At 39.2% G+C, this 58,357-nt stretch overlaps 8 protein-coding genes across 10 annotated transcripts; 3 read left to right on the forward strand and 5 right to left on the reverse strand.

The window, feature by feature from the left end:
• Positions 1-17,191: 17,191 nt before the first annotated feature.
• On the forward strand, positions 17,192-21,222 carry LOC111270497 (uncharacterized). Its single transcript, XM_022850752.2, has one exon. It carries the CDS (start codon positions 18,557-18,559, stop codon positions 19,661-19,663), a length of 1,107 nt encoding a protein of 368 aa, XP_022706487.1. The 5' UTR covers positions 17,192-18,556; the 3' UTR covers positions 19,664-21,222.
• Positions 20,692-25,925, reverse strand: LOC111270498 (transmembrane protein 9B). The gene is made up of 5 exons (XM_022850753.2): positions 25,463-25,925; positions 23,915-24,001; positions 23,499-23,591; positions 23,090-23,190; positions 20,692-22,095 (listed from the first exon to the last, which is right to left on the reverse strand). Exons 1-5 carry the CDS (start codon positions 25,642-25,644, stop codon positions 21,935-21,937), a joined length of 624 nt encoding a protein of 207 aa, XP_022706488.1. The 5' UTR covers positions 25,645-25,925; the 3' UTR covers positions 20,692-21,934.
• A 2,594-nt stretch (positions 25,926-28,519) lies between these two features.
• Positions 28,520-30,420, reverse strand: LOC111270491 (RWD domain-containing protein 4). Its single transcript, XM_022850742.2, has 3 exons — positions 30,142-30,420; positions 29,348-29,546; positions 28,520-28,953 (listed from the first exon to the last, which is right to left on the reverse strand). The coding sequence occupies exons 1-3, from the start codon at positions 30,220-30,222 to the stop codon at positions 28,667-28,669; spliced, it is 567 nt and encodes a 188-aa protein (XP_022706477.1). The 5' UTR covers positions 30,223-30,420; the 3' UTR covers positions 28,520-28,666.
• Positions 30,421-31,342: 922 nt separating this feature from the next.
• Positions 31,343-33,280, forward strand: LOC111270490 (pre-rRNA-processing protein TSR2 homolog). Of its 2 annotated transcripts, none has more exons than XM_022850741.2 (3): positions 31,343-31,618; positions 32,196-32,492; positions 33,066-33,280. In XM_022850741.2, the coding sequence occupies exons 1-3, from the start codon at positions 31,580-31,582 to the stop codon at positions 33,210-33,212; spliced, it is 483 nt and encodes a 160-aa protein (XP_022706476.1). In that variant the 5' UTR covers positions 31,343-31,579; the 3' UTR covers positions 33,213-33,280. The 2 variants fall into 2 exon arrangements, with proteins under 2 accessions (XP_022706476.1, XP_022706475.1); XM_022850740.2 differs by having other exon boundaries at positions 31,346-31,723.
• A 4,939-nt stretch (positions 33,281-38,219) lies between these two features.
• Positions 38,220-40,514, reverse strand: LOC111270486 (elongation factor 1-alpha 1). The gene is made up of 2 exons (XM_022850730.2): positions 40,385-40,514; positions 38,220-39,716 (listed from the first exon to the last, which is right to left on the reverse strand). The coding sequence occupies exons 1-2, from the start codon at positions 40,437-40,439 to the stop codon at positions 38,383-38,385; spliced, it is 1,389 nt and encodes a 462-aa protein (XP_022706465.2). The 5' UTR covers positions 40,440-40,514; the 3' UTR covers positions 38,220-38,382.
• Positions 40,381-46,938, reverse strand: LOC147752125 (uncharacterized). Its single transcript, XM_086972504.1, has 3 exons — positions 41,953-46,938; positions 41,357-41,406; positions 40,381-40,965 (listed from the first exon to the last, which is right to left on the reverse strand). The coding sequence occupies exons 1-3, from the start codon at positions 42,005-42,007 to the stop codon at positions 40,717-40,719; spliced, it is 354 nt and encodes a 117-aa protein (XP_086828630.1). The 5' UTR covers positions 42,008-46,938; the 3' UTR covers positions 40,381-40,716.
• Positions 46,939-47,071: 133 nt separating this feature from the next.
• LOC111270489 (small glutamine-rich tetratricopeptide repeat-containing protein beta) lies at positions 47,072-54,393 on the reverse strand. 2 transcript variants are annotated; one of them, XM_022850737.1, is made up of 7 exons: positions 54,206-54,393; positions 52,855-52,963; positions 52,438-52,550; positions 51,862-52,135; positions 51,439-51,596; positions 50,850-51,190; positions 47,072-48,144 (listed from the first exon to the last, which is right to left on the reverse strand). In XM_022850737.1, exons 2-7 carry the CDS (start codon positions 52,952-52,954, stop codon positions 48,009-48,011), a joined length of 1,122 nt encoding a protein of 373 aa, XP_022706472.1. In that variant the 5' UTR covers positions 52,955-52,963; positions 54,206-54,393; the 3' UTR covers positions 47,072-48,008. The 2 variants fall into 2 exon arrangements, with proteins under 2 accessions (XP_022706472.1, XP_022706473.1); XM_022850738.1 differs by having other exon boundaries at positions 54,187-54,393.
• Positions 54,394-55,105: 712 nt separating this feature from the next.
• LOC111270488 (polyribonucleotide 5'-hydroxyl-kinase Clp1) lies at positions 55,106-58,286 on the forward strand. The gene is made up of 5 exons (XM_022850736.2): positions 55,106-55,347; positions 56,161-56,346; positions 56,793-57,313; positions 57,494-57,818; positions 57,906-58,286. Exons 2-5 carry the CDS (start codon positions 56,181-56,183, stop codon positions 58,160-58,162), a joined length of 1,269 nt encoding a protein of 422 aa, XP_022706471.1. The 5' UTR covers positions 55,106-55,347; positions 56,161-56,180; the 3' UTR covers positions 58,163-58,286.
• Positions 58,287-58,357: the final 71 nt, after the last annotated feature.

Raw genomic sequence — 58,357 nt, forward strand, 5'->3', positions numbered from 1 at the left:
AGGCCAAGCAACGTATCGGCATAATATACGTGAGCCGGCAATGTTGTTGTGGTGTGACGAATGTTGGCAGGGAGTTCACCGGGCATCACCGGGCAGGCTGTTGCTATTACTACTATTTGATTTATATCCTATTGAAATTTATACGTTATACGAGTATGCTAGCGAGGCTGTCATACAGGTTCCAGAAGATGTCATCCAATTTAAGGAGAGCACGTTTGATCAAGATATATTCGAATTTCGAATAATATTAGAATATGTCATATTTAATAACATAATAGGCTACCCCGGTGCATTGCAGCCTTCTTTGTTCAATTACTATGTTTATTAAGATTTGTGCTGGACTGCCAGACATTGTACCAACGTAAACAGACAGAGTGAGAAGTAGTATATTCCTTAAATTTATTGCAGATATTGGCTCGTACTCGTAATATGGTTTTGATAAATCGGCTCTGAGCTTTTCCGTTTATTTGTATTCTGTTCTATATGACGTCGTAAATAGAATTTAAATTTATACCGTTATAAAAAAAAAAGTTCTCGATTTACTTTTTAAATGGGTAGCATTCACATACCGGCACAGTTTTTTTTTTTTTTTTCATTTCCTATATCATCAGTGGTTTATAAGAGCATAGGCGTAGAGTTATTTACCAGGTTTTGATGGTAGTTTTGCTATGTTTCCGCGTAAATGAGATTTATATAAACACATCTTAGACACGATGCTGAAGTCACAAAAAGACCTAACACAAGTGTACTCGGTATAACCATTCTATTAAGCCAGCTAATTATATTTGCCGCACACATCGGTCATTCAAGAAGAAATCCCACTGATTTTCTTGGACCTAACTCTGGTAGAACTCTAGTGGATATGGCAACGCTGAACCTTTGAAAGAACGCTCCTCAAAGCAACTTCATGCGCGAAGTGCATGTTGTATTGGTCTAACCCATAAAAAACCCTTATCTGGTTTACTTTTTTTTATTACTCTCCTCCGGTATGATTAGTAGCACAAGTTAGGTCAACAAAAGCGGAGACTCAAAACGTTATGAGATATAAGGATACGGAGAAGCTTTAGGGTGTCTGGTTTTTCCACGTCAACCTGAAAGATAGCCACGGTGAAAGACAGTGATTTACTGGCCCATCAAATCGTGTGATATTGAATACAATTAATAGCGTCGTAAGAAGTCATCAAAGTCATTCTTTGTAGCAAATCGATACATCCATTAGAGGTCGTTTGAATTCGGTGTTCCATTTATAACTATCCAAGTAGAGCCAGCCCATTTACGTGATTAGGTTATCGGTAGAATGAACATTTGGTCGCTGCAGAAGGTACTACGTTTGTGGCGGTGTGAGCTGCGCTGACAAGTTATCGAAACCCAGCGATTTTGATCAATTCATGTTTTTCAACTGCAAAGACCAATTCGATGTCCCCGGAGTGAACCACCAACTTGATAGGGATTGTCATTTTTAAAAAATCTGTAGAAAAATAGCTTATATTCCTTGTCATTTGACTGGTAAGGCTAGTGATTTTCCTGAAGATCTACAGAGGGTAGCTGTGGTCTATGACCGACATCAGTTTCTTCTGACTGTTTGCTGGTGGACAGCTAGAACAACGTGACAGTTATTTTCTAATCATTTTTTGCTTAAATTTTAAAAATAGTGATATATTCGTGTAACTTTCAGTGGACCACTTTAGAATGAAAACCACATGCTTCAATTATCAAATTTTATACAGTAAATAGCCTCGATAGATGAATTAGATGAGCAATTATTCTTTATCTCTGCAGCTTTTTAGAAGAGATTTTCCCTCAGCAGATAACAAATAGGTTTACTTTAGTTGACATCAATTATTATTTGGCACCCAACTTGAGACTCTGCAGCGCGAACAATAAGTGTTCCTTTCATAGCAACTTTATAGCCCAAAGGCCTAGTCATTCGTCAGACAATCGGCCTACGAGAAAAAAATTGATGCTACTTTATAAAATAGCTATCCTTGGCAACTTTAGCCTTTCGATACGTTTTTCTTGCCACTACAATACAACACAGTGTTTATTAGATGTACCCGGTGTGAGCGAAATGCTTCTATGTAAAAGTAGGTAAAAAAAAATTAGATGCACAAGCCCAGATTACGTTTCATCGATGACCTTTAATAATCTCGTTTATGAAACGCATTTGATATCTTTGAATATCAATTTATTTGATTGGGGGGCCGTTTTGTTATCAAATCAAAATGTTACCTTGTTAGCTAAAATTATTGATGATGATGATCGCGAATATTCGGTTTATTGTAACATAATAATGGTTTTTTGTTGCAATTTTAGCACCAAAAAAACCAAATGGTATATATTCTTGCTGGCATCCTGTTCACATTTGGCCTCTGCTTAATCAATGTATATATTTCTTTTCGCCGTAAAAGTGCCAATGTACTTTTTCGTATATTTCATTACCTTTATTTTATGATTCATTTTTATATTAACAGATATACTGTTTCTCACTTAGCTAGAGAAGAGAGAAAAACATGGCGTCAAACAACTCGGCTAGCAAGCTGTCACAGGTTTCATTTGCCAGTAGTCGGGAAAGGCGGCAGCTGCCGTACGAAATTTCGAAAATATGGTTCGCGCTTAAGCTATCATCACTGATACGACCTTTACCGTGTGTAGCATACCATTGTCGTAGAAATGCACTACTTTATCTTATCTGTCAGACTTTTTCTACTGTATAGTTTTATATGCTCGACGTAATGGGCAGTATATAGATTCTTGGAGAGCATGATGTCCCTATTGAGCACTCTGCTAGATTCTTCCATTCCCATCAAATACAAGTAGTCTTTTTCGTACGCAACGAAGATTAATGAGGCAGGTGTCCAAAATTACCGTCATGTAGTTAGATAACAAATGCAATTTTATTAATTACTGTTAAATCCTAATTTACTTAATTGTAATTAATAATAAAACTTAATAGGAAAAAAAAATGAAAACAGATAATGCGTATACAACACGAGATACGCTATTAAAGTTAAAGCACGAAAGGTATTTAGTTTTATTAAAAGACTAAAAATTATGAGTACCCGTATTCAGGCAAAACGCGGTTAGTTTCTACTGAATAAACATGGTACGGGTTTACAAAATTTATTATAACAGCTCCACATCGTATTTATCCTAAACTTACATAACGATATTGAGCAGCTGGTAGCTACAAAATAAAGTTGTGCGCCACAAGTTCTAACGTTTTGATTTTTCCTAAAAGAAGTAAAATTTTTTAAGTTCGTCTGACAGGCTCACATACGACACCGCTAGCTCCGCCGGCCATAACCGAGCAAACACTCAAATAACAACAGGGAAAGCGAATACGCTTTACCAGACCAGTGTCTAAATTACTCAGTCATTATAGGTTAGGCGGCATCATACGTATCAGTTAGTTTGAAGTCGTAGCAGTGGTTCCAGTCCTAGAATAAGGATGTTTTTCCTGTCAGAGCGGGGTGGAAGTTCTCATCTTAGTATAAACTAAAATAATCTAATTTCTGTGACTCTAATCTTTTCTTTTTTTTTTTGAAAAATTCCGCTATGTTAAGTAGCTGGCCTCGGAAGCTATAGCAGACAAGGCAGCTTTGTACAGGCGTTTGGTAAGATTATGATGGGATATTTTATGTCTGTTTTTAATTCATTCAAGTGCAAATTAAGTATTGATATTTTGTAAAAACAAAAATGCCAAATAATTCTTCTAAAGAAAAAAAAATTGAACGTCTTGCGACAGTCGAAGGAGAAAATTGTTTCGCTTGGCAGGAACAATGGGACAAACACTACTGTTTGGCTTGGGAAGCGTAAAGTTACGCATCCTCTTGAATGAGAAAATTCAACTCAGTATGGTGTGGAAGGCGACTGACTTACACAGAAACCACTTATCGCAGTGCAGCTTAAAACTACTGGCGTCACTGATTCGGATATCCGAATAATTCGATTATATCCGACGCATGCTCTCCAACCATTGAAAAAGAGGCATAATTATCAAACCTTATGTAATAATAGTACACAAGAAATTATTCCAGCAAGTGTCTGATGTTTGCGCTCGTTTCTAGAGGCCTAGGGATTTTAACGAAGGCCGAAGTCAAAACGAAAACGCGTAACCAGGAGGAAACAAGACACGGTTTCATCCTTTCCTATGAGAGCAGTACCGATACGCTGTCATTCGTGTAACAGTGCTGTAAATTCTAGTTTTTACTGCCGTCGTGTCGTTCGTTGCTAGACAAAGAGTTCCTTCAACAGTAAATTGGATTTCATTATTTATACAGTAAGATGCCATCTCTTTATTTCGGAATAAACCCTGTACATTCAGAGACAGTCTTTTCAATTGCTTAGTAAGAGATATAATTTTTGGTAGCTGTGTTCCATACGCAACAACTGAAGCTTAAAGGTAGGAAAATAGAACTGAGAAAAAAAAGATAATTTATTTCATAAATGTGATCATATTACCACTGCTCTATTTTTTGTGAGTTGAAATCACATGGGCCGCTCGGATCAGCCGCAATTGTGTTCAATGAGAATCGTTACGTTAATCTTTAGGCATGTGTGAAGTTTTCTAGCCCAATGGAGCCATCTTCTCATACACGAATTTGTTACATAGGCATCAAAATTATTATACAAGCCTATATAATCCTGAATTACTCACTCCTACAATCACAATGCTATCTCGGATGGAGCTGACGAGAGCACTGATTTAAGACAGTCTAAAATAGTCTCGGAATAACTTCAGGCGATAACTAACGAGCTCTGCAGTTACAAAAGGATCGTATCTTTTGAAATTTCCTGTGAGAGATAAATAGCTTACAGCTAAAATGGTTTTCCTATGCAGATCGTCGATGTACCCAATGAAAGATACTGTACCCAGTTTAAACCAAATTTTCATTCTAACCAATTAAAGAATTCAGATAGACTATCGATTTCACTGTCTCAGAACCTATTCGAGTCCTTAATCATAATAGCTGAAAGTAATACCTAGTATAGTGTTGCATCAATCAGCAAATCGTTACCCCACCTATGGTACTCAAAATAACACTAAACATAACAGATCTTTGAAAAAGACCCTACTTGGGACAAAGGATGAATTAACCGAGCAAACCGATATTCTGGCTTGTCTAGTCGATAAAGCTGAACCATGATGGTATGGAGACGGTTGGTCTCTAAACACTGATTATCAACTAAGGTTTCCTTCATATGGCGTTACTTTCGCAAAAATAAGTTATTTGGTTGAATACGACCGCCTTACGCTTTCTTGGTTTTCCCCTTTAGTGACAGTAGCAATTGTCGCAACAAAGCTTCTATGTTATAAAATGGGGACCGTAAGAGTCAAAGATTGTTTTCCGATCAAATAAAGGCCGAAATTGGCTAAACATATGCTATTATGAAGTTCGTTATATAGAGATTACATTGTACCTAGTAACTTCTTGCGCTACTATTTCAACTTCCAGACAAGCGCACACAGCCGAACTCAGTCAGGTAACAATAAGTGACACCACTAGATTCCACTAATAAATGTTTGAAGTTGTAAGTTCAGCATAGCCGTTAAGCACTGCCTAAGACGGCCGGTCCCTAGCACGAAACGGAACACACTTACATTCTGCTTCGAATGTGTACTTTCCGTATGCTCTTAAGTTCAGCAGGCAAATGCGTTTCCACCGTATCGGTATAGGGATGCTAATAGTAATAACTTTTGTTCTTGAAAGATGGGAAAAATATCAAAAATGAAAAAAGCAATGCAAACGGTTTCTTCTGCAAATTTGGCCTCGGTTATCCCCGGTTTCAGACATAGCAGTCCTTCCGAACTGTAGTAATTCCTTCGAAATTAAAACGTATTTCAAAATTGTACTGGGTTTTTCATACAGTTCTGCGCCGATAGAGTCATCTGAATAAAACAGTATTGGCTAGTAAAAATCGAAAATGTCGAAAACTCTCTTTAAATTAACGGTTTCAATTTTGGTGTACACTTTCCTCTTTTGTTTTGTTATTAGATTCACAATACCGAAAGTCAGCATTGTCATCTAACGGAATCGCCTTCCGCCGAAGAGGATGCCTTGGTGCATTGTGGTTGTGCTGTTGATACTAACTGGCTATATTTATTTTAAAGTACGTTACACAACAAGAGCTGGTGCGCCAACGTGGTACGCACTGCCCCTTGTTGGAATTTTGCCAGTGTTTTTATTACACCAACCTCTTTTTAAATGGGCCTTCCGATTTTTGACAAAAGCAATGCTAAAGGTCTGCCTGACTTGGCTACTAGTTCGAATTAATGCGATTCAAGAGATGCAGTTGAAGATCAACCGTCAATCCAGACCATCTGCGCCATTTTTTAACTTTATTGGCTCTTTCCTTGCTGATAAAGAAACATTACGTATACTTTGATGGCGGACATCAAGAACTCACATCTGCTCATCGTGAGCATCGAGAACTGTCCGTGCCAGCTATGTATACGTTGTCACGTCGCGAAATGGAAGCTAAGGTGTTAGACATAGCGGATGTACTTCTTGCGGTAGCCGAGAAACGCGCAGGACGTGATCGGCATATTCATAAGTAACTTAATTTTGCCAAAATTCAGGAAGTCGTTTACATGACAGTGGGTGCAACTTTTGAGAAAAAAAACATGTTACAACATGTGGTAATTTTCCAAAATTTTGTGGTCAAGTTTGCCCCGCTCGTCATGATGATACTGCAGATAGTTCCAGTAGGAATCCACTGGAACTATCTACAGAATGGGTCGCCATCTACTTAAACTATATAATGCAGAATTTTATCGTCGAGTCTTCGATGAAGTTGTTAAAAAAGCTGCAGGACCAACGAAATGTCCGAGAGGATCGAGCTGACGCAAAAGACGTTATCGAATCAGTTTTACGTATCCTAAATATCAGCGAAAAATTGTCGAAGAAATCGAAACGATCATCGGAACAAAGCCTCCCTCTCTCGACCACTATGAGGAAATGCACTTCACGAAAGCATTTACAACCAAACGATTTAGACTGTTCTCTCCGGTACCCTATATATTTCGAAAGTCGACAGCCCCCATGACACTTGCAGGCTATACCATTCCGGCCGGAATCAACATGACTGGCTTTGTCCATACCGAAAACTTGAATCCTCAACGGTTTGACGATCCAACGGTGTTTCGACTAGAACGGCACCTTGAACCTGCGGTAAATTTGTAAAAAAGCCCTACGTGGACATATTTTCCAGAGAGCAAACAGCCTGCTATGGAAAAATGATTGGCACCATTAGCTATTTCACATTCTTAGTGAGGTACTTGCAGCATTTCGAGGTAAGGCCTGCCAAAGGCCACACTGTTAAGTTCTATGAATTCGACGGCTTGTTGGCGCCCGAAGTTCCTCCACAGAAACTTCGCTTTATTCGACAACCAAATGCACCGCCTATCCGTAACGCGGAGCTGAAGACCGGAATCTACGAACTTCTCACGGACTGCATCAAAGAACTAGACGAAACTTGGAAAACTACACGGAATTAGCCTACTATTAATTGATGATATTTTACGCTGCATAAGTTAGCAATGTTGAAAGAAATATGGCATTCATTTTGTAGAAGTAAGCAAATGCTCCGGCTTATCACTTTCGATCCATAACGAGGTCTTTATGAATTTATGTCATAACATTATTGCTCGAAGTTCTTTGCCTTAGCACATTAATTTAACCAACGTCCGTTAATTTCCACACTTTATATGAACAATTTTATTTCCCATTCATGTGGCCGAATTTCTTCTTGATGATTTCCGTAGCATCTGAATTATTACGCAATCGTTCGTTGGAATCTCTTGGTCGTTCGAATCTTCGTTCAGATTTATCTGACTACAATCTGACTTCTTTCACGCTTGCACAGCAAATGTGATATTTTATTCTCCCTCTCTTTGGCATAATCCCACACACCCTCTATAATATAATTGTATTTAGTTTTCCCAATATTAGAGTTAAGTATACCTGCCCTTCAGTTCACGAAAAGGCCAGACGCCGGGCAATTGAGATAGAATTCCTTTTTAATTCCATATCACTTTCTGTGTTCCTTATTAGTTATCAGTTTACCTTTCCTGTTCATCTGCCCGTTCTATTTCCATTTGACAGTTTTGTCTGTTGTTTTTCTTGACTCAGCTGCTACATTACACAAAAATAAAATGTTTTGATTTTCAATATCAGGCGTATAAATATAAGGAGTCAACTGCAACAAACAAAAGTCATGGAGATCAGTTGAAAATTGACCAACTTATAAAATGCTATCAGGACCTTTGATTTAAAAAAAAAAAAAAAAACTTTGCTTGCAATACCGTTGTTTCTTAATGAATAATCGGCCAAATTAAGGTACTAGGATAACAGATCTCCGTGGAAACCTAAGGACATAATTCAGAGCGTTAGATAGTTAGTTTCGATTTATAAGTCCCCGTGAGACTGCGTAATACTATACACATAAAATAGCATAACTAGGCTGTATAATGTTGTGAAATATAAATATCTCACCTTAAATTGTGTTATACTTATATCTGAAATCAGTCTCTGTGTACAAAATCATTATTTTTTATTAGTGAGACTGATATGATGCAACTTTCCTCCCGTCTGGGTACCAAAATACTAAAAAATGCTTTGTATGTCTAGATCTTTTTCGTCCTTCTTTTGCTTACTTTCTAGCCATTTTTCCTCTGATTATAATAAACAATAATGAAATAACCTCTTCGATATGGCATTATTAACCTATCTTAATAGAAAGGGTCTAGATTTTTCTCTAACAAACGGTAAGGTAAGCGTGCCAGTAGCTTCTTTGCAGGTAATTCGTACTCCTTTGTGCCACATCATTGCTACCATAGATGTTTGGTCATCTGGATAAACATGTGCTTATGCCTGTGGACGCGTCTGCAGGGTGCATCAAGCAACCATCTGACACGTTCCTTGCATCGTAACAACACCATATTTTAATTCGGTTTCTATAAAAAAAAAAAAAACGCTTCATAGCACTTTCTATAATAACCATACAATGCTAAGGAAACCAATCGTTTACAGAAAAGAAGAGTGTTAATAACCAGATGTGTTTTACGAATTCGCAGAGAGGATTACATTGACCTTTTCACCATGTCCTCTCGGGCGTGTCGAACTAGTAGGGCGTGTCGAAACAGACAGAGATGAACATGGTGCGCATTATCATCTAGAAGTTTTCGAGAGCCAATTGATCAGGTCCATGCTATATCGTTCAGCTACGAAGAAGTAAGCTCACCTGTAAACATACATTTTGCAAACATTTAATGGATGCACATGTCTATGTATACTGTTCTCAGTATAGTTTGGCATCGAAACATCAAGCCAAAAGATGTTTTCCTACTGGATAGGACCACGTAGAATCGCGCTTAAATCCGTCTGCTACCGCAATTATAGGCCGCTGTTGCACCATGATTGGTAACGCTTTAATGGACAAGCAAATATATCTGTTTTTATTGTTCTTCTAAATAATAAAATGCCTAGAGCAATCGTAGCAACGATAGATATCTTAATCAAACACTGACCTTTTCAACTTTGCGTCTCCCACTGTTTACGTCCGATCTGCCACGTTACTATGATGATCCTTGCCAACGTTGCCACTAACGAGCAAAAAGCAGCAATCAACTGATTGTGAAACACGGATGATATATTGGAGTGTGCTACCTCGAGCCGACCGGGTGCAATGCGTCTAATCCCATAACCCTAAACTACCCGTCTTTGGTGGATTTTTTAATTGTGGTGGACGATACAGTTATTAAACACGGACGCGTAGACAGAACGTTGTTGACATGTCGATAGGACTGAAGCGGCATACTATACGAACACCATCAGACATATATCGTTAAAGTAACAGACTGCTAAATTTCGATTAACGGCATTACATAACGTGGATAGTGTTATGACCCAGCATCTCGGCCAGAGCATGCTTTACGCATTGGACAAAAGAGCGGCTTGCATCTGCCGGAAAGGAGTGGTAACGCACGAATTTCTGTTGTCACTTTCAGTTTGTCATTCTAATGCTTGCTCCCGTTTACTTACGCAGAGCTAATCTATCCTGCATGTTTCCAAGGGCAATCAACGGATCGATATATATATCGTTGCGTCCATATACAGATGTATCTTTTAGTTAATCATTTTCTAATCTTTCCGTAGGTTCACGTAATAGTATAAAAGTTGTCTTCAATGACTGTATCGATGTGATAGGTGGATGTTGGTCCTTGCGCACCCGCGGCTTGATTACTCGACAGGAACTGAGTCAATGTGTGGGCCATGTGATACAATGTAGCTGATACAAGTCTGAACATTGAATCTCGCTCGTCAGGCTGTGACGTAGACTACGCTATAAGAAGTCCGACTGTACCAAAGAGCAGTTTTCTTCGGGGTAAAATTTGCTATCGAAGCCGCCGATCTTATGAAGACACAAGTCTAGTACTGAGGGAGTGCATACCTCATGTTTCCCACTTATACACATGGACACAAATAGTCATAAATGATTGGTTTGTTGGATCGCATAGTTGATTGCTGTGTCGTATGGGTTTGTTCTGGAAGTGAAGATAGTAATTACAACGGATGGCAAACTGCTTGGCCAGAGCCGAAGCATCTATGCCCATTAAAATGTAAACTTGCGTAGCGTTCGCCGTAAGAATCAAGAGCACGGAAATTCACTCGTCAAAATAGGTGACGAAAGGCCAATATGTTGTGAAGTAGAGACAGTTGCTCGTAATAAACGTTGATGAAAATTTATAATAATCATCTTTCCGTATTTCGAATAAGATACCGGGGCTCTTCGCAAGACGTTCCCATTTAGACACAAGGGTATTGACGAGTTCAATAAAGACTAAAAGAAAAGGCACCTGCCAATCGTTCTACGTGGATACAGCTAGACATGTCGGAAATGAAAGCTGCGTCTACTACGATAACTCGTTATTTTTTCGTTTCTCGAAAAACCGAACGCGTGCGGTGTGTATAAAAACACCAGAGATCTCAGACATGCTCGTAACGTCTCACCTTATTCATCCATTGACTCCTATAACCGCATTCGGAGTAGAAGCCTATCGACAAATGGTACACGACGAAATTATCATCAGTCTATCAATAAAATGTTTAGAATTGTGTAAGCACCTATACATTTGATAAGGTTCACGTACTTTGAGCTTTTGGAAACGTCGTAGACAAACTGTCTAATGGACGCAATTACACATATTTTACATGATTTCGGAAATCGCGGGTTCTTTCATAATCCGCATAATAATAATAAGCAAAAGAAGAAGAAGAAAAAATAGTGTGATACCTCACAGCATAGCGTTTACGATATTCACGTAGTGCTATCCTGTTTCTGTTACGCTATTATTTATCACAAAAAAACTTATCACCATATGGCTGATGACTTCAATAAGTGATTTATGACTGGAGATCGTTCGTGACGACGTATCTATTGCTTGTTCGGTGATATAATGCAAGGAGTATAGCAGTGCAGCATGAACTTCGTGTCGCAGAACCTGCCACATGCTTTGGTAAGCAGAACGTTGGCGAGACCCGCAAACAAACAGTGAGCTTGTTCTGAACTATCTCCAAGGTGTGCTTTGCGTTCCATGTAATTCTACTTTACTAAAAAGCGTAGCTTTTGTTTTTGCTTTTTTCATTATCCTTAAAAGGTCGGCTTATAAAGCGTTTTCAGTACTTACAACTTAAATACATTTTTGATATGGTATAGGGGAACTTAGTAGGGGTATACTGCGTATAAAATACCCAGACACAAATCAATTTCATTACTTAAACCACTGCTATTGGGACTAACAGAATCCGCGTTTTTATACATACGTCTGAACGTTCTTCACGCATAAACGTTACTTATAGATGCAATCGAGCGACTGCACTGGGAAAGCCCGATTTCTGAAAAGTATTGGATTCAGTATAAAAAAAAAAGCGGTTCGTCGTTGGATATGGTGTTGCGAGTTTTTGTCACAGTGAGACACTTTGCCTTCTCAACGCCAGCGACGCGTCTGAAGGAAAAGCGTCCAAACTCTCTTCACAAATTAACTATCTTTCTTAGATTGCGTGGTTACACTAGACAACACTTTAACGAGCAACAACAGTGAACTGTGATGACAATCAAACATGTCGACGTCTAGGTACACTATGGACTTACGTTAACTATTGCAAATATTTATTTCTAAATATTTGCAACGGTTAACGTAACAGTTTCTTCTCTGGGGCAGGCAAAGTGTTCGAGAAGAGATTGCCAATCGAACCCACCGCTCACTAAACGTCCGCAAATTTATTGATTAGTAACTTAATTATTATACTCAAATTATAAACAAAGTCACCTATATGTCTATAATATGGAGTTTTATATATATGCTATGCGTAGCTCAGGCAGAAGAATCGCAAAGTGAAACTATGAACTACGGAAATATACGACCAGAACATTATGGGTCGATGCGATACTATTTACTGCCGCAAGCTCAAGCTTATTTGTTTTACTAATAGTAGCCTATTGATATGAAATTTCACTGAAGATATCCCGTTCATATAACATTGCCGTAGTTTGTTTCAAGCTTTTTTTTTGGCGAATTAACGCATATGAACCTATCGAGAGCAACTTTCACAAGCGTAGATTTTTCTATATAATTTTTTATTAATTAAGGAGATTTGAATATTATTGAAGACATTTTCAATTAGGTTAAAGCAATCCGAACACTGTATATTTGTCATATACTACATGGGCAATTAAGTGCGATAAGCGACAAATGGATATTACGAAAATGTGTATGTTCGATGTATATATTATAACACAGTGATAACAAGAGTGGCTGTCACTTTTTTTTGCTTTTGTGATGGCCCTTGGAGGTTTTCTATCCGTAGCAACCATATCAACATTTAAAATTTTAAATAACTTCCTACTGATCTACCTCTCAGAATTCTAGATAAATATGTATGGAAAATCAAAAAGGATAACGTAATGGATGCTTAAAATTGCTGGTTGTTGCTTCACATCGGGGCTGAGCCCTACACTAATAGAACCGCTCTAGATAAACAGCCCTCTGCTTAGCCCAGTTGTACATTTCTTCGACCAGTTTTGCCGGTAGCATAACCGGCGAAAGAAGTTTTGAAACGACATTATCAAGTAATGTTCGAAAATCGCATGAGAAATGTATTTTTTAATTTCTTGTTCCTTATAGCTTGCAGTGTAAAGTGTAAATTATAAGCATTATCAAAGCAATTACTAATCGATGAATCTACATGCAGCATGAAGACGCTAATATAGCATTTTACCGATTCTTTGTCTGGGGGAAAAACTAAAAAATATTAATCTTTTTAGACCATTATTCTGCAGTTCAGCTTGATGAAATGTGGAGATAGCTATGAAAAAGACTAAACCAATACATTTAATTACAAACAAAAACAGTTCTTTCTTAATTCTTCTTTTTCTTATGAACTCCATATTATTTTCTTATGATCCAGAATGACAAATGCGCAGATTGGATTAGCAATCAAAAAGCAAGAACACATAATAAAACAAATAAAAAGATACCGCTTTCGCATGGCCAAACTATTGATTTTTTTCTAGAAAGAAAACTTCTAGAAGTGGGAAACGATCTTTTCGATATCGTTTAAACCCGTTTGTCGAGCACTAAAAGTATCAGATGTCCGGGGTAGCGCCATGGCGAGATCCGAGCAATGGCAAGGTAATTCAAGGAAGCACTTTTCCGGCCGACAACGATCTAACCCACACATCGCCCTCGCACAGCATGAGATGAACGCTATTGAACAATAACTATTATGAGTGTATCCGCGCAAATATATAAAGAGTCACATACTGACGAACGGTATCAATGGATCTTCCTAGGCCCAAGCGAGTAAAAATGGTGAGGATTAGAACCCGTACACAAAGAGTGCAGTGAGTGAACAGCATCTGAAATGCCTCTCTGCGAGGCGATAACTGCATTGTTAGCGGGCTTCACGGGTGCTGCCTACACAAACTTTCACATAGTGTTAAGATGTTGTTGCTACGAGATATTGATGAGCCTTCACGACTAATGTTCGTTAGCGTTGTCAATAACTCAGCAAACATCTTCAAGTCTCTGACTTTATTATATCCGGACAAACTCTCACAAGTGCTGGTACGAAGTTGATTTCGTAAACATAAATGTGATAACCTAAGTGAAAAAAACGAACAATCGATAAGCTACTGCAGTCGGAATAAAACATCGAATAAAAATAAATGTGACTTTTCTAAATAAAAGCTACTTTTTTTTTATTGTTCTCCTTCCTTAGTGTAAACTCGAGCCACCGAAATATCATTTGCTAATACGAATATTTAAGAAAATTAAAGCTTCAAGCCCGCGACTGCGGTTGAATAGAACTGTTCTGGCTAATGTGATAATTTATTGGTTATTATAAACATGACACTACATCTGAACAGGTCAACACAAGTTTTTTAATGAAGTTATCTAATAATATTTGTGACCTTTAAAAGAGCTTCTAGTGTTTTCGGTGCTTTCGTCTACATGATAGTAATTGCTTCAGCAAGACACTTCAATCAAGAAATATCTTTTGACCACCATACAGAGCCGTTTCTAGGACCATTCGACTTTCCTCGCTTTAGAGGATCTTACGGGAGCTACAGTCCCGGAAAACCCCTCTCCTATCGGATACACAGAACATTTAAGAGGCCAAAGACCTGGGGAACTAACTGGACCGGGTTTCCACCACGGTTACGATGATGGCAACCATGGCCGAAGTTACAGTAGTGATTTCCATGGCTCTCCACCGTCATACGAGTTCTGTTACCATTTAGAGGTTGGTGACGGCGTTCACCGCTATAGTCAAATTTCCAATGGACGTAGTGCACGAGACCAATACACAATTCAGCCTGCGGATGGCCGAAGTCGCCACATGGAGTATGTTGCATGAAGGGTGGCCAGCGAACCAAGGTAGATATAAATGAACTGGGTCAAAAGATTCGGCTGGTGCTGAATGCCGATCAACGGCCATCGCTGGAATAGCAATTCAGTTTGGGCCTGGTTCTTCAAGTAGGTTATTACGACAGCTCCGGATATGGCCTTCATCACGGCGGTCCCGGCAACCACTTTAGTACTCACCATTATAGAGGTGGGTATGGATCTCACCACGGAGGCTACAATAAGTGGTGATCCGAGTACTCTCAAAAACAGTACATAGCTGTAAAATGTATATAGTTTGTGCACTTCTAGCAAGTAACTGATAGACCTACGGACTCCACCAAATACTGTTATTCTGAATGGCACGCACAACAGTAAAGAAAGCAGCTCATTTTTAAGCGAGGACTTATGACCATGTAAATGTGTGGGTATAAGTTAGTCGAGGTAATTATAAATAATGTGCGCTTTATTATTGCAAAGGCAATAAACTTGCAATGGCTTATGAACACCTATACAACAATGCATTTTGGAAAAGATCCAAAAACTTTTACGTCTACGAGACAATTGATTTCTTGGCTTGCACAAAGAGAGTTCGGTCGAACAATACATAGGAGGAATAAACACGTATAGGGGCATTCTCAGCAACGTGAATAGTTGTCTTAGCGGTGACTCTGCGACCAATTATAGATGTACGTAGGCTCAAATAACAAATACTTGGGAAGACTGGACATGCAATAGCACTTTTTTCCTACTCCTAACAAGCTTCACTGGTTCAGCTATCAAATAAAAAAAATTTCGTACATTTAATGTTTTCGAATTACATCTTTATTACTACGTTAAAATTTAATATGTATTAAATGCCCTAAGTATTAAATGCTTGTGGTTTAGGGGGAATAAACACTGTATATTTGAGTCACAAAAGTGCAGTTAAAAAAACTTCCGCTTTTTCTTTACAGTGTTACATGCACCCTCTCGTTGGGATTGTGGCACTAATAAGCGCTAGAATTAGAACTATAAGGTAAGAAGATGTGAGACAAGGTAGATATACATCTGGACGAGATCGCTATAATATTGTGTAAATAAAAAAAATAAAGTACCGACTGGAAAACATGTACCACGTTATAATCTAAATATGTATATACATAAAAAAGTATGTTGTGACCGTCGCAATGGATAAGTGCTAAGAACGACGGACTCACGATCACGAGGTCTCAAGTTCATTGTAAGTTCATCGAAATATATGATTCCCTGTATCCAGTTATCGGAAATAGGGTTTAGCCAACGCGTCCCCGTGTGACCTATTTGCCTGCTAATCTTAGGGGTTCTTAGGCTTTCTTAATTTTCCTAGTTCTTAATCTTATTCTTATAATAGGCTTAGTCTTGGGGTTAATGTCCAGGCATGGCCAGATTTCGTTACGTGCTGAAAAGCAACCGTCTGATAGAATGTTCAACGTCGATACCGCACCTAAAACTCTAATCATAGAGGGTTTAAGCCGCGTGCATATCGTTCTTTTCTTCAATTTTAAGATATTACGAATTGGTTCGCACTAGACTGTGGGCGGTAGCGCCGACAGCAGACGTATTTTGGGCATAGGGATTTCAGCCTTTGCTGAGAATAAAAACAGTAGGGTCAATGTGTGAGAAATCCGGTTACAGATCCGGGAGGATTTACTGTGGGTATAGCATGTAGCTTTTACAAAACACACAAATCTGCAAGCAATCATAGAATAATTAATATAAGAATATTCATACAAAATATGCATTTATATACTTATTAGGTCTAGATGATTAACATCAACCACATATATAAACATGATGCTATCTGATAACGGGGCGACATTTTGCGAAATTTCATTTGTATTCGAGATGCAAGTGTGTTTTTTCAAACCTAAAACCGTTGGCACGAATATAGTCACTCGGGCCTTTAGCAGGCTATTCGTAGAAAACTATGAAAGATTAGAGAATTCGATCGGTTCATTGATTTGAGTTCGATTTTGGAAATAACCCAGCATACAAATTTTTTGCTCCGTAGAGGGTTTAATACCAAAGCCACCGTCAGCTGTTGCTACAAAAATTTTGGGAAGAAAATTTTAAACTCATAAATGAGTTCCGTTGAAGACTTACTGCAAAGACGAATAACACAGAGTCAAGAGGTCTCGGGAAATCCTACCTATTTCAAAGTTTGCAAATGTTAGCTTCTAAGTTTGATGTATGTAAAAATACTACACTTATTTCCCGTGGTCAAATCAATAGGGTAAAAAATGAATGATTTCAACGTGGATCAAAAACAGATACATAGTTGAACGCTTGCTTTATTTTTCTTTTACAATAGTGAACCATTATTGCACTGAACTACAGCTTCCGATGAAAAATAAATTCCCTAAGATAATGTGTCAGTGAGTGGCTGAAACTGAACCCGCAGCACATCACCCTAAAATGAATGTACAATTGTAAAAGCTTATAGAATATGTTTGGTGGTCTAATGCAGGTTTTTTCCACTACAGCTGCACCAGTCCAGCAAGAATTGCAGTTAGCAGATCTCTGTCATTGATACCCGCCAAAAATCGTTCTCGCAAACCATTATTTTATTTGAAAATCTTGACAAATCCTAACTAGACAAGTCAATGAAGTTTCAATAACATTATGCTATTCCTTTTCGAAACTTCCTCGACTCTTGTACCCAGCAACAAAATAAATAAATTATCCTCGAAATGGTTAAAAGTCATAAATAATAATGGTGTATACTTCGATCGGAAACAAAAAAAACTCAGCCCGTGTAAAAGTTCAAATTTCCCATGTTACGTTTCATACTGAACGACCTAATAAATAGATATGTCAAAATTCTGATTTAGCGATATAGAAATTTCATGGAATTAGTATGAAATATCACGAAAAACGAAAGGAGCAAATGCCATAGCAGGTTACATTCAGAAGAATCGCATTTTGACAGTTTTCCTAAAGGCTTATCTAACTTTCAAGATGTCCTTGTTCGTACAATTATGTTCTATTCTGTTTTACGCAACAAGAACTTACTCCGCTGTAGACTTAGCTGGGCTCGTCGAACACTTAGCCAGCTTTTTCTCAGTTTTTCCTTAACTCTTGGATACTCATCGTTGAACCGCGTTCATTTCAAACGCAAGCAGTACACATTATACCCACATTTTCGAAATTAGCCGACATTAACCAATACTGGCACTACCTGCAGACTGCGCGGTATTTCGAACGTGTTTGAATGTGCTTCGCCTGATCGAACCAGAAATTGATGCTGCGCCGCTTCTACTTTTTAGTACACATTATAGTCTGCGCCTACGCTGCGCATGTGATTCTTTAAAAACACTTTGCAGTGTTTGCAAGAGAAAGTGATCCGTAAACTTGCTGACCTTTCTATCAGTTTTGGTGTCTAATGTTGCGCTACAATATACCAGCTGTTTATTAGCAACTCCATGCGTGGACCCGGTCGAACAAAAATCCGCGCCCGCCGTATTCAATACGCTTTGAACAAGTTGACTGTCCTAACAGGGCTTCTGAGTAACAGTAAGAGTTAATTTCCGTGGATCCAGCGAGACAACACACGTTTGCGATGGCAGTATAATGACCTCCACAATAAAATTTTCGCAGCTATATTTTTAATAGACGTTACTTTTTATTATGTGGCGTAATATGTATAGTACAAATATTAGGCGCTACTTTAAACCACGGCACTGGAGTCGTGGCCTGGTAGATTTCACTGTTGCTACTGCAAAGTCTGAACAAGCGCTTTCTATACAAAAACGGAAACATGTTCCCGTACTACTACGAGAGGCGATTTCTGCGTTGAATGTCCGGCCCGATAAAACGTTTGTAGATATGACATTCGGAGCAGGAGGACACACGCGCGAAATTCTAAAACGCGGTGCCAAAGTCGTGGCCATTGATCGAGACCCATCGGTAGAAAGTATCGCTACGGAATTTAAAGAAGAGTTCGGGAGTAGATTCGACTTTCGAGTAGCGAAGTTTACTGAAATAAGAAATGTCTTGGCTGATGCAGGTGTTCCTGCTGGATCTGTTTCGGGAATCCTGGTGGACTGCGGGTGCTCGTCGATGCAAATGGACAGCGCCCGGGGGTTCTCCTCATCGAAGCCAAACTCCCCGTTCGACATGCGAATGAATCCTGCCGACCTCCAAGGCCCGACAGCGGCGCAGCTGGTAAACCATTTGAGTGCGGAATCACTGGCAAAAATTTTCAAAACATATGGAGAGGAGAAGTATGCACGCAAAATAGCCGACGCCATAATTAGCTATCGATACGAGATGAAGCAGATACGAACCATAGGCGAGTTCTGTCAAGTGGTAGAGGCTGCGTTCGCGCCCAGCCACTTTCGCACGGATATGATTGGTAGGCAAGTAAATCTAGCCACTAAAGCAATCATGGGACTACGTATCTTCGTCAACGATGAGCTCAATCAACTGAATCGCGGATTGCACCTTATGTACGATATTTTACATAACGAAGGTCAAGCTGTTGTGATTTCGTTTCATTCCCTTGAGGATCGAATCGTTAAGAGACACTTTTCAGGAGTTGATATGGATGAACCTGTTTCACACACTATCGCTCAAAAGTATCGGAATGCTGGGGCATGGCATAAGCCCACAGAGATGAGACCTAAATGGATTTCTATTTTCAAGGATGTGGTGACGCCTTCTGAGGATGAGATTGAACAAAATCCTAGGTCGCGTTCAGCTAAACTTCGGGGCGCTGTTAAAGTTCAAATCTAATAGGAAAGCTGTTTAAGATAGCTTTTTTTTTGTTGTAGAACATCTTTGTTCGTGCAATGAGGATATTTGTTTCCAGATACTAGTTACGGCTGTGCTTCTTTAATCTATATATGCAATTGTAATTATAAATATTTAGTTGCTAAGTAAACAGATCTGTGATCTTACCAGTTGGCAATAGTGCGCCGAAGCCACATCTGTAATTTACTTGGGAGAACAAATTGAACTAAAGGCTGCGATTACCGCTCTCATCTCGAATAGCCATAAAAAGTAAACTCACGTAGACCATGTTCGCAAAGCATGCACTCTTCCAATAGAGCTTTTCTTTTTTTATGCACATATCCTTTATGTACATACATAAGTAATGACAATTAAACCTCATCGTAATATTAAAAATTATTATCACTAATCGAACCGCATAAATTTACCTACGCAACCCTTCGACTAACATGCACATCTTGCCATTCAAGAAGATATAGGTTTTATAATTGTGTAGTTGTGAATAATAAAGAGTACCTACTGAATGAAACAACTTCGTTCAGTATTTGAAGGTTTCGTCTGTAGGTACTGAAGCGCATCTGATTCAATTGTTGAGCTTCTCTTTCATTCTGTTTCGGTTCTACCCACATATTTGGTTGGAAAAATAACTCACGATATCCTCCAGTGTACTGAAACCACTCACTGAATAATAGCTCATCCAACTAACACATTATAAAATGCGTATTTTCCATATTTTTTGGCTATTTGTAAAATGTAAATGATATACACGCCTTTTGACGACAAAAAGGTTAAGAAAAGCAAATTAAACAAAAAGTCTTTGAAGTAAAAGCATAAGCGAATTATTTCCTAAGGTTTTCCAACGTGTCTATGAATGTCCACAAGCTTAAAAATATTGGCAGAGAATCATTTTTGGCGATGTTCAAACAATTAGTGAGCGACTTAAGACTGTCTAATTAGATTATCGTTGAAAGCTAGCCTATTTCGAATACTTCCCATAGAGCCTTTAAGCCCTTATAGTGAAAATAACTCCCTTATTTAGGTCTACTTTTATTAGACATCTAATACGAATTTAATGGTTTATTATTACGATTACAGATCTGTTAACGGATTTTTATCCGTCTACTCTATACAACTGTCATATACCTCTGCCTTAGCACTGTATTGCTTTAACACAATTTACTGTATACAGTAATTTTCGTTACTGATTTGTAAACTGTGCTAAAATAAAATTTATTACATTGCTGAGACTGGGTAATATTTGTCGGTTACAACCTATTTACACTGAATACTTATTAGCATTCGTTTCAGCTTTCGCCAGTCACAGCTCACGATGAAATAGATTTCTATCATTGTAAAAAAACATATTAGCCGTTTGCTTTTACGTATTTACGAAACCTAACGGAATTTAGCCATACGATACGGGAAGCCACCGATGAATTAACCGCTCTGAATTCCTCATTTTCGTTTAAACTTGATTCACTGTTTAGAGCTGAAATTCACTTGGTTGTGTTAATGATTTTGTTAAATGTTTGAAATTAATAAAATAATGATCTGGAAAGAAATAGTAATCAACTCATTTTCATCAATGCTATTATCTATATTTCCCATTATAACTGATGTGTTTTGTTCTATTGGTTCACTTCGCAAAAAATAAATTATGGATTTCAAATATGTCGCGTTTAAGTAAGAAACTATATAATGCTTAACCGCGCACCGGAACTCCTATGAGGGTGCAAGTACATTTTTGAAATATTATACTCTTAGTTTGCTTGAATATTCCGCTAATTTTCAATGAACATCTTCTGCCATTTAGACGTTAAATATAATTATAGTAAATTTCATGGCACCCAACTTGAAAATTAGGTCAACAACCGAACACTGGCGTACCTAATCTTAAGTTAGGCTTTTAAAAAATACTATTTCACCAAGTGATCTTAAAACGTTGCCACTCGCCACATCAATCCATATGCCGCTAGTTTTAAATTATTCTTTTTTGATTGATAAACAGTTTTTCAATAACATATTATCCTCTACGTATGGGAGAAGCTCTCCAAAGCTAACAAGACTCCGTTTGGTCATACGTTTCTTTGTTGACGTCCCTTGCGAAGAAGTCGTCTAGTGAAACTGACATTTCACAATTTTGAAGACGGAGTCAATGTACACTACGTTTTCGACAAATGATATTCAAAAGAGATTCATATAAATAATCGCCCAGTTTTGCACATTTCAACCGTTGCTTTCATAATTCACTAGTGTCACTAAACACAAAGCGGCCTAGTTTAGCATCGTGCGCTTATCGTAGATATTTCTTCTTTGCTCTTGGACTTGTCGCTTCCATCGATCTTGTTGTGCACCAACCTTGTCCAGAACTCCAGAGCCAGATCGTACCCTCGTCGCACCTCGTAACTGCAATTCACCTTCTGACGAGATATTACCTGGAAACAGGCAGAAATGCAGTATGAATATACATGCAAAATTGTGGCCAAGCCTTGTTCAGATTAGTACATCAGAAAATTGCATACATTTCTGCCGTCCATATATGATCCTTGACTGTTCATTCTTAAACTGTGCATACCTGGTATATAGTGTTCGTCCTTAGGAAAAAGGCCTTGTTTCAATTTTTTCAATATCAGTTGAATTTCTCAGTGAAAGGACAGTCTATTTTTTACTCCAGCTCGTTAACGGACATATCTTTCGACTTATTTGGTCTAAAAGGTCCCAATTAGAACTTGACTTCCAGCCAAGTAAGCACTACTTCCTAGTAGCTGTATAGAATATTGTTCAGTGTAACACATATTTCCTTCTGGAATTCGCTCGCACTCGATGAAATCCAGCTAAAATTTTAAAGCTCATGTCATAGTGTCTTTTCGTGTACCATTTGACAGCAGTCGGATAAAAAAGGCCTTCGTAAATAAGAAACTCGTAGAGCGGTTGAATATTTACCCTTCAAAATAACACTGGAAGTAACATTTTGGCAGTGATTCATAGAATAAGCCAACGGAGCCATCAGTATGTGGAAACTTACACGACTCCTTTGTATCAAAACAAAATAAAACTTCTAGGAACAATTTTTTCATAACACGACAATTTTGATTAACCGTTCACTCGCAAATTTGTTTGACTGCTTGATTCATTGACAACAATTAATGCTATTGATTAAATAGCTATTGATAAAATTGATAACTGAATCCATCGTTCACTACTGTCTCGCCAGTAATTGTATCTTAACTATAAACGCTTATATATATGTATATATATAAATGCTTAATCGACTGAATAATTTGGTAAAACAAAACGCACAAGTCAGTGAATCCTTTTAGTGAAGCACATTGTATGTAACACCTAATGTAATTAAACATGTCGTATCAGGAAGCTCATTTATAGTTTCTAAAGGTAGTTGAAAACGATCGGCATATATTGCACACATACCGTCATGTGCTCCAAAATCGCCAAGATTTACATCTTCGTTCAGGTGCTCCTCGTACTTAACAATACCGCCTCGGCGCTTGTTTAGTAGTGGCTCTAAGCATCTGCAATATACCGCAAAAAACGTCAATTATTATTATTATTATAATTAATATTATTATTCAATGTTACTTCGTCGCTTATTAAAATCGACAAGCGTACAACAAGCATGACATGCCCAGAATTCATAATATAAGTAGATATACGATAATCACTAGACTCGAATGAAAATAAGTAAATATCATTAAGATTCATCCCACAATTAAGACACTGATATATTTTTTGTTCTGCGTTATATTTAATTCGTTTGAGCCTAGCTCTTATATGCTGCTGCTTTTTTAGCACCTATGCTTATGTTATTTCCGAAACCCACCTCAGAAATGCCATGTAGAGCGTCAATAATGCAACTACACAGATGAGGAGGATTACGCAGACACGAATTGTCATCGTATTTCGTATCTCGTACCTGAAATTTCATTACTTTAGCAGTTACTAAAGAGTGTCATCATGTCTTGTTGGACATTCCCGAATGGAGTAATTCGGGTTACCTTAGATTGTTTTTATGCATATTTCCACAATGTCGCCTGCAGAACAATCTAGAAGAAAATGATAAAAATGGAAATGCATCCTCCTACTGTTGCTTTGAGAAAATTATGTGTCGTCTTCGATTACAGTTTACCATTATATACTTCATATAGGCCATAAAGTTCCACTCCTTTTGTATATGTAAAAAATTTAAATAAAATCATTTCATACGCTGAACCTTATGCACTTGTCATTTTGACTCACTTGCACTCGCATCGTGGGCAGAATTCAGCTGCTTTATCTCGTAGGTCGGTGTCCACATGGGGCATCACCACACCTTCGCAGTTACATCTGAAGCCATACAAATAATATTCATACAATGCGCATTTTTTCCACAAGGGCACTCTGCTCAAATATATTTCAACGAATATACTACCAAATAACTGCATAGAAAATAAGTTCATGGTTTTTCTGTAAATGAAAGGATAACAGTTCTTGTTTAATCTAATCTTTGTAATAGTAGTAAATTTAGTTGCTCGCATGTTTGACCACGCTGATATCGCTTATATAATATTACCTATTTCGAGCTTGTTCTATATTTGTGTGCCCTCAGCATGTCTAAAAGATTTTGCCAGTTATATATTTTTGACTGCATAGCTTATCCTTAGTCATTGTCACTAAGTCGGCTCTGACCATACATGTATTTGTACACTAATTATAATTATTAATCAGGTCATGTTAGAAGATCACGGGTGCTTTCTACGCAGAATTAATCCCTCATAATATCACTGTAAGGCCCTAAGACACAATTTTTACTATTTAAAACAGCCTACTTTATGAGCTATAGGTTTTCCTGCTCTAGTGAGTATAAGACTTGTCCTAGACAACGCCATAAAAGTTGCTGATAAGGTCAATTCGCGTATCCAAACAGGGACGTGCGGTTCTCTATAGTCTAGTAGTAGGAATAGAAATTGATTCGTTGCACTGTGAATTTTACTGAGATGACAAACTGATGAAGTGCAATAGATGAACTCGGCCCCGTATGATCTCAGCCGATCCAACGCAATATTACTACTAGACCTTAAAGACGCAGATAAAACAGTTTAAATATAGCTATTTTTTTTTTAAACCTTACACGCTTCAATGCCTCGTTAACTAAAAAATCATCTTGAAGTGAATATGAGCCAGACAGAGTAGAAGCAGAAATTGATACTTTTACAGAATAATGCACGTTTAATATATAACACGACACAGCACGACATATATTTGGTACCTCAAACAGAGTGCAAATTAAAAAAAACTAACACAAGTTCGAAGATTACTTCGCAAATTTTTTTTTTAATAAATTGTTGTTGTCTATGAAAGGAAATGTTTTATATCAAACTGTCCAGTGCTTATTAAAAATAACCAAAGCAAAACCAAATACAGATATGAAGGTTGCTTATGCGAAACTGCTATAGAAATTAGCTGAATTTTTTGGATCGTGCAAAATCCTATGGGAAAAACAGCATCAATAGCTTTTTAGTTATCGTTGTATTTTATCGTGAAGAAACAATGATAACCTAGTAATAATTATAAAAATTAAAATAACACATTCAAACTAATTACAGACTGTACAAAGATAACAACTTGGTTTCTCCAAAAATCTAATGGTACCGCCTCGTGGACACAGCCAGTCTATTAGTATTTACCAGAAATGTAATTTTGAAGTTAATATTTAAAATATCTATTATAACTTGTTTCCATCGCCAATACATGATCATATAATAAAAACAGTTAGAAAATACCCCAGAAAAGCTTCGTCTGGTGTACCTTTGGGGAACTACATTTTTGATGTATAGCTTCCGATTGCTGCCAGATTGACTTCCAACGACTGAGGCGTTAGGGCAAATGCATTTACAACGAACGTCTTCATATTGAGCCCAACACGAGACTGGAAACGTTACCACCACAAATACGATCAAAAATAAATGATAGCTCAATATTTGCACCATCCTTTCAGTTGTATTTCTGAAGCTTCTGCCACTTGTCGACACCAAGAATCCAAAGAGATAATCTAACTACGCAATGTGACTACATCTGTCGTACTGATAACTGGCCAAACTATTCATAGGATTCGGTGAACCCGGACGCACAGGGTGGTGCAGAAACAAGACTGTGCAGTTACAGCTTTCACTTGTAGCGTTACTATACTTTTCGGTCTACATCACAGACCCAGTCAGTAACTAACATACACCAGACAGATGAAACACCGTAGAAGTCGGTTTGTGTTCTTGCTTTCTTACCAAAAACAATCGATACACAAGATAAACGTGTGCACTGTTTGGGATCTTGCGCGAGCGGAACCCAGCACCTGGAAGAGCGGCGAGCATTAACTGAACAAGTAACAAAAATGCTTGTGTCAGCAAGAAGAAAATATGTGAATTATTTTAAAAGAGACAGCAACACCGAATCGTCCTGCTGCACTATATTCGGAACCTATAACATATGGGAAATATTTTGCAAGAAAGATTTTGGCGAATTTCGAAGATAAAGTACTGATATCGGTCTGTTATCTCGGTCGGTGTTATCTTTTTTGCTGCTGTAAGCTTATAATAATGCGCACATTTTATTCCTTCTGCGGACGTGGTTTATAGAGGTTAAGTATGTATATGCATATAAAAAAAAAAAAGAAAATATGCTTGTGTCCTATCACAGTTTCTAAATATGTTGCGTCTTTATTTTAGGAACGAGTAATAAATTCTCTGCGGTCAGATAACTTATATCCTACGAATTTAAATTCAAGATGAAGTTCCGTTAAATAATTAATAATAGCCAAACTGGTCTTGTGTTGCCCATTTAACCAATATTAGTTCAAGATATTGACACAAACTTGCTCTGACATAATGATAGCAAACCAAGAAACATCTAAGCATATTCTAACTATGCGGGTACTTCTAAATTCGTTATGCGATAAGACTTTTATGTCGATTCGTCAAAAATTGGATTTTAGACAGGGAAAAGTGACTTTAATAGTAGGGGCCTGGCCCTACGAAAAAATCAATGAAGCATACCGTGGAATATTATTGGGTTAGAATTATCTTTAACCTTCACATGCATACAACAAATCTAAAAAAGTGGATCATTTTTTGCATTGCATGGACATACCGAAGGCCATTTTTTTGCAGTAAACTCAAGTGGAGCGAGCAGTGAATGTCTCGCGTACCTTTAGGCAAAGCATATAAAAGTCAATCACGCTTTAGGTTGTATGAAGTTCCCCTAATAAACATTACTTTGTCCTCAAATATACTATCACAACACATTTTACTCATTGTACACTTCATTTACTAATGGAAAATTACCCAACCTAATGAACGAGACCAGAATTCACCGCTCTTTATGTTCTGGAACATATGCACACATACACACATTTCTGTTAAGCTGAATTTTATTCTGAAGCAACTCGCTTCGAAGTTTTCTATAAAATTCATGTAAATCGACGGCATTAGGTTTCATATATACTTGAAGTATGGTGTGCAATATATTCCCAGAATATAGATACATTAAAGAGTTTTTTAATTGGAGCAAAGAAAGCAGAAATCTATCGTGATCGATATAAAGAAAAAGAAACTGAAACCAGAAACGATCCGTGATCAATTACAATGAATACACTTTTTGAGAAAAAGAATTTCATATTTCTTTCAATTCTGAAAAAAAAACAAGAAAAATTGAAGAAGTATTGTTACTACTTTCTGCTGCTACTGTTGTAATACTCGTTGGCCAACTCTCTAACTGAAGCTCAAGCGAAACTATAGTTTGGGACGCGCTCTGTCGTCGGCACGGTAACTCAGTATAATAATCATGAAAGGAGTTGATTATTTTGCTGACTTATCGTACAACAAACGTTCAATACGATTAAAAAAAAATTCTAGACGATCCGACTTTTTTATTTTGTTAAAAAAATTTAGTAGCACGAATTGTGCTGATTTCCCAACTTGTATACATCTCAGTTTAATGGAATCTAAATTATAAATAAACATTTCATTGATAGAAAAAAAAATAAAAGATATAGCCCCGTTACAAACATAACTAGAGCCTTGCAACGACAGTGTACTAATGCAACAATAAAAAACAAAATTCCTATCATAATATCGCGTTACACTCCTTCCGTTTCTTTATGCAATTACCGCATCTAGTTAATGTGAACCTTACTTCGCTCGCCCTCACCATAAACAAAATGTCTAACGTTTATGACGCAAGTGTTAAAAACACCCAGTAAAACTTTTGCGAAGAGAGGCATTTCGAAAGATGTGTATACTTTCAGACTGTAATTGGCTCTGGTATATAGACCGAGTAATAGCATGAAATAAGCAGTCAGTTTGACTCCGTCCAGGGTTTTGAATCTCTTTTTAAGGTGTTCATTTGATGATTATGTTAAATAATTTAAACGTAATGAAAACAGCGCACAATTAAGCAAAATTTAGAAAAAAAACAAGAATAAAGAAATACATTTTCGTTATTTCGTAGGTTTGTGTGCAATATTCCGAGTACAATGGGTGTGTCGAATTGTGACGGTGTGCTTCCACGTGCACTTGAAACAAGGGTCGGAACGATTTTTTCAAATATAGCGTCTGAATGGTTAACTTTGTCGTCCTTTTTTGACTGGTTAAATTTATGCAAACCTTTCGCAAATTGTGTGAAAAGTTTTATCATTGAATGATACTTGAGCTTGCTTTAAAGTATAACTGCGAAATATTATGCGCATGTAGTGAACTTTAGTTGGTAAAGAAGAATCGATAAATAACCATAAATTACTACGAGGTTTGTGTTTAGCGCAAATGAGAGGAAATATTTAAGGGAACCCTGCGGTTAAAACAGAGAAAATACGCCTTTTTTTGTTTAAAATATTACAACGTAATTTATTCCATGTTGTGCATCATAGGGCGCAACCCACCCCAACCAGTACTACAGGCTACTAGTACCAAACAGTACAGAGTATCTGTACTAAATTCTGTTCCTAACAAGGTAGTACACCTTTTACCCCGCAGACCCACTTTGAAGTAGATGTTTGATGACGTCAACCCAATCGTGGCCACGAGGCAGCTCTCCACAAACGACTCGGCTACTGAGTTTCCGTTTTTGAGACTTCGTTAATTTTTCTTTTTTTGGTTCTTTAGGTGCCCCCCCCCCGGAAGTTGCAACTAAACTGTCTTTTTCACCTGTAAAAAGATCCTCAGTTACTGTAGATTTGTCCGGTTGCTCTGCCGTTAACTGATCGCTATTTTCCTTCAGCCATTCGAACAGGGTATAGGTCATTGGCATTCCTGGAACAGCAATTAAGTTCAACAACTTTCAGAAGTGGGTCAGCTATGTTTAGTTTTTGTTTAGGAACAACATAACCGCTCCCGGTTTTATCACTGCTGTATTATTTTAAAAGCAACTCGGAGACCACAGTGCTTAACAAATTAAAAGTTAAACTCGGTCACGAAACATTCTGAGCCTTGTTAATGATATTTTGAATTCGAGGAATAACAGGTGTAGGCATAGAATGGTCTTTCTCTATGACAGAATAAATTATACGCAAAAGTAAAGCTCCAGAGGGAAAAGTGGGCCCTATTTTAAAATGTTGTTTGTCTTTAGCAGATACTTCGATGTATCTATATATCGAAGCAGGTCAGGGAAGAGATTGTTGATAAAAAAAAAATATGTTCACGTCACCTATATTGGCTTCGGCCTGCTCGAGAAGTTTCTCGCGTATCCAATCTCGAATTTCCTGTAGGAGATGCTTGTTTCCAAAAAGGTCAAGGTTAACTTCAGGTACCGCATTTGGATAGTCATCTGTCCACGTAATTTCTGCAACAAACGCTCGAGGTGAACCTTCTTCTCCGTAACGGTAGTGATATACAGTGGGGGATACCTGTGCGGATAACAAACCAACGGAATTCTGAATTACACAAATACCTTAGCAATGAATTAATAAGCAAGGCATGTACTTATGGGTAACTTGATCCGAGAAAGTTCGTTACTGCATCGGACACTACGCTGTGTTCGTCAGCGGCTGTTCTTCAAGGACAAGGCCTGAGAAGAACAGGTTATATTCAATGCAATCCTTTTTTTTTTATTATAAGTACGCTTGTTGTGTAATAGATATCGTTAGCGTGGTTTGGACCCGTTACGCACGCCATTGGACACATGAGATTGTGCCGCTAATTGAAGACCGCCACAGATACCTATACAAAAACAATTCCGTAGCGCAAACCTGCATACTTTTTTTTAAAATGTTTATTGTTATTATAAATCGACAAGGAGCTATCACGTCTTTCTTTGAGACATACTGAATTTATTAACTTCTTATTAGTTGTTTACGAGTTTCTGAGTAACTATTACCAGTTCTACCAGAAGTACAAGCTATTGATAGCTATCATTACATAGTCAATCTATTTATTTGCTGTCACATGTTTTCCTTTACACTCAAATATAACAGTGAATACACCAAGCAAATTTGTGCGTACCTGCTTAAATAGCGAATCCCCTTCGTAGATGGACAACAATACTTCAGCTTCCTCTTCCTGTTCGGCCTTACACGAAGACATGGTGAAACCCCTAGATCAACTCTTCGTTCCAGAAATTAAACTTATCACTGAAAAGGATACGACTGCAATTATTACCAATGCAATAGCATAACAAGAATATCAAAAAAGGAAAATCAAATTATTCGAACGAGAATGCGCGGTGCCGATCGCGTAGAACGAAAGCTCGATTTGGGTTCTGTTGAGAAGCGTTCATTCGATAGTCATCTGTCTATCATGCCGTCCGAGTAAATACAGAGTGCTTCTTCAAAATCACCGCTAAAATTTAAAGCGTCGCACACGTTAAGGTTCATCAAATTCTATATTCTTAATCATAAAGGCAACCATTCAGGCCGGGGATCTCATACATAGAAAGCGATTTCTGAGACCTAATTCGGAAATCACAATGGTAACAATATTTTAAAACCTCAACACGTGACCGAGCCGACGATTCATTTTGTCTCCTGTACATAGATAAATTAAATCACCACTGTGTGATGATGCGATTAGACTAAAACGATGGATTTATAATGCATTATCGTAAAATTAATTTGATACCAAGTACCAATAAGAATTACATTGAAGGCTTTTGTATTTTGTGGTGATGATGGTTAATAACTATACTGTTTAGAAAAGTGGCTCTTGCGTCGTTAGTACATTTCGTTATCGCATAACAGCATTAGAAAAAAGAAGTCAGAAGTTGTGTAGTAATTTATTTTTTCGAAATAGTAAATTGGCTATCGGATGCACACCTAACTATATTCATGGAAGCATTCCCAGTAACCTCTATAAAACGAAATTGCACCTTTAAATAAGTAAGATTAGCTCCTAGTGGCAAATACGGTTTCGTGTTAAATCTAGTTCTTTCAAGCTAATTTTAGTACTCAAGCGAGAACCTATCTTAGATCCTTATTAAGCATTCCAACTTAATGTCTCTGAATGCGTAGCAAGTGTTGGTCAATTATTTCTTATTGGAAAATCCATAGTTCTTTATGGGGTTATAATTTCTCTTCTTCTTGCTTAATAAATCTTGCTTATTCCTCATAACCATTAAAGATCTTCCGTCGATTTATAACACTACGAATGAAGTTATTGGATTTTACACCCCGCCAACCTCGGACAGTGACAGTCAGAAATCATTAGCGTCGTCATGGCGCACCACATATGCTACATGAAAACACGGCGCGTTGAAGAAAAACCGCGTGGGCTTTTCAGCCGGTCCCCAGTCTGTTCCATTCATTTTCCAAAGAGTGTTTTTTTCTGGCTATGCTATTTATGTTCGGTATAAATTAAGTAGACTGTCTTAATTTCAATACTTAGCTCTGCTTGAAAATCAGTGAGAGCTGGGTACAAACGTGTGACAAACAACTTCCTCGGGCTAATGGCAGCCGAAGCTATGGGCACGAAGCAGGCGACTAAGGTAATAGTGACACGCATCCTTTCGGACTGGGTTAGTCTTCGAATTGCGATAGAACAGGGTCTGGGAGGTAAAGACGGACCCCTTAAGGAACGCTGGATGGCGCAGGTTGGTTCACGAAAGCTATGGTAATGCAATCGACGTACGACTATGGGTCTCACTTGAATTTTTCTGTCAACCACAGCTGAGAATTGTGCAGATTTTCATATTTGCTGCTCTAATTACCGACATGAAGCATTATAAAATTATTAAATTGACCCACGATAAAAAGCAACACTCATAAACGGGAAGAATCAATATAAATGGCTATGTGATTATATATTGTTAAAAAATCTTAAATTTTAGAGATCGAGATACTGCGCTTTCGCATGTAACTCATACATGGGTGAGTGTGCTGATATGCAGATAGAAAATATATGAATTTTTGACAAATGCTACTTTGTGCATACGTCTGCATAGTCTATTCTGGATGCTTCATGCGTTCGATTAAATCACGAATTAGCTCAACAATATTATTATATTAAGTATAGTTTCCTGACTAATTGCGTATTGTTTTAATTTTCTTCGATTCTACAATTAGGTGGTATCGGACTTTCTGAACAAGGAAACTGATCTGGACCCTACAGACGTCGAAGACTATTTAGCAGAAATCTTATTCAACGAATTTGACATGGTCGTAGAAGATGGAACCTTGCCTCAGATCGCATTTCTATTGTTGCAACTGCAAAAGATGTGTCAGCAAGGACGAATTCGAGAAGCGTTAGATCAGTTGCCCAAAGAGCGGCCTGCCATGCCCAGCATTCGCGCTGAACCAGAACCGGTGACTCCCGACAGGGAGATGATTGTGGAAGAAGACATGGACGCCGTTTCTAAGCAGGTCAGAACGAATGTTTCAGTGATATTTTCAATATTAATTCCTAGGCCTACAAATATTTTTGAGCGAAATTAGAAAACAAGTGAATACACCTTCATAAGCAATTACACAGATGCGTATATCTAATACTTTTTATTTCTAGATAAGAACAAACTCAAACTATTTTTGCTACCTTATCAGTACATAACATCTGTAAATAAACAGTAAAAGGACGATTTGCAAGACAAGGTTTCTACTATCAGGTCCAATAGATTTAGCGTATAATGAAAACTGTTTAATTTGATAAGTGTACATTGATACATTTGAAAATAAGTTAATGCTATTGATTGACACAGCAATGAATATATAGTTTATTATATATTGGTAATTTTATCTATATATATTCATTGCATTTCATCATATATATATATATATATAAAGCTGAAAGTGAGCAAATCATTAGATTTGAGCTTGTTATCAAGCATAAAGTAAACATACAGCCAAGGCGATATGCAAGGTTTAATTTGGCCCAGTGCTGTTTCTGAATGGCAGAAACTTACGAATATGTTATGGTGTCCGGCTCTTTTTCTCTTTAAGGTGGCGTCATTGGCCACAGAGGAACTTCGACGGAAAACGAACGAGCCTGATGAAGATGGTTGGATTACCGTAAGAAAGACTGGAGGAAAACATCACCAAACTAATAATAATAATGATAACACGAATAGATATTTCACAGTAGGCTAATTATGAAAGAGAGCTGCGTTGTTTATTGTGCAAAATAAATTAATTAGTACTCAGTTTTGTTACTGTTACGCCGAACGCAGTAGTTGCCGAAAAAGATAAGAAAACTACAAACTACGGTTAGTTTTGTCTATATCCAAGATAAAAATTAAGGAGGCTATTTAGGGATAAGGAAAGTTGTCTCATGTGTTGCTGTCTTGAGCGGTGCTTAATATTTTTACTCAATCTTTTTTTGTGAGATTAAGCAGAACCAATAATAATAATGAACTACCGCACAATAGGTAAGCAACTGTATGTGCAGCGCTTGCGCTATCAAAAAGTATTTATTAAAAATACATGCATACAAACTGCTACCACATCCGTTTGGAACAGTGATTGGGCTCATTGGTTAAAACGGTGACTCAATCTTCAATAATATCAGGGGTGATGCTGTCCTGGCTGAAATTGGTTCGACAAAATGCATAATAGCGTTTATTTGTTAAATATGTCATATTATTTTATTATCCTTAATGTTTTGCCGGTAATAACTGAATGTATTTTTATCATTTATATTTGCTGGAACTAATAAAATGTACAGCACACTGAATACATGATGTAGTGTAGAACTTGAAAATGCTGGAAGTGCCTCGTATGTGCGCCACCTGCTTGCGGCGTTCGTCAATTTCAACGCAATCTTGGACTCGCTGCTCAGTGAGAAGATGCTTACGTAGGCCGAGGTAGGTGTCCCAGTAAATATGATCAACCTGTTCGCTGCGATTCCACGAGTGCACAGAATAGCGATCGACCATGGAGTGGCCAAACTCTCGCCCTTCTCACAGACAACTAACATGACTCAGTGGGACAATTTGAGTCTACTCTTATTCTCGGTGATGCTAAAGGGCTCTCATAATCAAAGAAGAGAGACGAGAAAATTCGTGGAAATCATCCTGCATGTAGACGATGTAATGATATACGGGACGAACAGGTTTCAAGCGCAGCTAGCCTGGCTCTATCAGTTATAAGTCTGGAAATGACCGGAAACCTCACCAAAGTAGAGGCAATGAAATTTAGAAGATGTGGCAGGACAGCAGGTACTGACGGATTGTATTCCGCAAAGTCGTCTTCTGCCTTCGTTGACCGATTTTCATCCTTGAGGTTACTATTCGGTTGTAATGGCGGAAAATTCACTGCTCACGTCATCGAAGGATGCCGGAAGGTACTGCTGAGGCCCAAGCGTCATTTGGGAAGTTTTCACAGTGGAGAATTTCAAATATTAGATCGTGTCAAATTCTCCGTCTTCAAAAGAGCTCTGGGACCACACATAACAACTCGGGAATTTATTTTTATTTTTTACCCGACTCGCTACTGTTGTCCGACAATCTACGCCGTTTATATGAGCTGCCAGTAACAGAAACGTTACGAATAAGCTCTAGAAATTGAAGGCGAAGATTAGCGGAAATCGATGAAAAATTCTCTGCTTCGGGTACGTTGAAGAACAGCAGGTAGAAAAGGATGAACTGGCTAAGCAAACATGTCGTCACATTTTTTGCGGCGCATAGGTTCCATTATATTCTTTAGGGAACCGGGTTCGGCAGTACATGTGTACAGACTAGATGCGGGGAATTGTGATATGTACCGCATCGCTCTCTAGTCATGGTACCACTTTTAAAACATCTAATTAATATCCCCAAACTACTTTTAAAAACTCTACAAAACTCATATTATCTGTATGACACAAGGTACTTTAATATTTCCATATACGTCATAATCATAGAATATTGTGTTGTTTACCTGTTTAAAAGCATTTGAGTAAATGAAAATTTCAATCAATTTTTTTGAAAAAGAAACATGTAACGCTAAGCAAGTAACCTCTGCGGTTACCTAACAATTATTTCTTATCACTAGAGGAAAAATACGGAAAGTTACATTCAATGTATTGTGGGCATAGCTTATCCCAACTGTCTTTTGCGCGTAAGGCGAGATTCATCGAAAATGTCGTGAATGTCAAAGCAATCTGCAAAGATTTGTTTTGCTAAATTTCTTCTGGTCCTTTTTTTGGCAGGTAATTAAGCTTTGGCCACGACTCTTGTAGAAATGGAACAGACAAATGTCTTCCTTGAGCCGACAGATAGTAGTTTGGCGTTTTCAACTGTGAAGCGAATTGATATAACCCGCACATTTCCAAAATTTAATTCTATCTTTCAGGGCATATCTCTCTATGTATCACTAAACAAAACCTTATAAATATTATGCAACTGGTCCCATATTTAAGTTGCTGAAATATTTGTCTACAGATAACCATGGAAACATTTTTCAGTTTGTGCTAGAATTTATAGCAAAGCTTATATATAGTTCTTATTTGTAATTTCAACTCACTGCTTATGATAATGTACTTACGTGAAATGCTGAAATAATATATAGATTGAGACTTCTTTAGAAATAACGTTGCTAGAACGCGTTTTTTAGTTATTTAAGACCGCAGGTGCGCATTTTAAGGTAGAAAATAGGGATTAGAAGCTATTATATCATTGATGTCGCTACTTTAATGTTGACACTTGCTATTACGAATTTGATTGTGACGATGAGTACTACCGACAGTTAGCCGTGAATTTGAAAATTATCCCTAGACAAAGGATATACAAAAAAATACCTGAAGCTAGTCTTCTACAGAATCAAGAATATTTTTTAGCCGTATTCGGCACTTACCACAGTGATTTACACAGTTGCACCCAAACGTTTTGAGTCTATCACACTGAGCTTTTATTATTACGCCAACAGGATACCATTACCTTCACTTATGCAAGTTTTATATATCCTGGCGACCACTACTGTTATCAATTACAGTTTGAACACGGGACGGAAGCTACCATTACCATCTGTATCGAAGCCTCTAGTTGAGACTACGGGACGTTGCTTCTAGTTTCGCCAATCATGCATAAACACTACAGAATCTGCATGAATAAAGAAAGCCACATACATCTGTACCGGCATTCAACTGATACGGCATTTGCCAATTTAAAGTGAATACCCAACATCAAGGCGTAACGCTATCATGTGCTGTGTATACCAATATATACTGACGTAGGCTTACCTATACACTACATTGTCGGCCGTACTTCCCTGGTTTCGCCCAAATCACATGAGAGTTTTCTTTAACTCAAATTAAGCGTGTATCTCCAAATAGCGTGTCCTCCTCATACGATATGAGCCCCCCGTAAAGTTTTAACGCGTAGTGAAAATCCAAAGCAGGCTCACGCTTTAGCCACTTAGATACACATTGAGTCAAAATGTTTTCTTTTTCATGCCCTTTATTTACCTGTTATATACTCGCACTTAACTCGTACTTATTTTTGTTGTTACATTATTGTGATACATTTATTATCGTAATGCTTGCATATTTCCCTGCCCTAATATATTGCCTTAATTTCGCCCGCAACCCGTGCAATACGGGCCTTCCGTGCACTGGTTTTTTCAAATCGACCCTGCAAAAGCATTCGGACCAAATGTTTTGGCCTGTTCTGGTGGTTGTTCATTCCACATTCTGTAAATCCGACTCAGCAACCAGTTAAGCAGTCATCACTGAGTCACTTAGTTTTATGGTAATGGCCAACTGCTTTTAGCTATTCTTTCCTTTACTGTATTTTGCGCGAACGTCTTTCACGTTCTTTGCACTAACACTGGCTGCGGTTTTCGGCGTCTCCGCCATTGCCATCATCAGTTATCTCGGGTGTTCCGTCTGCTCTCATCGTTGACGCAATCTTCTCACCGAACGCCGAGCTCCGCTTGCCGATGGGCTCCGTCGCCGCAGAAACATCACGTTTAGTGCAATGTTGTCGCTCGGTACGGCTGCATGAGCAACCATTAGCGGCCGACACACAACCAAACGTTTTCAGTAGTGGTGCTAGCAGCAGTTATAATCGCAGCTCCCTCGATACTTTACATCTCAGCGTCCTCACTGTTCGTCTATATATGTAGTTACATAGAAGGTCAAAACTATTGTCGCTGTTGCTGTCTTCAGCCGGAACATCGGGGAGTATCTATCCACACACATTCATACAGATTTACAGACAGGCTCATATTGGTACTCACAAACACATACAATGGACACATAGCAGCAGCTGTCGCCGTTGACATTACTGTCGACCGCTTCAGGACGAGTTACCAGCGACAGGTCATAGCAACTCACGCCATTTTTCGCTGCGTGTTATGTCACAGCCTTTCAATGGGCTGCTGCTAGTACTGGAGGAACTGTATGGTGGTCCATATTGCCTGTCCAATGACTAACCATGATGGAGAAAATGATTCAGCAGCGGTCGACTGCCGACTTCCAATCGGTTAGCTATCGACATTGCTTGTCCGCTATGTAGCTACTGATTCAGCCTACGGTAATCAAACTATTGATGAAGCGACAGCAGCGCAGGCGACAGACGGAGCTGAACGCCTGCGTTTCCACACAACAATGATTTATGTTTATGCAACGGGAGAAAACGCACTGGCCTGATATGAAGAATCGGACAGGTAGATATTCTACGAGAATGATACGAGTCATGGCCGTGTTATGTGGCCTAGGAGACCTCTCTAGATATAAACGCTCACAAACGAGAAATAAGATGCAGGGCGGCTATTAACTCATGCAGAATCCCATCATTGCATGATAGTTGAGCTATTTCGGATAATGGACATTAGTTTAAAACGCTACGAACGCCTGCAGAATATACTTAAAATTTACCGTACATTCGCTCAGGCGATGTTATTGTAATGCCAACAGAATTCCACGTCTTTCATCGGAATTAAAAATTTTTAACAGATTACCACTCAGATAAGCGACTCTCAAGCGTAAGGGTTACGAACTGAGCACCATGCGTCACATTGTTTTTTGTTGGTCATCGCCAAGACAAACCTTACACTTCCGTCGACCACGAAAAGCGCTACTTCTGCCATACCACTTTTTAATGAGACAGTATTTATGACGACTATTTCTACTTTTCTAAGTTTTCGAACTCCTACTATCATTAACAGAAAAAGCATTAATGTTCTTACAAAAATTTATTGTTTTTACAACAAATTAAATACTCCAGCCTTCCATTGATCGGCCGAAAAGATAGCACCCAAAGGATGGGGATGCCATCCCTAGATGGCGTATGGGGTACCCTGGCCTCAATGGGATTTTCTAGTTGGTTGAGGCAGGATTCATTTACTTTTTCTTGGCGGCCTTCTCAGCGGCCTTTGTCACCTTCCCACCAGAAACTTCCTTCACCTTGACAGACTTAATAACACCTACAGCAACGGTTTGCCTCATGTCACGTACAGCAAAGCGACCGAGGGGAGGAAACTCTGTGAAGGCCTCGACGCACATTGGCTTCTGGGGCTCGAGGTCGACGATGGCGGCATCACCCGACTTGATAAACTTGGGCATGTCCTCGAGTTTCTTGCCAGAACGACGATCGCATTTCTCCTTGATCTCCTTGAATCGGCAGGCAATGTGGGCGGTGTGGCAATCCAGCACGGGCGAATAACCGTTCTGGATTTGGCCTGGGTGATTAAGCACGATGACCTGAGCTTCAAACTGTCCGGTTTCCTTAGGGGGATGGTCCTTTGAATCACCGCAAACGAAGCCACGCTTCAGTTCCTTAACAGAGACGTTCTTTACGTTGAAACCAACGTTGTCTCCGGGTCCGGCTTCGGAGAGAGCCTCGTGGTGCATTTCGACCGATTTAACCTCAGTCGTCAGGTTAGATGGCGCGAAAGTAACCACCATGCCGGGCTTGATGATACCGGTCTCAACACGACCGACAGGCACTGTGCCGATACCACCAATTTTATAGACGTCCTGCAGGGGAAGACGGAGAGGTTTGTCAGTGGGTCTAGTTGGTGGCTCCATGACATCGAGAGCCTGAAGCAGGGTCTTACCCTCGAACTTCGATCCCTTACGCTCAATCTGCCATCCCTTGTACCACGGCATGTTTGAAGAGGGCTCAAGCATGTTATCTCCAGCCCAGCCGGAGATGGGCACGAACGGCACGGTGGCGGGGTTGTAACCGATTTTTTTGATGTAAGACGACACTTCTTTTTTGATTTCCTCGAAACGGGCCTCCGAATAAGGGGGCTCAGAGGTATCCATCTTGTTGACACCAACAATCATCTGCTTTACACCAAGAGTGTACGCAAGCAGAGCGTGCTCCCGAGTCTGGCCGTTTTTCGAGATACCAGCCTCGAACTCGCCGGTACCGGCAGGGCAGACAAGAATGGCGCAGTCAGCCTGCGACGTACCAGTGATCATGTTCTTGATGAAATCACGATGTCCGGGAGCGTCAATCACGGTAACATAGTACTTTGGAGTCTCGAACTTCCACAAAGTGATATCAATAGTGATACCACGCTCACGCTCGGCTTTAAGCTTATCCAGCACCCATGCATACTTGAAAGAGCCTTTGCCCATCTCCTGGGCCTCCTTCTCGAACTTCTCGATGGTGCGCTTGTCGATACCACCGCATTTGTAGATCAGGTGACCGGTGGTCGTGGATTTACCTATAATCAAGACAAAACGCAAAAGCGACAAGTGGCATAACTAAGGTGTGCGTGACACCGGAGGTTGAACTCTAATCAACCGGAAAAATAAGGTGTTCTCAGATTTGAATAAGCGAAGATATTGGAACAACCGGTAACTAAAAGCAGTTTTTGATCAGTGGAATGTTGCGGTTTACTAGAAAAAAACTACTAAAGGCCTTCGCATATGGCCTTGTAGGGTTAAGCTGGCGCGACGCCATGCCGATGCCACTATCACAGCCACCGTCGGGTACTCCAGCGGCGACATATATCAACGTGGGGGACTAGGCCTAGCATGATCATAAGTCAATTTCCCACAAAAATCGAAAAACACAAACACCGCTAACACCTCAATAGGACAAACACCACGTCGCAAATACGCTTGACACCACTTTCAATCAACTAACGAACGAATAATAGGCTTGAAAGCTGTCACGGCGTGGGTGCCGGCTCGGCGTGGTCGATCCGATGTCGAAATCCATGGCCGGCCAAACGCCCAAAATACAGGAGCCAATGTCACACGCACAAAACACGGAAAAAAACTCGCCGTAACGTCAATTTCGTCACGTTTCGTGCAGATGGCGTAGCACACACAACTGTTTGACGGTTGCCAAAGCCAGCCTTGGCCGCAGGCAAGTTAGAAAACTTACCGGAATCGACGTGACCGATAACCACAATGTTGATGTGAGTCTTTTCCTTGCCCATGTTGGCCGTTAACACGTGAGACTGACGTTCACCAAGAGAACGAGAGGCGGAGTGAAGGCTTCCAACATGGCGCGCGTCCGTTTTATACCGGTCTCCGCCCTCTCCCACTTGAGCAGACGACACAGCCAATGTAATTCTCTAATTTGATAGAATAGAATTAATGAATTCGTTTGCAAGCCAAAACGTTTCGCTTGCTGGAGACTCTGGCGAGGTTGCCAGTCCATCGAACTATGTCGGCTAGGGAGAAATTGCTAAGGAAAAGTTCAAAATCACCCCGTTACCCCAGCGCCATCTGTTGGCTGGAGCAGCAAACCCCAGCAACGTGGCCGAGCTGCTTGCTGGATAATGAGCTGACGGCTAGCAGGGCCTGCCAGTCGTTTGCGTAGGCAAAAAATCTGTTGCTAGTTTTGAGTCTACCTTCTTGGTTGCCAATTGTACTCCTCGGAATCCTACCCGCGACGCCGCTGGTAATTATCCATGGCCAGTAGGCACCACGTTGAGCACAACAACTCCCGACCATCATTAACTGCCAACACAATCGAACCCAACCAGCTTGAGCTAGTCTAAACGTGTATGACGAGTACAGCGAACTAGGACAGCCAACTAACCGCATTAATATCTAAATCATATCCACAAACGGTTCGATTTGAACACAACTGTACATATTAACAATTAGTTGCATAACTAGATTAATTTCAAACATATTTTGATTGACTGCTGTTCTATACCACTGAGGCAAACACGGAGCGCCACCATCTTTATAATAGTAGGAACCTGTGGAGTTTGTTGTTCTCACAGCTGAGCCACGTTGGCAGGGCTTTGAGACGGAATCTACTATAAGTTTGTACATCATTTCTCATTATATTGTGAATTCGCCTACCAGGATCTCAGGTTGATTGGAAACAACAATTACTCACCCGACTAATATAGCCACTGACATCCACAATGAACTGAGTCACACTTCGTCCTTGCAAACAAACAAATTCAGATAGCCTCTTAGCTTGCCGTGGGTTTGGTTACCATTCTTAGTTACCCATAACGATGGGGCAGTGTCAATTATATCCAATGCTGACGGCCCACACTATTAGTGTTTTCAACGAACTTCTTTCGTTTAGCTTCCCCTATGTCTGGAGCGATCGTCTGAACCTGTATTGTGTTTAATCTATAAAACTAACAGCGAGCTACATACGGTTAAGGGATTTGGTAGGTAGCGCTCGATTTTTGGCTACTTCGTTATCCTGTAAGTAATTAGATGCCCTCCAAAAGACTGCGTTTCTGGACAGGAAGTAACTATTTGTAAAATATGGATTTCTACTGTGAATGTGATATTTTACTTATCTTCGTAACTGACAGCGTCTACTTGCAAACTTTAACGCTTTACAATTATCGAGCTGTGAGCGAAATGGGCCTACCCGCACTGTGCCATACCGCCACAGAACTATGCGTGTAGTTAAACCGGCGTTATTCAAACATCTTAATAGAAGCGGAGGAATATGTTTCCGTTTTTATTTACCATGAGTATTTTGCCTGAGGCAATCCACTTGCTTGTCGCGCAGGCAGGTGACCATCGAATACAAAACGCCAACCCCCTACCAGTGTGTCCGATGTCCACTGTTATTTCGAACAATTTCGAACACATGCGTTAGATTCGCATCGCAGTTGTGTTGCCGACGGTGCTAGTTCATTTTTGTTATTGTTGTTATCGTTGATACTGCTGCTTGTTAGTGACGTCTGCCTGTCAAACTCGTTGGTCGGTAACTTGCTTGCGTGTGAACGCTTTCTACCGGCAGCGGAAACGTTGGGCTGACCACACAGCAGTGGCACGACGCCAGATGTCAACGCCATCATCATGGAGCGCCGACAGCATCTCCCTATAAATAGGCTGATGTCGACGAGAAGCCCTCGTTCTGAGTCCATCTAGCCGTCGCCCAAAGCCTCCGTAGCTAGTTCGATGAAAACAACAACAAAGCCGTGCCGACGCGTCTCCTCCCCTTCGGCGAAAATTCTAATACTGCTACTGACACAGTGAAATCAGTAGCAACAGTTTGTTGGATGGATAACTAACGGCTGTCGTATAAAGTTTTTGTTTTTCCTTTAGCATTGTTTTGTTATTACAAAGAGCAACGGCGGCGCGGCAGTAGCAGAGTGAACACGACGGCAACGCTGCGTTGGCGGGTGCTACCGGTCAATGGCTGTTAGTCCCTTTCTGTTCGAGGGTGTTTTGCACGTAACATGGTGTGAAAGACCACTGTTGTGAATAAGGCTGGTGTTAGTAGCAACAGCATTTGCTGCTACTGAAAGGGCTGTTGAGGCAGTCTTCAGAGACCGTATTACCGATTTATGTATTGGTCATGGTAGTTGTTGCATATAAAAAAAATATAGGTTTTTCTGTAAGCAATGCGTAGGAATGTTTTTGGTGCATAACTTTTAAGCATGTATTAAAGAAAGACCTGAGTACCTAATATGAAATAAACATATAAATCCCAGCAGCACTGCTTGCATTTGCATGTGTGTATATGACAAAATAGAACTTCGCTGTAGTTTTTCGCTTCAGAATATCCATACGCTATGCTTGGCGATAACACAGTAGTTGCAGAGCCGAGCGATGGACAGTATGGCTCGTCGGCGTTACTGCGTAGGAAGCCAATTCAGCTGAGAGATGCTGCGCTGTGAACCGCAAAGTGGCAGTGGCAGGTTTAAGCATTCGAACGATGCAGGTTCATTTCGTCGAGTATAATACGAAAGTTGTTAATGAATTCGCGCAAAGTCGCGAATGTAACGGTAAAAACTTAACACCCACAAAACACAATTTAGACTGCAAGTAAATAGTAGCAACAGCAATAGCCTTAGCTGCTCTATCAACAGATTGTCACCCCATCGTCCTCACCAGCACCTGCAGCAAGAACAGCAAGTTTCGACAGATAGCACGCGCAATAAAACCCAGCACGCAGCAGCAATAAAAAGCGAACCTGGAGGAGTAAAAGTCAAACTGGAGATTTGTTTGAAGCACCAATAGTATTATTAACCAATAGAAAGATCAACATTTAAAACTAGTGTTGTCGTCGCATCTAGCCTTACAACTGCCACATTCTCGTATCTGTCTATCGAGCTGAGTCTTGCCGCTCGTTTATGAAAGCGCCGCAAAGATTTCGCGCGAACTTCCGTCATACTCTCGCACACCTCGTTATTCAAACATTACCAGTAATTTAATATTAGTTATTAATAAAAGAAATGGTGGTACTCGTAAAAAAGCTTTAAGTTAAAAATAATGGCTAGCCACGAGTAGCACCATAAACAAAGTCGTCAACGCTGAAGATAAAAGGGAAGGTGAGAGAAAAGACAGCGCGACGCTACCTAGAAGCGTTCCAGCTTCCGAGCGACGAAGGCGATAGCGGAAACGCTAACGGCAGCATCAACAGCAAACAAACGACAGTAACAACAAAAAAGCAGTGGTACGAGCCACAGCGACAACCGTCGAATGTGGCATAACGATGAATCAAACAACTGGTTGAGCCAATACGATGCAAGCGCCAATACAGCGAATGATCACCTATCTGCTACTAGCTCAGGTACTCGGTAAGTTATAGCACCTACCGCAACGTACTCGTTACGCTGACGATGTCGTTGGTTCAAGTTACGCGTGCAGAAGCTGGAGCGCGTCCCTGATAGATCAGGTCGAGCTTTCGAGATGAGCAACCAAAAAAAAATGGAAAACACCAGTTGGGCGTGTGTAGAACAAAGAAGCCGGAAGCAGGTTTGATCAATAATACAAATTTAACAGTCAGCAAATGACATTAGTACTTTTGCACATTTTGCCAACGATATATTGCAATGATAACGATGCAATAATAATAGTAAATACCCTGAGTCATACATTACTTTTAGTTTACACAGCTTGTAGATGGTATGTTTCGTGAAGTGTCAGAGAGAAAAACTGAAAAAAGAGAGAGAGAGAGAGAGAGAGAAACAGTTATATGTTGAAGCATATAAATGTGCTTTCAATCTTAACATAGTTCGCTTAGAATTTCTATAATTTCTAAAATATTTATTAATGACATCCTTTTCTTAGCAAAGATCATCCCTTTTGCTGATTTCTTGTCGGCGACCCATTGCTTCCACCAACATCTTTTTGTTATCAAAGTAACGCGTCGAATAAAGCTAATATATTTTATTATAAACTTCCCGACATCAAACCGATTCGCTTCTATTCAAACTTTGTAACAGTAACCAAATACATCCGGTCTGCTCGAACCGTTTCGGTTTACTTGTCGTCTTAAATTGTTGCTACAACCGGGATCGCTGTTATCTTAGTATTGTCACCAATGGCAACCGTACTCTACGGCAGCTTTCCACCTGTTGAATACCAGTGAGTTACACCCCAACAGCAGTATCGGATCCAACATCTCGAGCACACTATGACGGACTATGCAATTATGTTATTCCCTTTAAAGCTAATAGTTTATACACACCACTGATGGATGAGGTGTGCGTACAATGAGAGGATATTGTGTCACTATATGTTCGCCATTTTGTGGAGTAATAATAAATTTATGGTAAAGATTTAGTTAAAAAGCTTTGATTTTACATTCGGATAATAGCAGGTATAGAATAGACATAATTACCGATTAATATGTGTATGTTAACGTCTTACTTAAAATTTTATCCTTTATGTCTGTACTATACAGGCTTAAAACACGCACATGGGCAAAGTTCTGCTAAAATCGTCGTACAATGAATAATATCGCCAACTCTAACACTAACTATCCTATATTGCACATATATCCTATACAAGAGATTGTAACCCTTATTTGGCAATTCGTTGGAAGTACTTTAATGCATTGTATTTTTCCATAATCTTGCAAGAGCATCGTTATTACACTGAAGTATTGCCTGAGCAAGCGATGACGAATAAACACAACTACAAGATGTATTTATCATGAAATAACCTTTTTCATTACAACAAAGATAAGTAATTTATAGAGTATGTCAGGCTTATACATTGCAAATGTTTACACGACAAAGGATATGCGTTACTACAAAATACTGTATCAAACCAAGGAAAATCGATAGGGTGTTTATAAGTTACAAGGAAGTACCAGGGGGCCTGCACGGTGTCCGCTAAACCAAAATAAGAAGGTAGACCTCAATCTGTACACTGATATACAAATCCGGGTTTTATGTTTACGTAAGGTTCTACATTCGTTCCGACAAAAAAATCTAAAGCAGTTGCTTTCAAAGAAAGCATCGATGCTCCCCTACATTGTCTTTGTGTTTTACATTTACCTCTAATAGCAAAACTTATACATTTAAAGATACCGCATCCAATGGTTTATTCAATTCGTTTGTTGCGCAGCGGAGGCTTCATCCATATTAAGAGCAGCTTGCGACACCTTATTCCATGGACTTTTAGGATTAAACCTATTAACACCAGACAGTCCTGAGATAGTTTTCTGAGGCGGACTGAAGCAGGAAAATGGCCAGTCCAATGCTTTGGCGGGGTCATTATTTGTGTATAACCATTGGCCAGTCTTATCTCCTATGGGACAGATGATGCGATTCCTAAATAAGCAACCTTTACAGATCAAGTACCTTTTTAATAGCCTCCACGATATTTTAGTTTTACCATATATGTACATTTACTGTAAAGAATTTAAACCATAACATAAACAACCTTATATTCAAAAACAGTGCGCCATATTTTGGTTATGGTCTATCGCCATAATATGATTTCAACGAGAACAAAAAATCGACTCACTAGCGTGTAATCTTTTAAATCACCTTGAATTAAAAACGATTCCTGGCGAATAAAAAGTTACTGTCAAAAAGCGCTAATGCGACAAAAAAGAAAAAAAACTATGGCGCTTATTTTGAGTCCCGTACGGAACTAACGAAGCCTTTACAAAGCTAAGCATGAAGCACTGAATTAATCAAAGTTTGTGGGGTGGATGGCTTTGGAGATTGTGTTCAAACACTGATAACAGTGTTCATAGAATTCGAACGTTAACGATACTCTCATATTAAATTTGTATGGTAATCATAATGACTTCTAAGAATTACTTTAACATTCATATTACACCAATATATATTAACAACACCAAGGACATGTAGAGTGCAACGCAACCATTAAATAAGATCGTAAAGGGTTCGGTTAGTTCTATCCATGAGTGCATACAAAAAGAATTTCATCCATCTCATGGGGTTGTTGTGCCTGCAGCACTATGAATCAAAGCTAGCACTATCAATAAAAATGGCTATCTTTTTTAAAATGAACCTTCACATAAACTAGTAACTTTTTCTGGGAATTGCTATCGAACGAACATCCCAAAGGTGCAATTAGGCTCAGGAAAGTCTATGATAGAATTGCCTCAAATCATCGACATTGCCCTAGTTTTTATGATGTGTTCGAAGCAAATTATATACCCTAATTCGTTTTCAAACAATGAATAGTGCTTACTTAAAAGTGACGGTACTACGTTGGTTTCTCTATGAGTCTACCCGATACTGTTACTGATGCTTGTTAACTTGGGTTTTCTACAAAAGCCCATTTATTTACAATATTGACATGAATCCGAAATATAATAAATATTGATTTGAAGGAATTTTTGCTGGACTGTCTATTCAAGACAAGTAGATTCATTTCTTAGTCACGCTGTAAATAATTCAGTGAATTTATTCATAACGATAATATGGTATGCCCTGGAGTAGTGTATAATAAAGTGTGTAATGTACGGCGAAACTACAGTTTTTTTTCCAAATACCTATACAATCAAGAGACAGACTTTTTTTTTTTAACTAAACAAGACAGCAAGATGATTTTGTAAATCTTTAATAAGCGAAAGTCATCGTCATTTATAATTGACTATGTCTTCTTTCCGTGTTCCATTACATCTTCTGCTCTTCGTTTACGCGAGAGTGCGTTGATCCTCTTGTGAGTACCAGGAGCAAGAAGCCCGAACAGAGTCCTGCTTCATGCGCCTCCACCACAACGTCGCACTTACCCTTTTTTAATTGCTATCGTTAAAATAATTTGTTATCCCCATCTGTTCTGCGCCGCATTACATCGCTACTGCATAGAACTTAATTTACCAATACCCCTTTAGAAATCCGCACGATTCACCCCCCGTTCCAATAGATTCGTGTCATCCTCCGAACCCTTCAATGACATTAACTCTACATGTTCTTTCTGCTCTTCTTCACGCTTGTTCCACCGTACCTCGCTACCCAACACTTTTTGTTCCATCGGATCACCGACATACGCCCGTTCCCGTGTCCTCGTTCTATTCTTTTTGCCGTAAGCTACAGCCCCTTATATGTAGAAAATGACGGATCAGTTGCGTAGGTACAGCAATAACGTTGTGTCTGGAACGGACCGAAGTCTTTAGTCGACAGAGATCAGGCTGGGACTGCGCAGCCGAATCTAAGAATAGTGTTTTTTCAGCAGTAAGTAAAGATTTGATCTCTAAATTGATGTCCTTCTTGGCTTCCGTTCGGTTTCCTTTGTACCCGTTCGCGGTGTCGCGTACTTGCATCTGCATAGGACGCATGGCCTTTGACTTGGATTCTTATGGGTTACTGTGGGGGGGGTTGGTTGTTGGGGGGATTATCCCGGCCTGGGATGTTTATCCCTCGCGCCTCCATCTCTCGACGCAGTTGATCGATTAATGGCGCGTTGTTCATTTGCATTTGAGCCGCAAATTGCTGACCCCTGCAAGATGACGCGTGAACAAAGAAACTGCAATTAGGATACAACTGAAGAAGAAGGAATCTTGATCACTCATGTGAAGCCGTCATTAACAGAAAATGCCTACTTGAAAATCGCATTGTTAAGTACTTATTATTATTATTACTTATTATTAGATATTATTAATATCTACACATTTGTCTTTATATATACGGGGCGTGTGCGTTATCTGCTACTTAACTAGTCTATTACAAAAAACTATTGGATATGCTGTTTGCCCCCGAACGATCGATAAAGTGCAGCTCTTTAACGCGCGGCTGATTTTTAGCTTCTAATCATTGCATATTAAATTATTCCGAATCTAAACTGTAAAATATTAGAATAGGGGTCATCCAGGAAAGGGCTTAAAACACAACGGGGTCCTTTTAAGTCCCTCATTAAAACCAGTGAAGCGGAGTGTTTCAATGTGAGGTACTACATGTCAGGTTTCTTTCTATCGGTTGTTGGCTAGATTTATCTGGGTTTTTCTTCCACAGATCTATGCAGCATTGTAACCATTTTCTAACGCTAAAATTTGAACCAGCGACCTCGTCGTTATGGTTATAGAACCCACCCATAGTAGGCCAAATTGCCATAGACATGTATGACCGACTTAGCTCTAAAACCAGCAGAGATGAAAAGAAAAAATCTGTATAGTTCCAACTCCTCCGGTGTTACCTTTACTTCAGCAATTTTGCATTACACGCCTACAAACCTGTCAACCTGTAGCTTTTGACGAATATCAGTAATTCATTGTCTAAACCTTTTCAAGCCGGTGGTACCTTTCTGAGCCTGCCCGTTGTTAAAAAACGCACAGTCACTTTCTATCAGTTTGTTGATAACTAATAGCATCGTACTTCGATAGCTCAATCATCTCATTGCAGAACGGGATGCCGTTTCTGATCTATACATGGCACATTTCCTCAGCAAAGTCATTAAACGACTCGCGTGATGAACTCAATCAGAAGTACAGCGTATTACTGACTCCGCGTAGTGTGATATTGGAACGTTGAAACCTAGGCAACCCGTTATTTGAGTCGGTATGGCAAGCCATACGGTTCATATGACTCGCCAAGGACAGAAAAAATCCAACTGATTCTGAGAGTCAAACCGACAAAATGATAGTTGTCATGTTTTTAACTTTTTAAATGTAAATTGTCCTGTGCACTAGATAATCTTTAGTGCACATTAAACCTTTGTTATTATGAGTTATTGCACTTTTGACTATGTGTGTGTATATATTCCAACCGCAATATCCCGCATTGTTTAGCTTACGCTAAATATTCATTCCGAACAAGCCTGGGAAAACATTCTTCGTAGGAAGTGACAACATTTTAGAAGCACACAATATTTTTTTTGACGCAATCTTTTCTTTCTAACTACTTTGGCTTTTCCACTTTGATACATAACTTGATATCGAACCATTATTCTCTTGTCAGTTATTTTACTTATCATCCACTGAACACACACGCACAGTTCGTCATCATTAATAATAGCTTAATAAAATCATGACCTCCGAGTAAATACTTGCACTTATTCTTGGCAGTATTCTAATTGAATTGACTTAAGATTCTCGAGCACGTAAATCGAACGCATTAAATACTGCAATTACCACTTCGCAGTATCGACGCGACGATCGTTGCGTTTGGGCGAGTTTGCTGCGTCCCCTTAGAATATTCTCCATCTATTTAGAAAGTAAAGTATGCAGCGGAAATTGGCTCTGTACTTCTTGCATTTTGAGTTTTTTCCACGGCCAGTCGTGGACAACTCTAAAAACCACTGCACTCTCACTGCTAGGTCATCGCGAATGCTAATGGTGCAAGTCCGCGTCCCTTCGGTTTTACTGTTTGACTTTTGAGAAAGTAAATTCGTGTTTATTCAATCCCGGTGTCAAGCACACTGACAAAATTGTTTCACTAAGTGTCAATTAAGTAAGTATAAATTGAAGAAATTTTTAAACTTAGCATCGAAACGGATGTTTACCAATATGACGGTATAGATAACGAGGTTAGCATACTTAGGAGGACACACAAATACCTGGTATATTTTTCGAACAACATGCTTTTAAAAATCTACATTCAGGTGGCTTTCGAATGTGCACTTCCTTAGTGCAATAGTAACCTCCGAAATTTGCCCTACCAAAGGCTTTCGGGCTCCTTTTGGGTGCTCGCAGTGCTGCCAAAAAAATGGTAATCAATAAAAACTAAGCGTGCTAAAATGTTAAAAATCCTCTTAGCGATACAAGTAATAGGCATTTATTGTTGTGGTGTCAAGCACACAAACTAGAGTGCTTATAGGTACATGTATAAGCTAGTCAGTTTTCATCGTCTGACCGGATAATATATGGCAAAAGCAGTCCCCGGAATGCCTAAGAGTACTGCGTCGATGTCCTATTCAGCACATTCCATATTCCGTTAGCAATAATCCTTCCTCTGCTTAAAAAATTGTAACTTAGTTATGCGACCTAGACAATCCTGTGATACCATTTGAATCGTCGGCTGGAATTTTTGAAAATATTCCCTGCGAAACCAGTTTAAAAATACTCAGATGGCCATTGTAAGATCTAACTTCATTTCTACTAGAAAGAAAACCTCTAGTAAAAATAAAATAAAACGATAAATCGCGCATGAGCATGCTGAATTTGATCGCAGCTTACAACGCGTTGCATCAACAGTGATATTTTTACTTACACTCGAAGGAGGCTATCAAGGTTAAATTCAGTACCGGCTCCTCCACTAGTGTTAGAATTTTGGCCTTGGCCCGCTGGTCCTCCTGACGTGGGCGGCTGGGGAGTATTTGCTTGGGCACCAGCGTTTAACGTGCCGGACATAATGTTGCTCATCAAATTCTGCATGTTAGGGTCTTGCATGAGTTGGGTGGCCATGGTCATCAGAGTCGGATTGCCTAGCAGCTGAGAGATATCGGGCATACCACTAGCCCCAAGGCCACCGAGGCCGGAAAAAGCACCGCCTGCTGCGCTCGGACCGGGTCCACTGCTTGGTTCATCTGCAGGTGGAGCGGTGCCCTGCGACTGAAATTTCGAGCGTACGTAAAACGGCACGATATTTTCAGATTAGAGCCTTGATATGCTATACTACAGATGCTCAATATGATGATGTTCCGGTGCGTGGGTCGATATGAGGCCATAAATTTTACATATACTCGATCTGATGAACATGCAACACCAAGGTAAGCCAAAATTGTGCTTTTCACAGTTATTTTCATGCCTCAAATAGTATCCTCTTCCTCCTGTATACATTTCTGTTCGTCGCAACTTACATTCATTTGTTCCATGGCCACTCGCAAATTATTTTTGTAGCTCTCGTTGTTGGGATCCAGTAGAAGCGCCTTCTGGTAACAGTTGTAGGCTTTCTCATGATCACCCATGTTAGCGTAGGCAATACCCATTCGGCCGTACGCCTTTGAGTATGTTGGGTCTGGTCAAAGAAACACACAGTTGGTTATTACTAGGTGTTATAAAAAATGATTTTTTTACAAAGTAAATATATTATCTCGTTCATCAATTGTTAGCCGTTTCTGATATTCAGATTGTTTTAAAATGTAGTACAGCCAATGAGTACAGACTTGTTCTCATATAATACCTTAAAAAGTTCTAAACGACAATTAACTGTGCAGACTACTGAACGTTTACTTAACAACCCGTGCTTAGTTGCTGAACACCCAAGCAATTTTGAAATCTACCAATTTGAAGAGCAGCTTCACAGTCTTCGATGGCCTCCAAGCTTTTGTCAAGTTTGCTGAAAGCGGCGGCACGGTTGCAGAAATATACGGCGTTGTTGGGATCCAGATCGATAGCCTTCGTGTACATCTCGAGGGCCTCTTGATACTTTTCGGCTTTTAGCAGTTCGTTACCCTGTAACTTTGCCGCCTCAGCCTCAGGATTTGGTGGCTCTTTTTTCGGAGGGGCTGACGCCGACCGACTTGCAGCGCTGGACTGGGCTGGCTTAAAGTACGCCTATAGAGAGACCCATGGCTAGGTAAATAATTCTGTTTAAACCTTTACATTCCATATACTGCAATAACAGAATCCCAATTAACTAGCAGAGTAAATAGAGTTAGCGCGTTAATTTGATTATAATATCAACAAGAGAAACCACGTATTGTCGTGTCCATTATTTTCTACTGATTATCTCATCTTTTGAACCTTAAGTTAATCCTTTTCCCAGTCGAAAATGACGAAAAAGTTACACCTTCTCTTAATACCAATTAAAAACATTCATATTGACAAATTTCTACATTTGGTGACTCCTTACTCACCTGCTCGTTCCCTACGCAGCTCTTAAACATCTCTCGAAGGCTCATCTTCACGGCTAAAGCCGAGAGATCATCTGGGCCCACCTCGTAGACGCTCTCCAGACATTGGATCGCCACTGAAATAGAAAAAATAATGCTACGCTGAATATTGTTATATCATATACGTATTTATCATACATCACTGCTAAAGAACAATATGTGATCTAAATTACAGTTATATAAGAAACAAGTTTACTATGACGCAACAAACTAAAATCAAATTTTGTGCTTTATTCCTTGCCGCGTTAAATATCCAAGATTTTGTAGAAGTATAGCGCAGCTTAATTCGGTAGTATGATCACTTATTCAAAATTACTAGCAACTCGCATAACCGTAGTTTCCAAATAAGCACCTAATGTAATTGTGGTAGCTCGAACTCACCTTCTAAACTTTCTTTACTTTCATCAGAAATGGAAGGATTCGTTAATTCATTTTTCAGGTATTGCAAAATACACACTGCGACTTGTTTAGACTCGGACATTGCTGCTCACTGCAAAAAATTCAGAACATAATAAATACATGGCATCCACAAGCGGAAGTAATGCTATAGAACAGTAATTACAGTACTACATCATTATTGTCGTGCTTCTCATTTCACGTTTAAACTGAGCACGTATTTTGTTCGATTGTATACTAAAATAACATGTTCTGTTGTGAACCAAATACTAAAAGCACAGTTTTGAGCTATACGACTTAGTGTGGCCAACATTTTGTTGGTTTTTCAAGCACCCATTGTGTAAATGTCGCTTATGAACACCGCACCTTATATCTAGACATTTGCTACGGCAGTTAGACTATAGTCGTCATTTTTTAAGTGCAATGAAATCCACTAAATTTACCACCATTAAAGATCTGCTGTACGCATCATAGGGTTATATATCTTGTTTTGGTTTGTGCATTATGTACAATGCACCAACACAAACCAAATACACACTCTGGTACATGGTTTTTCACGTTAAGCCCCATCTATAACATGTACCAGCATTTAAAACGAATACTTTTTAAAGAGGTTAAGGGCAGATGCGTCACATAGAGCAGATGTCACTATTAAAGGGTTCATTTGGGTACTGCAGACTATATGGCAGTAGCCAATTCACTTGGTACTAGAAATCTCTTATTGGTGTAGATGAATCACATATACTGTTGAGTTTATATATATAACCAGTTTAGTTTCAGCTTTAGCAGCGCCGATGTATCAATATACGAGAGATGACCTCATAGAATGGCCCGCAACAGCTGTACGATTTCTATTCGCTCGCAAATCAGCATATCCTTTCCGACTGCCGATTCATTACATTTTTCAGCACCTTTAGGTTGGCCTGCAAACGGCCAACAAAGAACCCACGAGACTCCGAGCCTGCTCGATCTGTTCCATTAACAAGGAACACAGAAACGCACTTTTTCATAAACGGTTTTCATTCATAAGAGACGTGTCATATTAGGTTGCACATTGAACACCCATTGAACAGCTCGTCCATTCAGAAACTCCATACAATGAACGCAAAATCTCAAAAAAAAACCGTTTCTTTAATTAAGCCAACAACATCACAATGAACTGCCTAACAGAAAAGCTAATATGACATACATATGTTGAGCACCATACAGGAATAGGCGGTAGTACTTGGTCCTCAGCTTGTTTTTCACTTTAGCTTCTTATTCTGTTTATATAGCATTAGATACCATCTTTACTAGGCGTTTGTGCAATATACGTACAGTTTATTTAAGCGACTACCTGTGCACAGAGGTTGGATGAACTTCCGCGGCGGGTCTTGATAGACCGACCGTAGGCTTCAATAACGGAGGCTTGCTGTTTCTGTCAAGTCGTACTTCACTACTCGACCACTCACTCTGCTGCTAATCCACAAAGGCCCAGACACGGCCCCCTACAGAAAACTCAAATCGGTCCAGTCACCGGTGTTCCGTTGTTGATATTTGAGCGGTTCTAGGTTTTGAACAATCCAAAGATATACCACAGACGACAATATTATAGGAAAAATTAACATTATTTTTGTGCAATTAAGCTTTGTGGAGATATGATCTATATATAATACAAATTGCGTTAGCTGGAGTAATGATATAAATAAAATAATGGTGAAAATAAAGCAAAATAATGGTAAAAACGGTAATAGGGTCTTATACCATAGATTTGCGCATTATTTCACAATGCGTTTATTCGAGTATAAGCGCGCTGCATTTACGCATATAAGTAAGGAAACAACTGGAATTCGCTTTGTATGACAAATGATGTATAGCGCTACAGCTGAGTTTGGTCAGGCAGCTGCAATATTTAACTTCGTCTATTGAAAAAACAACAACAATAATAATAATACTTTCGACCAGCACTTACAAATAGCACTTTTATGTTTGACAAAACCAACCTCAACCGACTAATCGAGTATTGATCGTTTATACCAAACTTGTTTTTGGTACAAGATGCTGCCAAAAAGTTATATAAGCAATGACCTAGTTTTGGCAATCTGCACCACAACACCGTCGCAATCTAGCCCCATTCGAAGTCTCGTGCTATCTCGTCGAATAGGAGAATTCTTATATGAACCGCTGAATAATACATCCATTCATCCTTTTCAACCGGCAAAAAGCAAAGCATCGTCTGCTCGATGTTTCGAACAGATGGCGTTAAGCACCAAAATGCAACTGCGTATTCACAGCTGCATAGGTGGCGCGTTATCGCATCTCAATCGGTGTGTGCGAGATCATACAAAGGGTAATTCTGGCGACGCGTTTCAATTCTGCCCGTTACAGTGTTACAGTTGATTTCTAACATTTCTAAAAAAGTGCGAAGAAAAATTGGAGTGATTTAAACACTACGTCAAACACTAGTGAAAATTAACTTCGACTTGACAAATTTATCAAGTGAGTCATTTTATGCGCTGTTCAAAATCAAATAGAAGTAGATAGATTAGTAAATTTATTTTTATATACTGTCCGTCTTTGTCGGTGTTTGTCGGATCTAAAACAACTTAAAGCAGTCGAATAATGCTGATATTTTTTTGGGTTGCTAAAAATTGCCTTTAAGAAAGTGTTTATGGAGGATAAAGCTAACAGTTCAAACTTATTTTCCTCAGAAAAGGGTTCTCCTTGTTCTATAGAGCAAAATGATCCTAGCAGAAACTTAAATCGCGTTATACATGTGTGAAGATCACGCTACACAAGTGTTTGTCAGCGGCTACCAGCATTGTTCGGTATTTCATCAGTGTAAAAAGTTGTTCAGTGTAAAAATTATTTTGCATCAATAAATTCACTCAACGTGTGTTGCGTGAAGTGTGTTTAAACTATATTGTGGGATGTAGGGATTACCTCGATTATAAATGAGCCTTTAACCTCTGCATTGGTAAAATATGTGTAATAGCAAAAGAAACGCAAATATCTGTGACCGTTACTTGGCGTTTTGTAAACTACTTAAGGATTTTTAGCAGTCAGCTGATTTCAACAACTATGTAATATATCAACTTTTTCCGTATTAAAACGGAAATCTCGTCGTCAGTTCGTCAGTGTCAGCTTCGTAGCAATAAACTTGGAGCCTCTAGTGATTACGCAGCCATCGTCATTGAAACTGCGCATTATTATGACACGAATGAGCTGAACGAATGAGTAATTGACACGTATTTCTTGCGTATGTATGACAAATGATATACATTATTGAATCATAATCATTTTTTTTGGTAGGGTGATACGCTTATAGCGAAATGGCTGTCGACGTTGAGCCGAAACAAGATTACAAACTCGATAAGGAAAATGAATTACGTTTCGAGGTGGAACCGCCACATAAAGTTAAGCTTGAACTGGTCGAAGGCAGTGCCGAGATTTTTGGAGCGGAAATAGTTAAAGATAAGCAGTACATTTTTTCTCCAGGTAAGTAACCGCAATTGAATCAGTTATACGGGAAGTTATGGTAATTATATAGTAAGAGGTTACATGGGTTTCCAAACTAAACTTACCAATTTTCGTAGTGTCTATTCTTACAGTGCCTCGATAAAATAACGTATTCTTAAAAAGTTATTGTTTCTATAATTAAGCGCAGGTTTTAATCAATTTGTTGCAGAAGTGTTTAGTAGATAAACGATTTACATAAAATGTCAAAACAAATGTATATTATTCTAATTCACATATGAAGAGTCGTTCAGGCTAGAATGTGAATGCTGTAAAAAGATTTTAGATACGATCGAATTGACTTTTGTGGTAAGTTCAATGTTAATGCTTAAATGAACATTAAGAACGTATTTCTGAAACAGATTCTATTGTGTGTGGTGAAATCTATTTCATTATGTTTCTCGACTGGTGATTTTTTTGGATTCTAGGCTGCAAGGTCGCCGTGTTCACATGGTACGGCTGCACTTTGCGTATCATCGGCATAACGGAAGTGGCTTACGTGTCTAAAGAGACGCCAATGGTGGTGTACGCTAATATTCATGCGGTTCTTGAACAAATGCGACAGAAAGCGGAGATTAAAGGGACCAAAGGTCCAACAGTAATGATGGTTGGGCCAACTGATGTAGGCAAGTCGACTTTGTGTAAACTGTTGCTCAACTATGCCGTTCGTCAGGGCAAGAGACCAATGTTTGTAGAATTGGACGTTGGCCAAGGGCAGATCTCGATTCCAGGCACGGTAGGTGCCATTCTTGTAGAGCGCCCTTCAGATATTGAGGAAGGGTTCAGTCAGCAGGGGCCACTAGTGTTCCATTTTGGCCATATTTCACCCGGACAGAACATTGAACTCTACAACACACTGATTACGCGGCTAGCAGAAGTACTTCAAAAACGCGCCGATGTTAATAAAAAAGTCGCACAAACCGGAACAATCATAAACACGTGTGGATGGGCAAGTATTAGTTTTAATTTTCAGAACATGTACGCTCAGCGAAGTAGCTATATTCATTTCGATTTTACAACGTAAGGATGACTAATTTTAGTGGAATAGCGATAACATTTATTTTAATCTAGCAAAAAGTAAAGTGTTGAAGGCTGGAAACTAACAAGTTTAAAATACTTCGTCTTCCAGGTAAAGCAAGGAGGCTACAAGGCCCTGCTACACGCAGCCGTGGCATTCGAAGTAGATGTCGTCCTTGTTATGGATCAAGAGCGGTTGTACAATGAGCTAGTTCGGGATCTTCCAAAATTCATTAGTGTAGTGCTTACGCCAAAGTCAGGTGGTGTTGTTGAGAGGACAAAACGAAATCGCCTGGAAGCTAGGGAAGCTGCTGTTAAACAGTACTTCTACGGATTGAAGACAACACTCTACCCGCACTCCTTTGACGTAAAATTTTCTGACATTAAAGTATTCAAAATCGGGGCTCCCGCTCTGCCGGATTCGTGTATGCCGCTTGGTAAGTTTGTACAATACTATACAAACTGAATTCAGATTTTTGTGCAAATACATCCTTAGTGGCGATTTTTTTCTCTTGGTTTTGCAGGAATGAAAGTTGATGATAATAGGACAAAACTTGTCGAGGTTCAGAATCCGGCAAGCCTTCTGCACCATATTCTTTCAGTGTCTTTTGCCGTATCGGCTGATGAGGATACAATCCTAAGTAACGTTGCAGGATTTGTATGCGTAACCAACGTCGATCTCGAACGAGGCACTCTTACTGTGCTGAGTCCTCAACCTCGACCGCTACCTAAGTCTGTGCTGCTCGTTAGCGATATTCAGTTTGTTGATTCTGTTCATTAAGAAGTGCATAAGATACCTACATGTGTTTTATGCATACTGATTTAGTTGATTAAAATGTGTTTTGCAGAGGTGTATTATTTACAGCAGTATGGTAAATGAAGATTTCCCATGAGTTCTTTTTAAGCACCTGAAAAACACGGAACAAATCTGGAAGATGACAGGCGCCGTTTGTACATAAGAAAGCATATATATACA

The sequence above is a fragment of the Varroa jacobsoni genome, unplaced genomic scaffold (assembly GCF_002532875.2).
Source record: "Varroa jacobsoni isolate VJ856 unplaced genomic scaffold, vjacob_1.0 scaffold_1478, whole genome shotgun sequence".
In the NCBI taxonomy this organism is placed as follows: Eukaryota; Metazoa; Arthropoda; class Arachnida; order Mesostigmata; family Varroidae; genus Varroa; species Varroa jacobsoni.

Coding starts and splice junctions, on each gene's coding strand:
- LOC111270497 (XM_022850752.2), top strand. CDS start 18,557: ATGTGGCGTAATATGTATAGTACAAATATTAGGCGCTACTTTAAACCA.
- LOC111270498 (XM_022850753.2), bottom strand. CDS start 25,644: ATGGTGCAAATATTGAGCTATCATTTATTTTTGATCGTATTTGTGGTG. Junction 23,592..23,914: donor TGCCCACGATGCGAGTGCAA/GTGAGTCAAAAT, acceptor ATGAAATTTCAG/GTACGAGATACGAAATACGA. Junction 23,191..23,498: donor CTCTACATGGCATTTCTGAG/GTGGGTTTCGGA, acceptor GGTATATTGCAG/ATGCTTAGAGCCACTACTAA.
- LOC111270491 (XM_022850742.2), bottom strand. CDS start 30,222: ATGTCTTCGTGTAAGGCCGAACAGGAAGAGGAAGCTGAAGTATTGTTG. Junction 29,547..30,141: donor GGGATTCGCTATTTAAGCAG/GTACGCACAAAT, acceptor TTATCCGCACAG/GTATCCCCCACTGTATATCA. Junction 28,954..29,347: donor GCAGGCCGAAGCCAATATAG/GTGACGTGAACA, acceptor TTGCTGTTCCAG/GAATGCCAATGACCTATACC.
- LOC111270490 (XM_022850740.2), top strand. CDS start 31,580: ATGGCAGCCGAAGCTATGGGCACGAAGCAGGCGACTAAGGTAATAGTG. Junction 31,724..32,195: donor AGGAACGCTGGATGGCGCAG/GTTGGTTCACGA, acceptor TTCTACAATTAG/GTGGTATCGGACTTTCTGAA. Junction 32,493..33,065: donor TGGACGCCGTTTCTAAGCAG/GTCAGAACGAAT, acceptor TTTCTCTTTAAG/GTGGCGTCATTGGCCACAGA.
- LOC111270486 (XM_022850730.2), bottom strand. CDS start 40,439: ATGGGCAAGGAAAAGACTCACATCAACATTGTGGTTATCGGTCACGTC. Junction 39,717..40,384: donor TATCGGTCACGTCGATTCCG/GTAAGTTTTCTA, acceptor TCTTGATTATAG/GTAAATCCACGACCACCGGT.
- LOC147752125 (XM_086972504.1), bottom strand. CDS start 42,007: ATGGTCACCTGCCTGCGCGACAAGCAAGTGGATTGCCTCAGGCAAAAT. Junction 41,407..41,952: donor CCTCAGGCAAAATACTCATG/GTAAATAAAAAC, acceptor TTTGTTTGCAAG/GACGAAGTGTGACTCAGTTC. Junction 40,966..41,356: donor TCAGTGGCTATATTAGTCGG/GTGAGTAATTGT, acceptor TTGTGTTGGCAG/TTAATGATGGTCGGGAGTTG.
- LOC111270489 (XM_022850737.1), bottom strand. CDS start 52,954: ATGTCCGAGTCTAAACAAGTCGCAGTGTGTATTTTGCAATACCTGAAA. Junction 52,136..52,437: donor GCTGCGTAGGGAACGAGCAG/GTGAGTAAGGAG, acceptor GTCTCTCTATAG/GCGTACTTTAAGCCAGCCCA. Junction 51,191..51,438: donor TGGCCATGGAACAAATGAAT/GTAAGTTGCGAC, acceptor TCGAAATTTCAG/TCGCAGGGCACCGCTCCACC.
- LOC111270488 (XM_022850736.2), top strand. CDS start 56,181: ATGGCTGTCGACGTTGAGCCGAAACAAGATTACAAACTCGATAAGGAA. Junction 56,347..56,792: donor GCAGTACATTTTTTCTCCAG/GTAAGTAACCGC, acceptor TTTGGATTCTAG/GCTGCAAGGTCGCCGTGTTC. Junction 57,314..57,493: donor TCATAAACACGTGTGGATGG/GCAAGTATTAGT, acceptor TTCGTCTTCCAG/GTAAAGCAAGGAGGCTACAA.